The sequence below is a fragment of the Centrocercus urophasianus genome, unplaced genomic scaffold, assembly GCF_019232065.1.
Source record: "Centrocercus urophasianus isolate 14NV4802_14NV808 unplaced genomic scaffold, USGS_Curo_1.0 seq_10, whole genome shotgun sequence".
Taxonomy (NCBI): domain Eukaryota; kingdom Metazoa; phylum Chordata; class Aves; order Galliformes; family Phasianidae; genus Centrocercus; species Centrocercus urophasianus.
In genome coordinates, this window is record NW_024884142.1 from 22,433,150 (window position 1) to 22,505,238 (window position 72,089).

The 72,089-nt window shown below is 39.8% G+C and overlaps 1 protein-coding gene across 4 annotated transcripts; it reads right to left on the reverse strand.

Moving 5' to 3' along the window:
- Nucleotides 1–14,084: 14,084 nt before the first annotated feature.
- On the reverse strand, nucleotides 14,085–36,339 carry ASRGL1 (asparaginase and isoaspartyl peptidase 1). 4 transcript variants are annotated; one of them, XM_042821854.1, is made up of 7 exons: nucleotides 36,294–36,339; nucleotides 35,083–35,315; nucleotides 30,714–30,856; nucleotides 26,917–27,071; nucleotides 19,553–19,671; nucleotides 17,559–17,669; nucleotides 14,085–15,006 (listed from the first exon to the last, which is right to left on the reverse strand). In XM_042821854.1, the coding sequence occupies exons 2-7, from the start codon at nucleotides 35,267–35,269 to the stop codon at nucleotides 14,771–14,773; spliced, it is 951 nt and encodes a 316-aa protein (XP_042677788.1). In that variant the 5' UTR covers nucleotides 35,270–35,315; nucleotides 36,294–36,339; the 3' UTR covers nucleotides 14,085–14,770. The 4 variants fall into 4 exon arrangements, with proteins under 4 accessions (XP_042677788.1, XP_042677779.1, XP_042677807.1 ...); XM_042821845.1 differs by lacking the exon at nucleotides 36,294–36,339 and adding an exon at nucleotides 36,193–36,284; XM_042821873.1 differs by lacking the exon at nucleotides 36,294–36,339 and adding an exon at nucleotides 35,799–36,160.
- Between the last annotated feature and the right edge of the window lie 35,750 nt (nucleotides 36,340–72,089).

Genomic DNA, 72,089 nt, shown 5'->3' on the forward strand with positions numbered 1-72,089 from the left:
ACAGCTTGGTAAATGTATGAGGTTCTGTTACATATGTAATTTGTGCAGGGTTATATTTACTGAATGTTTTCAGTTTCACTTTATTATTGTAATATATATGAGGGAAAGCCATTATTGTCTGTGAATGAAATGCCCTCTGAGTTAGAAAAAAAAAAAAAAGTGTCTACTTTGTTATGCCATGTTTCTCACAAATGCAGTAAGTAAATGGTGTCCTTGTAGTGATTAATAGAGGAGTCATTCAGACCTTTGTGGGGGCTGGGCTGTTTTTAATTATGAAGATAATCTCCTCATCCAACCCATTGCTCAGAGACATAACAACTGTGTTTTACTCACTTTCATTGCTGTACTGAGATGAAAAACTGTTGATGTATTCTCCCCAGAGGTCATCAGAAATACAAACAATGTTCTGGACCTAATGCATACATACAGACTGGTGGATGAAGTCTGGGGTTTATTGTACTGTAAGGGAAGCTGAACAGAAGGGAAGGAGGAGATTAAACAAGACGTTTGGAAATCAGAGTAACTGACCCTACGTGGCATCTGATTTGTGGCATAGCTGTTGTGTGGGAGACTGGGAAAAAGAAAAAGCAGTCTTCTATTTTGTTTTGTTTGTTTGGTTTTGTTTTTTAAATGACGGAAATACACACTGGAATGTTAAGGGCAAAACCAGTGATATCTTATTGCCTTTTTTGATCCAAGTTCATGAAATGTGGCTCAAATCTTTTTTCAGCGAGTACTCATGACCTTAAGGTTTATTTCCATCCAAAAGCCAAGTTAAGGGTAGTGTTGGGAATGTCACTGACAGAGTCGTGTTTCCTTGTAGAAGAATACACCTTCTTCAATACTCATTCAATATTCCCAGCTTTCTACCAGCAGGGTTTCTCAAGTCTCTCTCAGGCCACAGTGTTTCCCATCCTTCCTTTGCAGGTGTGACTGCTCTTCTCTGCCTTATCTTTGGCTGTTCCTATCTCAAAACAATCCCTTTCGGTGAAAAAATATCTTGCCCAATGTTCTGCTTCTGAGCAGCATGGCTATGTAGCCTGGACTTTTGGGAGGAATTGTTACAGTGCCTTTCTTACTCCAGAGGGGAACATGTATGCTAAGAGGTACGCAGGTAAGCACTCCGCCAAGCAATACGTTTTGGCAATACAACACGATATCCTGCACAGTCCAGCTTTCAGAACAGCTCCAGTTTCTCTGTCTCCTAAGTCTATCCTGAGAGGAACTGGTGTGGGTTGGTCAAGAGTAGAGCCATAGTGAATTTGTGAAGTGAATAACACTATGATTGGGCAGTTCTGCAGTTTCATTTCTGATGGAAACAGTAATTCCAAAAAAGAGCATGCCATTCCGAACTTCATTTTCTTTTCCATGTAAGAGGTGGCTTCTCATCTTCAGGAGATGTAATGCGAATATGTATGTTTTGGGCGAGAGGGGTTACATCTTTTTCTTCCACTATTGTCTGTAGTGCTGAATGGGTTTCTTCAAAAACATCAGTTTTCACAAGTGTCCTCACTGATAAATAGGGCGGCAGCAGATGTCCAATTCTGTATTTTTGTCATGAGTTACAGTTAGGGAGCAATATACTATGTACTGTGTAGCCTTCAAAAAAGATCTGAGTAACAGGAGTGTTGTTTTGCATTTTTGTTACTGTTGCTCAAAGTAAAATTAAAATCACTTACAAAATGCTACTTAGCAATTTAATCAAAAGTGAGTTTTTAACTCCAGGTCTCAACTAAAAAAATATTTATCTTCATGTATTCACAAAGATTCAGTTTGATGCCCCATTGAAATTCCTATAATATCCCCAGTTATCTTATTCTCTCTATGTAATTATGAATAGCTTAACTCCGTACAACACTATATTAGAATTTATGCTAGCAAAAAAAAAGAGCAAGTTCTCTAACAAAATATCTAGCCATGACGTACTGACTGCGAAGGTAAATGCTTGCTACCACTGATAGGCTTAGCTGAGCACTGCAATAATCTTCTTAAGGAGCAGAACCAAACTTTTGGTCTGCTCAGAGCCACATTTACTCAACAGATCTCACATTAATGAAGTACAGAATCACAGAATATCCCAAGCTGGATTTCTCTAGTCCCAAAAGTCTGTGATCTAAATTGCAGAGGAGGACAGCTGAACAACAGACAAGGATTGAGGAAAGAACACAAGAACATTGGGAACTGTTAGGAATGCAATCAGTGGTGCCACCACCCATCAGCTGTCTAGCTGCTGATGCTTGTTTTGTCCTGTGCATGCTTCCCATTTCCTCTGTTCTGGATAATCAGAAATCTTTGCTCTGGTGAATCACAGAATCACAGATTGGCCAGGGTTGGAAGGGACCTCAAGGATCATGAATCTCCAACCCCCCTGCTATAGGCAGGGCCACCAACCTCCTCATTTAATACTAGACCAGGCTGCCCAGGGCCCCATCCAACCTGGCCTTGAACACCTCCAGGGACGGGGAATCCACAACCTCTCTGGGCAGCCTGTTCCAGCACCTCACCACTCTCTGAAAAGAATTTCCCCCTGACCAGTCTAAATCTTCCCTCCCTCAACTTAAAACCATTTCCCCTTGTCCTGCAGTTATCAACCCTTTCCAAGAGTTGATTCCCCTCCTGTTTGTAGGCTCCCTTTAGGTACTGAAAGGCTGCAATGAGGTCACCCCGCAGCCTTCTTTTCTCCAGGCTGAACAAACCCAGGTCCCTCAGCCTGTCTTCATAGGGAAGGTGCTCCAGTCCCCTGATCATCTTCATGGCTCTCCTCTGGACCCTCTCCAAACAGCTCCCTGTCTTTCTTGTACTGGGGGCTCCAGCGCTGGACACAGTACTCCAGATGGGTGCATCCAGGAATGATAATATTCTTTTTTTTCACATTTGAGGAAAGAAATTTAAGAAAATACTTGTTCTTTTTCTAAGAATAAACCTTAATAAGAATGATGCCAATAGGTTATATCAGCAATGGTATGGAGTTAAACCGTAACACTCATTATTACAGAGAAAGAAGGAAGTAAGTGGGGATATTACGGGCATCCCCATTGGGCATCAACTTGAATCTTGATGGATACATCAAGATGTTGTTCCACCATCCTTTCCTCCAAATAAACATTCAATTGTAAAATGATAATTTTCTGTTTCCCCTCCCAATTCAAATTTTACTGTTTACGTAGAGAGTAACTAGATCTTCTCAGACATCTTTTCACTCCATTTCCTTCCCCATTTTTTTCCCCAAGAAAAAAATCCAGGCTTGCAAGGCTGATGGACAGCTTTATAATAAAGACAGAGGGGGGCCATTGCAGCAACCATTCAGTGCTCAGTTTTGGTGACCTGCATACATGTTTGGTGACTTGAGTGTCTGAAAGTTGGCATGAGTTCTGTTTACTAAGACCAAGAAGAAAAAAAAAGTGTTCTGACATAGCTGGTGTGTTATGTACTAAGGGATCGCCGTCAATTCCTGAGAAATGCTGTGGTTGAAAACGTTGGGGGAAAAAAAAAGTGGGGAAAAAAAAAAAAAAAGCTTATAGTGAATTCTTAAAAGATATAGAAGCTCTGTATGTTCTGTGGTCGTGTTATAAACTCTTTGCAATCTTTTTTGGAAAGAACAAAAACCTAAGTGCACAGTGAGCAAACGCACATACAGCTCTAGGCCTGGGAGCCTCAGCGGCTCTGCTCTCTGCACAGTAAGTATTGCAGCTCTGCTTTTGTCCCAGCTTGGCAGCTCTGGAACAGGGCAAAGATTTTCCAGCAGTTGTTTTGAATTGTGTTCCGCTATTGTCTGATAGCATCGTGTGCTGAAACCTTAGCCATGAAGTCAAAGGGAAGCCAGGCATGAGGAAAGCTTTGAGTACTGAAGGCCAACAATAAGGGCAGCATGACTTTGAGTTGTTTGAAGAACGAAGGGCCTTGCTGGGCTGCTCCTATACCTGAGATTGTGGTCCTTGTGCCACTACCGGCGTTACCATGGGTTTAAAATAGCAGCAGTAGCTTGGGTGTGACTTCTTAAGTTGTCTTGCAACAGGACAGTTCAGTTACTGCCACTTGGTTTTAGTAAAGAGCAAGAGAATGTAGCACTCAAATGCAAACAATTAGATTATGACTAGAACAAATGTCTCTGAAGACATAGAAACGTTCTCCCGATACAAGATCTTCTGTATTTCAATTTAAAAGAAACTGTATTTGTAATACTAGAGAACAGTAAAAGCCTATAGCTCTTTGCACCTTTTGCCAGAAGCAAAAAAAAAGAGAGAACATGAAACACTACATCACAAGAACTGGGATTTACTCAGTTTTAGACTGCCGTAAACATGCCTAGCTTTGCTGAGTTGAGACTCAGTGTCAGGGACAGTTAGAGGCAGCAGCAAGCGGATATGCTCAGAGCGTTGCCCTTTCCCTGCTGTGCACTTCTCTCACGTGTAATTTTAGCATATGCGCTGTGCACAAGCTCTGAGGGATCAGTGCCCTCTGTATGGTGGGGAGGGGCCACTGAACATCAAGCAGCACAAACTAATAATTCTGCATTGCAATGCAGGCTGCTCAGTTCTTACTTACTTATCAAATGAGTTTCATAAAACTTCTCTAGCTGAATGTCCGGGACAAGAAAGCAAAGTAATCAGTCTGCAGCCTTTGCCTTTGCCTGAGACTGCTTTTCTCGTGGACTAAGCATCTTCTTTTTTAGCCAAAATATACTTTCAAGCTCCTTCCATGCTGTTCATTAAAACGTTCTTACAGTAAACACAGTATGAGGAGTGAACAAGAAACACCAGAATATCTTATTGCATTATTGCTTTGGTAATATTAAATCACTGAATATGTCATTTGTGTTCAGCATGTTATTTCCTGCAGCAAATTACCAGTAAAAGCTGGCATTAACATTTGTGTTACAGTTTAGCTGGTAGAACATAATTAAAGATTGTATCGTGTGATGACAAAAAAGAGTTGAATGAGAGGCCATAACTGTAACCCTCACATTTCATAATATGTGAGTGCTTGATGTCACAGTCTTCTTTCAATGTAGCTCTCATAAATAATTTTCTTCAAAAACTAGAGCAGAAAAGCCCCAAGTACTCGTGGTGATGCTTGTATGATATTGGGGCATAAGAGGTGAAGCCTTTAGGTTCCCCAGAGAAACGGCAGCCACTTGAAGCAGTGTGCTTGCTTACAGCAGCAACCGTATGTGGACCAGCACAAGACAAGCTCTGTCATGATATGGAATATTGATAAAACCAGGACACCGTGCTGTGGGTCGCAGCAGTAATGGCAGCCACACAGGGTTTAGAAAGTTTGGGTATCGCTCCAGGATCTGCTACATTATTTCACATAGTGTCTCTCCCACACATTGGTCTGCAGTGTGACCTATTTAGCCACAGCACTGCCCACCCACCCTGCCTGCTGCCCCACATCCGCCTCACTCCTTCCATTTCCTCTCTTTCTGTAAAGTTCTGTGAGATCTGCTGATGCAAGATGATATTGCAGAGGCAGGTGTTCTTCCCAGAGACTGTCTACGGGAGGGAATGAGCCAGGGACAGGAACAAATCTGCCTTATGGAGAGACCAGCACCAAGAGTGAGCGAAAACCAAAGATGCAAGATCCATATCCATACGTATACCTGCAGAACTGGTAATGAACCAGTTCTTCAGGTCTCAGTAGCAGCAATGGCAGAGGTGCTGAATGTCTGTGCGCCTTTAAGCCGTCCACAAGAGAAGATAAGCTCTATGGGCGATTGCATGCTTTCAAGTTAATCATTAGAAAGAAAAGTTCTGGTACTTTTCACTTATGTCAGCTTGCTAGGTGTGTCTGGTGGCTCTAAAGGACCCGCAAAGAGGTGAGGTTGCGTGCCTGTGCTGAGAAGAAGGCTGCAACCTGTGCTGCTCAGTGCTTATCCCAGCTCTTCCCCACATCCCATCCTCATCCCTACTTTCTAATCCTATCTCTGTGTCCCGTCCTCGTATGTGGTTGCTGGAGGAGTCCTTTTGCTGGTATTTCAGCCAGAGCAACTCTTCCAATCTAGAAAAATAAACCTGATTATCATGACTTTCGCAGTCATTTCTGGATATATTTCACAAGTGTGCTAAGCTGGATGCAGTTTAACAGCTGGGTGACTCCTGTGGCATGCTGAGCTGCTTGAGCTTGGACTCCAACCTTCTAGATGCCAGAGTTGTGTTAAAACATACTGCTCAAAAAATGAAGCCTAGGAACTTTGTAATACACAGATTTGGATGTGAACTGTATTTCTTTTTCCATCAGCTGAATAGTTTAATACCTATGTTTATTCCACAATGCTGTGAATGCGCTGAGGTGGAAGGAACTTGTGGTGACACATGCATCAGGTCATTGTGCTCCTCACTGCTTGGGACCAGCACTGGACTCCTGAGTGGATGTCACAACAGCAGGACAGCATGTTGAAAGGCAGTGCTGACAAAATGACTCTATGCTGAACAGTTTCTAGCAGCTATGGAACCTGAAATCTGTTTCATTGAATTGTTTCAGCAAGTGCTCCAATGGCTGAAATGTGTCTCTCTTAAGTGAGATTAAAAAGAACATGACAAAAGTTTGTCTAGCATGCCTCAACCCAAATTTCATATAAAGGATACAGCTTGTTATTTTTCAAAAGGCATCAAATATATTTTCTTTGTAGCTTGACTTATTATGGCCTATGGGAACAATTTTAAAACTGAAACATGTAAGAAGAAAGGGGGAAAAATAACTGGACTACACAGGAGGCGCTTGCATATCCTGAATGTGTTATCTGTCCTTTGAAAGAAGAGATCAGAAGATATTTTGACAGATTTCCCCCAAAAGGAACATACTTATAAAGAATATTTACTTAGAAAACATTTGTCATTTTTCAAAGATATTTATCGAGCTAAATGACACACAAAAAAGAAATAAAGCCTGCCTTAGCATGTCCAAAGCAAAACAGAATTGAAAGAAAGCAACACAGGGATGTCTACCCATGGAACAAATCCAGCTCAGCCACTGGCAACAAATAAAATCGGCATGGTTTGTCGTTCGGAGCCTGGGTATTGGTGCCAGGGTACAGCACGTGGCTTTGACCCACTCTCCTTATCCTTTCCCGTACAGTTTTTGGTGGAGAACTCGTGGGCAGCCCACTGCTGTCCTTCCTCTGCTGGAGAGCATTTTCCAGGCTGTTCCTAAACCTGTATTCCACCTCTTTTTTGAGACACCTCTCTCAGGTGCCTCCTTGACAGCACACTTTCAGCAGCCACAGGAGCATTGTTCAGTGTTTGTGCAGCACCTGGCACTAGGCCACATGTTCACTGTGACAGCTTGCCAAGGCAGGCCTGGCAATTCTGTGGCAACTCAGTGCAGGTAAGCGCACACTGCAGGACACAGATGCTTGGCTGGGCAGCAAGCTGTGCCTTGGTGCAGCCAGCACACAGCAGAGATGTACCAGACCCCCTAAGAGCAGACAGATTGCCTATTTTCTTTCAGACATTCAGGCTCCAAATTTGCGCTATGTCTCTGCCCCAGCTTCACAGACACCTTCAGATGAAGTCTGAGATTTCTTCTCCTGCTTAGCGGGACCAGCTCCTAACTCAGCTATCCACATTTCAATTCCTGAAAAAAATCACATCATTTGGAGTTTAAGACTAAATCCTGGAATTGAGGGGAAAAAATCCCAAACAACAAAAGCCCATCAGGTGTGGATAAAGCAAGATGGAGATCTGCAGGCTCTGGGAACTGGAGCACATCCCTCTGCTAGTTGCCAGGAGCGTGCTCTCAGCTGCTGGAGGGCTCTCTCCATTAAACTTCCCGTCAGTTCTGAAATAGCAAAGAGGATTGATACTGCGGCAGTGTGCGGGATGGGTGAGGTGAATGCCATCTCTCGTTGGTTTGCCTTCATAAATAGCCTCCCTCTCCACTTTCTTTTTACAGACTTTCAGAAGGAATACTGATTTTTACCATATATAAAGTAGGTGAACTACCTTCTGTAACTTCTGCATCCAGGGAGGTCCAGCTGTTAAAACCAACTGGTAAGAGTTTTCAGGCCATCATTTTCTCTCAATAGAAAGGACTTCAGGATTTCAGTGTCACACAGAAGTTTCAATCCACATTGGCAAGAAAATTGCTAAGCAATTTTCTATGTATTTGTTTCTATGGCCTTAGGCAATTTTTATTTCAGGAGAATCAACATCGTACACATGAGCATGCAAAACACCTGGTGGAGTTCAGCTAAAGAAAAATACAATTATACCTTAATAAAAAGGTAAGATAACTTTGCTGTTCGGCAGATCACTGGCATTGCAGGAACACTGTGGGTGCCTGGAATTCACTTCTATTGTCTCCAACATGAATTGCTTTGAAAAAGGTCACATGAGGAGGAAAGGAAGTTTTGATTTTCACATGCCTGTTATTGCTAAGGAAACCACTTCCTTGGTATTCACATATTCAGCATGTCTCCAGTTCTGGCTCTCTGACAAATGACATTGTGCTACTTCATCAAGGAACAAAGAGGGGCGGGGAATGCTGTTAAATAACTTGACCTGTTCTGAACTGGACTGCTGAACTTCAAGGACACTCCGTAAGAGCATGCCGGGGCCTCTGATAGCTGCAAATGAGATTCCTGAAGTTCAGAAACATAAAGGCTCTAGTCCACATCTAACCGTGCTCAGTTATTTCTGAGGTTTACTGGCTTGTAGCAATGGCAATGACCTTAGACTATTGCAGATGCTGAGAAACCAGTTTTCTAGCACAAAACTCTCTGAATTATTTTCTTGGCAGAATTTATTCTAGCCTTCAGACATACCTTTGCATATTTTTTTTTACATATTTAGATATCAGAATCTGATTATGAAAAGATGTTACCTGGTAATTTCATTGAAAGCAATTGTACTTGAACTGTAATCCATGGGACTCTTCCCATTTTTTTGAATTCTAAATCAAACAAGGAAACAACTGGAGAAACAAGCTACAGTTGGTGAGGATGGAGATTTTTTTTTTTTTTAAGAGGAATGAAGCAAATTTTCTTTGCTATCTGATATTTGCAGATCTCAATCTAACAAGAAAATGTATGTTAAGTAGGCTTATTTCTGCTTTACATGAAGTCTAGCATGCTTCAGGCTGTGAGTTCCACAGAAAATATGCAATAGTTACTGAGATTACTGGGAGCAAGCACAAGGCAGACACAAATCACAGGAATTAAACAGCTAAAGCCCTGCTCAATTTACTGAGAGGCTACTATGCTTCTGGTATGTCAAGATCTATTTGTCTAAGTGTTATCGGGAAAAACAACATAATGCAGTGCACTGTACCTGGGATGCAAGGCCAGGAATCAGAATTTCTGGATCTTGATAAATGTTTATAAATATCTAAAGGGAGGTGGGAGGCAAATGGATAAGGCCGGGCTTTTCTTGGTGGTATGTAGTGACTGGACAAGGAGTAATGGCATAAAACTTGAACACAGGAAATTCTGTACTAACGTGTGGAAGAACTTCTTTATGATAAGGATGATGGAGCATGAGGTTGCCCAGAGAGGTTGTGGAGTCTCCTAGTAAGGAGACATTCAAGACCCATCTGGATACCTACCTGTGCAACCTATTGCAGGGTACCTGCTTTAGCAAAGGAATTGGACTCAATGATCTCTCCAGGTCCCTTCCAACTTCTGTGATTGTCATCTCGGCCCTGCCTCAGATGTATGTGGTGGCCCTGGAGCAGCAGCCTCACTCCCTGCACACTTACCAGAGCAGCATTGTGAGTTGTCTGCTCCACTAAGGAACTGGGCAGTCAGCTCCCAGCTTCTGCATGCTCGTCTGACAATGTGAATGGCACCATAAATATTACTGTTATATGTGAGACCTCTCCACGTTCGTCCCTCAGAGAACATCACTGTGTACCTCGGATCTGAGGCAACAGACCTGTGCTCTAGCACCAGGCCTGAGACCCAGCCCCATGGGGACTGCAGATGCAGCCTGCTGGCAGCACAGGAGCTACCAGGGTGCTCACCACCATGAGGGCCTTGCTTTAATCCTTCTTCAATATGTTAAAACTAAGGTGTTTACGAAATGGACTGGCTCTCCTCTCAGAGAAAGGCTTCATTACCGTCCTGCCAGTTGCAGGGACATAGCCCACTTTCTCAAAATTTCCTGGCTTAATGCAGGAATAACAGAGAGAAGGACCTATGGCCTGTTTATTTAGAAAGAAGAATTAGATGGCTTAAAATGCTTAAACACATGCTGGAGTTAATCTCCTACTGAATTTCCTAAGATCTTCATCTCTGAACCATTATCTTACTGGGGGCTTTGCTGGGGTATACTCTTATTCCAAGGAGATCTAAGGGGTCAGCTGAGGTGAGACAGAAGAGGCAAAAACCCCCAAGTAAAGCCACAGAATAGTTTTTAGTTAGTTTGCTTGCTTTTAAACAGAACCAGTTATCTCCTGTAATACAGGAACGCCGAGAAGTTCCATGAAATAAATGAGTTCCAGGCACAGAGGACGTGAGAGTACTCATGACCCAGGAACTGCACTCTTCTGCTCAGAGGAGCAGCAGCAGCTTCTTAATTATTCCAGAAACTGCTTATGAGTAAATATTTTGAAATTGCTGAGAAAAAGCAAGTGCTAAAACCATAAGGTCTACATCTTGTGCTGCATATAGTTTTGCACTCATCACTACTTGTAGGAATTAGTCCAGCCAACATCTCTTGTGGCTCTGGCATCCCCACCATCAGCCAGCCTCACGGTTCTGTTGCAGTACCAATTGTTATTGCCGGCTGGTTGGCTGGCGACCCGAACCTATACAAGGCTTTGCAAATCATCAGAAAAATCATCAAATCCCTGCTGTGGTCCATGGGGAGCCAGGACGGAAGGAAGGGAGTGCTCCCGGCTGATGCTGGGTTGCTAAGCACAGGGGCTGCTATGCCAGGGAGGCAGGACAGGGCTGGGCCATCAGGCTGGGAGCATATGAGCCCTCAATGAGCTGCATGCTGCTGTGCATTTACATAGCTTACGTACATTTACATAGTTTACACTGGAAGAAAGCACTGGCAGGGAAGGGTCAAAAGTACAAAGCTTGAGAGCTAAAGCCTACACTGACTGCACAGTAGCTGATAATGTCCTCAGCAGAAAAGCACTTAAGAGGAGGAACTGCAAGAAAATCAGGATCGCACTGCTAAGGAGAATTTCAAAGGCCAAAAGGCAAGAATGTTAAAAATATCTCCAAATAAAACCCACGTGACCTGGTCCAGCAAAGCTCCTTTGCACAAAAGCTGCGGGGTACGGATGCACCCCCTGTGAGCAAGGAGCACAGTGGAAAAAGGAGATTCCCCTCAATCTTAGTTTATGTGTCTAAAACAAAATGAGCTTTTGCTCACCCTTATCTGCATGATCTTAGATTCCTTCATGTGACTCACTTGACACCTACTTATTTCCCAGTGCACATATTTAACAGTTTCCCTGGGCATCTTTCTCACTTGGATGGTGCCTGAAACCAGAGCTCTGTCATTCCCCAGTTACTACCCACACCACACTCTGTCCCATGTACTTCCCTCTCCTTAGAGAAGGCAGAGTACTCACAGAGATGCTGGCTGTGGCCAGGCCAGCCCATGTCTGCTTTCACTTCCTCCAGTACAGTCGCATACCTCAGTATTGGTGCTTTAATTCAGACTGATGTAACCAAGATTGAAATCTGTCCTATAGCAGATATTTCTCAAAGCTTATCAAAGAAGAACCATACCAGAAAAGAAGCAAGAAAAACAGAGAGTGCCACTAAACTTTGCTAAGATAGGTTTCAAAGTCAGTGAAAGCCACCTGAGACAGAATTAAAACATACAACAAAGTAGCACCCTGAAAAAAAACAAAAATTTCCGAGCAGCGATGTGCTACAGATCCCATAGAACATTTGTAATTACTTATAACTAGCAAAGACTAAGGAGGAAGGCCTGCACAGAACTAACAGCAGATGAGTAAAGTCAGTGCTCACTGCTGGGTTGCTTTAGCCAACACCTTCACTGTGGTATGCACACCCATCACAGCTCCCTGCTTGGGCCAGTAGCTGTATCTGCACAGCAGGAAGGAGGAAAAAGAACAACATGTGAAACTGGCTTTATGGACGATATAAAATAACAGGACACCACACTTTAATGAGATAATTAAAACTCTGTTGCTGCTTTGCTACATGCCAAGGACACTCAGTTTCTTGGCAACAGCCTCTAATTTTCCTTCTTTGATATCCAGGTCACAGCCATTTGAATTAGAGGCTCATTTCCAGCAGCAGAGCACAACAATGGCACACAGCTTTCTGTCCGAGCGGAAGCTTTACCCCAAAGTTCAGTGCCTTTCAACTACATATTGACTGTAACTGCAATTATAAAAACTGAAAGCCTTTATGATGGGGAATATCACAATATTTGCAGAGGTGAGGTGAGACTTTCATATTCAAAAACTGGATAGCCTTGTGCAGTATAAGCAACTTCTCACATCAGCAGCAGTTAAGTCTGTATTGTTCCAGCTAAAGAATGTGACTGAAAGCGTAAAGAGGAAGAGAAGGAAAACACCTGTTCCATCCCCGGCTCCCCAGTTTCTTCAGAAATTAGGTCTACCCAATCCCTAATCATTTGCTATCACCCCACCTTTTCAAGAGGAAGGGGAGTGCTGTGTGCTGGGCAGATTACATGTGGAAATCACGTACATTTCTGCTGGGCTTTGGCTGAGGCAGTCAACTGGCAGGGAAGCCCGCAGCCCTCACCAGAGCTCATGGAGCAAGCTGGATACAGCCTAGGGGTGACCAAATGTCTCCAGGCGATTCACAAGGCCTCCTCATTCCTAACTATGCCTAACAGCTGAAAGGCAAGAGGACACACCTCTTTTTGAAAAGCAGATGCTTTTTCACAAAGGAATACGGAGCATACTACCAAGGAACTGGTAAGAGAACAAATCATACAGCCCAGATGGCAGTCACAGTGCTTAATGCACTGCTGGAAGGTGCCCAGCTAGCTTGGTGATGAGTGACAGAAGAACGTATAGAGAATAATGTTCTTTGTTAAGTGCCAACTATTTATTACATTATATTCAGAGAACAGCTGAGGCAAATTAACCACAGCAACCATTTGCTGTTCTCTCAGACAGCCCTGAGATAGTATCTGTACTACTCCTGTGGCTGATGGTAGCTTCTGGGCAGATATGAGCTTGTTCAAAGCAAACCTAAAGCCAACTGCCCAGGTTAGCATACTGCCAAACCCTCATCAACAAACCACTCCACAGGTATACGAGCTTATACCTGCTCCTATGCCAACAATCACTTGGGTTTTGGTCAACTTGGAGTCTGACCAGAACAGGCCTGCATCCACTCAAGACTGCACACTAAGAACAGAGCTGGCTGCCCACCTATTGCACTAGTGAGTGAAGTGCTCATCGACCCAGCCACAGCAGGGTGACTGGGAACACATTCTTAAATATGTCTCTTAAATCGGTCTTAAATCTGATCAAAAGCAAGTATAAGACAAGATTTCTGTACTATTCATAACATCATCCATGCTAGAAACATCCAAGTTGCTTTTTTTCCACTAAAAAGTCACTATTTTCATCAAAACAATATTGTTGCAAAGAGGTATTTGGCAGAACACTGGAAGATTGTATTTTCCACCTGTTCTACATTTGATCTTGCAGTAGGGACAGGTGAGTTAAACAAAGTACAGTCCTGACCACAAAATCTGGATTGCTTTGATATTCTGGCAGTGAAGACAATACAGCTTTGCTCCAGAGAACAGCTTGGCCCTGTAGATCGGTACCTCATACATAAAAGCAGGAACAAAGTTTTACTGAGATGGCTATTCTCCTCTGACTATGAGCACATCTTAAATACTGCTGTTGTTTCAACAGTTAACAAGAGTAGCCATCTTCTACATTACCTCCTGAGGAGCAAGGTATGCAAGAAATCCATGGTTGTTTTGCACAAGCTGTCTATGCTTGAGCCATCGATGTCTACATTCACTCATATGCAACATCCAATAAAACACAGATTAAAGTAGAAGGCGAGTTACACAGTCTTGGCAATCTTACTGTTCTACATAAGCCAACTCAATAACACAGCCTACTGCAGTTAGGATACTTGTGGAAGTAGTTTTAAAATCTAATTTAAGATGTTTCTGCTATGTTTATTTGGGTTATAAGAACATTCCACTGTATGATGGCATGCAATACATACATACCTGGCCCCAAAGGAAACCCGTATCATAGCATCTGCTAAAATCCATTAAATTATAACACAGTTTAAAAAAAAAATCTAGTTAAGTCAGAAAACAGCATACAATACACCCTATTGCCCATGATGATAAATTAGTCTTAACTTTTTACTATCGTTTAATGATTTTTCACTGACAGTAAGAACTTTGCTATGGAGGTATGACTGCTCAAGATACATTGGAGAGCTATGCGATTTTCAGAATTCAGTTTTCAGATAGTAAAAATGTATCTCTTTAATCATCCGGGAAGCGGCATCTGAGAACAGGCATGACAAGGAGCTTTTCTATTCCTGAAATTTAGGCTCCCTTTAATGCAGGATTAAAGAATGCAAACACACAAACCTACGGCCCTCAAACTGTACATTCTCCTGGAAGATCTGAGTGTGCGAAGGCACCAGTAAGCACTGTACATATATCCATGATCATGATGTCCGGATTTCATTTTGGGTCAAAGCACAGCAATGTCTGTGAATCAATCAATGAAGTACAGATCTCTCGAGAAAAATTAAATCAGTTGTTACTGTCCTCCAAAAAAGAATGGAGATCTTCATTTGACCATAGTCAATGGTTCTCCAGTCTCAGAATCCCTCACTTTCAGATGCAAGTGCTTCATCAAGAGACTTTGTATGCCTCTCCCCAGTGTAAATCCCATAATGTAGTTTGTCATCCTTTACAGTAGCCCAGGACATCTGCTTGGTGGAGAACCTCGCTGCCCACTCTCCAGAACTGCTAACAACGATGACACCTCCCAAGCCCCCGACTCGAGTCTTCATGTATTCTAATGCAGTGTCAGCAGCCATCTCTGGTGACATTCCTGAAAAGAGGAACAAGATAACTTCACAAAATCTGCCTTGAGAAGAATTTTAAAGTTCTCTTCAAGATTCACATCCTCCTCTTGCTTCCACATCAGAGCCAGCCAAATCTAATTCTTCCTTCAACTAAATTGACAAAAAACTTCCAGTTCAGGAACTGAACTGCTTTATAGGAAGGCACTGGACAGTCGCAAACAGCTTCTACAGTACAGTTCTGCTGCAAAGACTGGGTTTGAGTAGCTTCAGATTATACTCAGGTTTCAGCATTTGATACAGACTAACTCATCAACTCTATGTTCAAGACACAACATTTTTTATGCCATCATTTGAGGGAAAAATGCCAATCTGCAAGCTTTCTCTCATAGGTATGCCATTAGCTACATTTATACTTTGGGAAAAGTTATTAAAACAACAAAAAATGCCAGTTGTCATCTGCGTTCAAAGTCCACGGCCGTAACAGAGCCCAAAGCATCTTATTTCACATCTCCACAATTTACTGAAAACAGATCAGCATTATCCTTCTTGAAACTTCTGAAAGTATCAAGTAAGACGAAGACAGGGACACCAGAAAGCACCAGCAAAATGACTCTATCTGTTCCTTACACTTAATTCATCATAACAGGTATATGTGAATTCTTAAGTTACTGTGCACATCATCCTCACACGCCTCTACTAGCTGCACAGTATTTCTTCATTGCAAGTCTGAACACACAGACTATCAGTAATGTTATGCAGTTCATGATGCAGAATAAAAAATGACCTTCATGTCTTCTTTGCAAATTTCAAGTTAAAACCAAACAAAACCAGCAGAATCAGAATTATTCACAGCACTGGTGACTGACAGGATAGAGCACCATTCCATGTCATTATGGGTGACACTGTGACTATTCAAGTCAGCGGCACTGACTTCAAAGGGTCAGCATTTCACTGTTTGATTTTTCATCAAGACAACAGCTGCTGCCATAAGGCAGAGATTCCAATAGTTGTTGAGACTGGCAAAGCCATTCCTTCATAAAATAGCAAACTAAAATTTCTAACACTGGCTGCAAAAGAAGGTATTTGCTGTGTAAATTACTGAATAGCAAAACAGAATTACAGAACAGCTTTATTGTTGTTTTTAAACATGAAACTTCAATAGAGCATTCAAAGACTCAAAAAGTTGTAAGAACTTGGGGGATTCTTTTCAGCATCTTCATGGAAACGTGGGGGAAAAACTAAAGGAAAGCTACTGTTGATGAGTTTACCTGGCATCTGAGTTGCATTTCTGGGCAGGATGAATGAAGGTAGAACAGGGTAAATAAGCGCAAATAAGTATTCATTTTAAGCATGCACACATGTGGACTGATTATTCTATTAGTACTTTTGTTTTAATCTGAGCCGCATTTGCCTGGTGTATCATGAGCCAGACACCTATCAGTGCAGAGGTCTTGCAGTGGAGTGAACTTACATTTAGAGAAAAAACTCGTTTGCACCCGAGCTTGAAAATCATTCACAAACTGAATGGCTAGGGACATAATATAAAGAGTATATAAAGAGGAGACCATGATGTGACAGAGCTTTGGAAAACAATCTGTAGGTTATATTTTACACTGAAACTGTAGCACGACCAAAGAGATTTGCAGAAAAGTGCACCCATTATATGCAAACAGCAAAGCAAAAAGCGTAACAAAAATATTCTCAGCTGTTATGTCTTTCTACTTACTGCTTCCCTAACAAAAAAGTAAACGGAAAGTTTTCCAACTATTTCCAGTTCATCTGATCTCAAAGTGAGCTACACTGTACAATCCCAGAGCTATGGCTAAAAATAGTATCTATACTAATGGTTCTTCAATTGCACGCAATGCAAGTATGTTGTCTGGCAATGTTTACTGGCTGTAACATAATGAAGGGTTTAAATGAGAGGCTAAATCATGAAGGTAAAGCTTCACAGGGTCATCCCACAGCCAGATGATATTACAGTCACATCAGACATACTGTGTCAGCTGTTTGCCACATACCCACCCAGTCAGTTCGGTAGATTTTCCAAAACAAAATGAAATTGTAAATCATACTCAAAATGTCTTAAAAATATTTCTGTTGCTATAATCAGAGTTGTTAAAACAAAAATCATCACAGCTTATTAGACAGGTGATTTTCTGAGCTTTCTTATTTCAGCTCTTATTCTTGTACCTCCAACTCTTTCCTATTGTTTCCTTTAAAGTGTTGTTTTTGTTTTCTATCTTTGTTCAAAAAAATTATTTTAAAACTAAATAGGCTTTATAAAAAAAAAAAACTTCAGATAGAGTACAAAATAAACAATCGTATATTTTAATATACCTTCATCAAAAAATGATTTAACATCAAGAAGCCCAAATATTTCTTTCCACTCAGAGCAATGCTAACCTTATTAACACTTCAGTACTTTGTTTTTTCTAAAGAGGTGATCAATCCACATACACCACAGTAGCAACTTTTTTGACAGCTGCTCTGAGGTGACAGTACATACGCTGCCATCTGTCATTAGGCAACATTCCCCATCCTCCCTATTTCAGCTTACAAAAAGTTTGGAAGATACCTTGCTCCATGTGATAGAGGATCAGTCGGGCTAAGACTACTTTCATAATGCTCTCTCCATGTCCTGTGGTTGAAGTGGCACCAGAACAGTTATCAGCATAACCTCCGCTTCCTTTTCAGAGAGAGAAAAAGAAAAGCAGTATTTTGGATAATACAATTTACAAGCTTTGCAATGTTTATAGTAACACACTTTTCCTAAGGGTCCAGGAGTTCTGTGCACTTCCAAGAGCAAAGTGTCAGTAAGTCGCATCTTTCACATTTCTGCCTCAAATTCAACACTGACAGACATCAGCAACAGCTAGATGAAGTCAAATGCCAATTTACAAGAACTAGAAGACCAGTGAGCTGATTGTGCCACAAAAGCCAGGAAAAGAGGGAAAAAAAAATTCCAGAATAGTGAGGGACAGTATACTGAGGATCAATACTGGATCCAACAGGATCCAGTAGAATGCAAAATGCCAGATCACACAATATTACAGAGACGGAATGACAAAAGACCTTGTGAGGACAAGATGAAGTGACCAAAATTTGTGGGGGATTTGACTGCAAGAGCAAAATCAGAGCAGAGATTTGAAAAGCCGAGCTCTGGTGAATCATCATGAAGCACCCTGAAGAATCTCTCAAGTCCTCACCACAAGCAGACTATTTCTTTTGTTTGAACTCTCACTCCTTTTTTTTTTCCCTCATCCTTGTTTGACTGGCACATTCCACACTGTTCTACACCAAGCTTTGGCTTGCTCAACACCCATATTTCTAACACATCTTCTATGAAAAACATTTCCCAATTGCAGGGAGGTGCATACCACAGAGTTACATGGATAAGCAAGGTACTTGTGTTGGGCTGGGGAGCAAAAGAGGTGCAGAAGAGCTGTGAAAGTTTCCTCCATTTCCTACTTTCCTGATCAGATTGGTCTCTTTCAACATATTATGATTTACGTGTGGAAAAATGCTGCCACAATTGACCTGTCAAATTCCCTTTCAATAATCTCATATCTTCAACAGGACAACTGTTACTTCAGTATCCAGTTCTGCAGACCTCCAGTAAGAACAGAAGTTGAAAGCAGTATACTGAATGGTGCCATTTTCACTTCTTCCCCACAAACGTTTTCCATATTATGAATGCCATGAACATGACCCACCTAAGAAAAGGGTATTTGCAGTCAGAAGGCAGCAGTAAGCAACGAAGCTGAAAATCATACTCAAACCAAGGGGTATCAGAACATCAGTAACTCAGGCTGTGCGAAAAAGTTAGTTCTGTAAAACAATCACGTGCTGCCAACAGCAGTGCTATCTGAGTTTGGAACATGCTTTACTAAAAATAATTATTTTCCAAATCCCAACTCAGTAATATAATCCTGAAGTAATCAAATGGCAAGTTTGTCCCACAAGAGAAACAAGTCTGGGGAAGGGATTTCAAGTGTCTCTTTATATTCTGATAAGAGAGATCTTAAAATATTTCCTTGATTCTACACCACATCCATTAGGCTCTGAGGCAATCTTATCTGGGCTCTCTAAGAACAGGAATTTACTCCAAGTTGCAAATCGTTTGGCAATTCTGGCTCACTGATTTGACAGTCATTACAATTACACATACATTAAGTATGAAGAAAACAGCACAGAATTGACTATGCTTTTTGCTTGGCTATGAGCATAGATGTTCATATTGATAGTTTTATTAGAATGAACGAACAGAAGACACACAGAAAAATAAATCAGCATTCAGAAAAGGACAAAAATTCAAATTCCCATTCCCACTTTCCAAACAGAAAAGTGGGATGATGATGACAGCACCGTATCTTTACTTCTAATCCCTATTTGCAAACTGAGGTTTGTATTGAGGAGCTTCAGTTTTCTTACATTTGAATGCCAGACCTTAGTTTCAGATGCATCACTTTTTCTTTCATTCCACTAATAGAAAGGAGAATGTGTGACAAACACTAAAATTTTTAATGAGATACCTCCAAAAAACAAGAGGCAAGTCCCCACAGCCCATACCTATGCATGCTGTGTCACCAACACGGCCGACCAATTTATTAGAGAGTCCTCCAGTGGATGTTGCACAAGCTACATTTCCTTCACTGTCTACAGCAACAGCACCAACTGTTCCCAGGTCTCTGCCAAGAAAAACAGTTCACAAAATTAGGTAGAATCAAAACATACCTGCCAAAGCATGCTGTATTTATCTTCTAGGTTGCTTTAAAGAAAAAATCAAAAAAGATTATTGCAAAAAAAATACTGCTCATCAGAAAGCCATTTTTATCATGCTTCTCATTACAAAAATAACCAGTAAAAAGCAATTCTCACAACTTTTGTTTTCTGTGCAATGAAATAGCTCTTAACTTTTTTTTTAAAGAGTCTGATCTCTCCCCATGACTTATTTACTATCAGCAGACCTGGAGCAGTTTTTTGGCTATGGCATGCCTAACGTTCAGCTTTCCCCTAGCGCCAACTCAAAGACACAAGAATCATCTCCCACTGTCTTAATGAGCAGTTAACTCAAATTATTTATGACAATGAACGTAAACAAGTAAATACATAAAAAGAGTGCATTGTTAGAATGCACTGAATCATTTCCTTCCTGTTCCTCCTCTTTCCTTTTCCTTACTCCCTGAAATGCTTGAATGCCAAAAAAAAAAAAAAAAAAAAAAAAGGTTATTTATGTGGCTTTCAATTAGTATTGTTCATAATGCATCACTAATACATACTTGTATCTCTGTACTTTGCAGCTAAGCAATCTTGAGGTTTAATTGCTTGGTCAGGAGAATGTTAAAACTGCAAACCATTTAAAAAATCTTCATTCACTGAAGAAAATGCACGTTTCAACTACTGCCTGATTTCTTCAGCAGCCGTATTTAATAGGCTGCTTAAAATATACATGTAAGTTCATAGTGGTAGGAAAAAAAGGCTACTCAACTTACCATAACAGTTGCTGTACTGAGAAGCAAGACAGTACTGAGAAGCAACAGTTTGAGGTCCAATCTTGGCAATTCACATAAGTACATGAAATCACATTTGGTTGGGAAAGCTATATCCAGAAAGTCTCAGTCCTTCCACAAAGGAAAATAATTCGTGCCAATCCTTCAGTGAACTGCACAACTATTTTTGGATGTTGTCTGAGCACTGGTGAGGGTCTCTACGTAACCCCCAAAATCAAAGCTAAGTTCATTTTGGTCACAACAACCCCATGCACTTCTACAGGCTTGGGGCAGACCGGCCAGAATGCTGTGCAGAGGAAAAGGATGTGAGGGTGCTGGCTGATGTACGGCTGAGCACGAGCCAGCAGTGTGCCCATGTAGCCAAGAAGGCCAATGGCATCCTTGGCCTGTATCATAAGCAGTGCAGTCAGCAGGAGCAGGGAGGTGATCGTCCCTCTGTACTCAGCTCTGGTGAGATTACAGCTTGAGAACTGTGTTCAGTTTTTGCCCTCTCACTACAAGAAAGACATCAAGGCCCTGAAGAGTGTCCAGAGAAGGGCAACAAAGCTGTGAAGAGCCTGGTGCACAAGTTTTATGGGGAGCGGCTGGGGCAGCTGGAATTGTTCAGTCTAGAGAAAGCTCGGGGCAGACCTTATAGTTCTCTACAACTACCTGACAGGAGGTTGTGGCAAGGTGGAGGTCAGCCTGTTCTCCCAGGTAACTATTGACAGGACAAGAGTAAATGGCCTCCAGTTATGCCATGTCAGGTTCAGGTCAAGTATTAGGATAAACTTTTTCTCCAAAAAGAATGGTTGGGCACTGGAACAGGCTGCCCAGGCAAGTGGTGTAGTCACTGTCCCTTGAGTTGATCAAGAAATGTGCAGATGTGGTACTTAGGAACATGGTTTAGTGGGTAATATTGGTGGCAGGCGGACTGTTAGATTAGATGATTTTAGAAGTCTTTCTCAACTTGCTATCATGATTCTATGATATCCAGTCAATTTCTCACAGAACCAACTCCCAGTTCCTTCCTGTTTATGTAAAATATCTTACTGTCAGCCCCTACACTACATTCACAGCAATTCAAAGTTGACTGATGACTCAGAGGACTTACAGACTGCTCTGACATTTATGTGGAGACGAACCTAATCTCAAACTGGTATGCTGGTGCAGATGGGCTTCCCACCCATCCATCTGTTACAAATAGTTTGCTAAAGAGAATATTAGGAGATTCAGTACTCCCTTGCTTAGACATACAGTGCCTTTCAACTAACTAAAGTTAGATCCTCCTGAGAAATTAAGAAACGCATGTTCAGATCTACATCTTCCAAGGTATGTATTTAGAATCACAGAACTGTCTGAGTTGGAATAGACTCTTAAATAGGGTTTATTTTATATATATATATATATAATAATACTCCAAGATTTTATATATATATCTTATATATATATATATATATATAAAAAAGAAAAAAAAATAATACTCCAAGTCCCCTGAAAAGAACAGGGACATGTACAGCTACATCACATTGCTCAGAACCCCATCCAGCCCAACCATGAATGTCAGGGATGGGGCATCTACCACTTCTCTAGGCAACCTGTTCCAATAAAAAATTTCCTTATATCCAATCTAATTCTCCCCACTTTTAGTTTGAAACCATTTCCCCATGTCTTATCACAACAGATTCTGCTAAAGAGCCTGTCCCCTTCTTAGCAACAGCCCCCGTTTAGATACTGAAAGGCTGCTATCAGGTCTCCTTGGAGCCTTCCCTTCTGCAGACTGAACAGCCCCAACTCTCTCAGCCTGTCCCTGTATAGGTATTCCATCCCTTGGATCAGTTCTGTGGCCCTCCTCTGGAAGTATGGCAGGAGGTCCATGTCTGTTCTGAGGAGCCCATGCCTGGATGCAGTACTCCAAGTGAGGCCTCACCAGCACAGAATAGAGGGGCAAGATCACTTCCCTCGACCTGCTGCCCATGTTTCTTCTGGTGCAGCTCGGCGTACAGCTGGCTTTCTGGGCTGCCATGAGAATACTGCAAGTACAAAGATTACACATGCAGCAGGTATCTACTTTGTACAGGAGCACCAATAAATGATAAAGTGAGCGTGCCCAAAACATATTAGCTGTTGTGGAGCAAATACAAAACTAGACTCTAATTACTGTTCTTTTAAACTTTTGAGTACTTCAGTGTCATGTTTTCTTTGTTCATCTTCAGAAGGCAGATATGCAACAACTCGTTGCATAGTCCACTGACTCAGAAACACTAACAAGGCAGACAAAACTGTCTAAGTAGAAACACTGTATTATAGTCATAGGTCTAATGTTAATGTCTGTAGGAATAACTCCACAAGTACCTGTGCTACACACTAGAGCAGGGCTGTCCAACCCTTTGGCTTGTGTAGGCTGCATTGAGCAAACAGGAATTGCCTTGGGCCACATATAAAATATACAACAAATTTAATGAATTTTAATCGCAAACCTTATTTTTTTATGGAGGTTTATTTTTTTTTTTAACATAATAAAAAAGAGCAACAAAAAACCAGTGGGATGTCTGACCTTGTTTTTGGGAAACTGATGCATCAGTCTGGTTTGATGGCAGTAGCTGCCGTTCTTTCTAGAACGGCAAATCTAGTGAATTCTAGAGCTGTTTGTCAGATCTTTGATGAAATATTACTCTTCCCATGCTCCATCCTTGGTAATAACCATTCACAAGTATTCACATCATTGTTTTTTGGCAGTATGTATAAGGCACGGCTGTGAAACAAGGGATATTTTTCTATGATAAGAGATCTTCCTGATGAATAGATGTGACCAAATTTTTCTTCGAGCTGAATGTCTGGTTACAACTCCATACAATCCATGTGAAAATTTGCAAGTAATGTATTTACTTCAACTGAAAACAGAGTTGCAAATACATTTTAAAAAATTGATTTTTTTTTGAAATCTTGAAATCTTAAAATCAAAATGGAAGGCAAAGAAAGCTGCATATCTTTCAATGTTCACAGGACTGCATATAGCTGATGTTTCAAAATGCAGGAATCAGAAATGCTAAATATTAATTTTAGTGTTCAGGTTCCAGCACAAGTTTTCCTTTCAATTCTATAAAGGACTCAATCCCACTTTGCAAATCATGAAGTCATTTTTAACATTTTACCCCAACGTAGCCACCTTCCTTCAGAAAAGTAAATGATGACCCCACGATCAGCATGCACACTTCTAAGGAACTCCTAGCATTGGTGATGATTCAATTCCTTGGACTTTAGGAAATTCACAACTTTGATGACTGTTTACATGACACTATTTTTAAAGCTTACCCACAAGCATTTTCTTGCTGCCCAACATAGTCAAATTACATCAAATCTGATTTATCAGTGGTAATGGCATCATCTCCTATAGAATTTTCTCACCCCTCTTCTTTTTCCTTTTTTAACCAATCATCATCAGGGCACCATCAGTAGCTACATCAGATACGTTGATAAAGGTTAAATAAAATCCCTTCAATGTTTTTTTCTTTTTTACTGCTTCACACAAATAAAGAGATTTAGTTGTGTCTTTCAATGGCACCAAAGAAGCCATTTTTGTCAGTGACTTTACATCAGTTATCATCACCTCTAATGAAAATGGCAAGTAGAGCCATATCTGTAGCATCAGTACTTTCACCTATTGCCAAAGTATGAAATTTGAAATTAACAGCATTACTCTCCAAATTTCTTTTTGATATACATTCCTGTTCCTTCATTTCACCTGGCTATCTAGCTCAATCACCCAAAAAAATTAACTTATTTTTTTTTTTTTTTTTTTTTTTTTAAATCAGAACATGTTATATCTGTCATGCTTTCCATTCATCACTTAAAGTCACCATCAGGAAACAGTTCTTATTTTTTTTATTATGAAATTTGCTATCTCTTAACTAGCTTTTGTAACAGAGTCCAACTGAGTTTTAACTTTTTAAAAAATATATTTTGTTGAGGTGACAGACTTTCTTCAGTTCCACTGTTTTGTCCTTATGAAGCATTCAATGCTCAGGGGGCTGGATCATCTCCCTGATGGGGACAGGCTGAAAGAGCTGGAGCTCTACAGCCTGGAGAGGAGAAGGCTTCAGGGGGATCTTATAGGGCCCTTTCAGGCACTGGAAGGCTGCTACAGGAAAGCTGGGGAGGAAAATTCTATAAGGGCATGTAGTGACAGGACGAGGGGAAATGGCCTTAAACTGGAAGAGGGCAGATTTATACTAGATAATAGGAAGAATCTTTACTATGTGGGTGGTGAGACACTGGAACAGGTTGCCCAGAGAGGCTGTGGATGCCCCCTCCCTGGAAGCATTCATTGCCAGGCTGGATGGGGCTTTGAGCAACCCAGTCTAGAGGGATGTGTCCCTGCTTATAGCAGGGTGTTCTAAGATTCCTTGGTATGCAATGAATTTGGCAGCACGTTTCTGCGTACAGTGTCTTTTCAAATTGCAGTATTTGAGAACTGAGACAATTTCCTAGCAAATCAAGCATAGTGCCATATTATATGCCAGCAGTACACAGTGCCCTCGCTGTACCCCAGGCCCAGGTCAGGCTGCAGTGTGAGCAGTGCTGGAATTCTCAGGGAATCTTCAGCAACTCTAGAAAGCATATGGTCAGAATCTCTGGTCTGAGAGACAGAAGATAAAAAAAACAAACAAACAAACACAAAAAACCTCTACATTTTATTATTAGTAGAAGGGGCACAAGATAGCTGAATGTACATGCAACAGAATCATAATTTCTGAATGTAAATGAATGCAGGCTTCTAAATAGCAAAAGAGAAAGCTCTCTCTTCGTCCAAGCTCCTTGCTTGGAAAGCTCTGAACGTCTAAGGCTTCTAAAAGAGCCAATAAACTCTGAGAACCTGACTAAAGGTTAAGTACAAGCCAACCTTCACATTCCCAGTATTAGCTGGTGTTAGGTTGCCTCCGACCAGTAGTACTTCACCTCTGCCCATTTGCTTCAGGCAAGTTTCTGCATAATCACTATAGACATAATGAGAAAAAAGAACATTCCACACACAGCACAGGAACAAACAGGTTGGCATAAAGAGACCTCTCTTCAGCTTTGTGAACTTCTGCCTATGTTAGTGGGCAGCGCTTGTCAGGAAAAGCACAGTGTGGCCAAGACAAGAAGTCTCAAACTTGTCAGAAATATACAAATCTTCAAGTATTGGGTACTCCAGAATAAGAGAAAGCTGAAATTAAAGATGCCTAACACTGTTAACTATAAGAAAAAAAAGGGGCAAAGTAATTATAAAGAATGATCAGAGACTCAGATGCCATGCTTCCAGCTCTCTTCTTCAGGAGGCCAGGGGACACTGGCAGCTACACCATTCTCAGAATTCCTGGCAATGAGCTGTAACACCACACAGCCCCTGCATACCACACAGATTAAAAAAACCTGAAACTTCCAGGGGAGACAAGATGAACGACAACGGACACCTCACTTCGTTTACAAGACTGTATTTACACTTGTATCAAGACTTTGTTTTTCCTTCCAGCAACTTAATGTAAGTAACGTATAGCTTATATACATTATGGCCTAACTTCATTGATTTTAGTTAACATGCCCACAGAAGAAGCTTCTTCCTTTTCTCTGATCTACAAATTCTTCAGCTCTGCTTCACTTAGTACTACTACTTCACACAGCAGACTAGCAGCAGTATGTAATACAGTATTTTCCTATGCAGCAACTGTTGCCATACAAATGCAAACTCAAAACAATTCAGTATTCATGCCTACCTCATGGGCATAAAAGATATTTGACACCTCATGATTTTCATTCTTTTCTCATCCACCTTGTCTTCCTCTCTGGTTTGTTATGTGAAGCCTGCTTATTTTTCAGGTGACTTTCATTTTGCTGGCGTGTAATATCATCCAACAGCATCTCTTCTCACACCCACCACTACAATGAACCTCCTGGTCATTTTCTCCTTCTATCTACAGTAACCAATAGTCACAATCAGCACTTGGCACACTTGATCAAAATATGACACAGTTTAACTACCTAGACCAGTTTAAAAACAAGTCGGATCACCTGCTTAAGACCAGCTTTATAATTTTATTTTTCACATGGACTTCGTAATTTTAAACAGTGGACTGGAGAGTTCCTAACTCACAGTTCTTCTTTGGAAAACTTACTTACTCACTTAAACTTCAGCAAATTCACTAGAAGCTGGATTTTGAGGGTGTTTTTTGCTTGTTAGTGTTTTGAGGACATATTGGGAAGATTATGGCAAACCACAGTTCACTCAGAACTGAAATATTATCAAGGCTGACAACAGGCCTTCAAGCTTTGGGATTTTTCTTCTTTTAGTTTTTTTGGGGGGGTCTTTTTGGAAGGAGAGTGGCAGGGGGTGTGTGAACTGATTGCACCAAGTAAACTACCTGAATTAAAAAAAAAAAAAAAAAAAAAGTTACAAAAACCTACTTCTGGAACTCCACAGGGTTGGAATCTGGCTCAAGGTTCTTCTTCCATCTCTCCCGAGACCTCTCAGTTATGAGTTTCTCCCCTGGAATCTCAGGAACACCCATGGCCTGAGCAAAGAGGCGGGCGCCATGGTCAGTTAGCAGCATGTGCTTTGTCTGCAGAAGACAGGCAAAAAATTACTGACACCTCCTGTTTTTCCTTATACAAACTGCTCCCTATAGTCACTATTTTTTAGAAGGATGGATGTAAAGAACATTCCAAATTTTGTTTCATTTTTAAACTTCCTGGTTTTCTGTGCCTACATCCAGAAAATTTTTAATGCAATACAGTCAAGTGGTTCTTAACAAAAGCTAAACCACTTTGCTTTTAATACTTCTTTCAACAACCTGCCATTCTCACAGACCCAGAATTTCCTATTTAGGAACTGAATATCATTCTAATAGATTTGATAAAAATTGTTTGCTCTCTTCAAACAACATTTGCATGTGCAGAATCTCTATATTTATTCCTCTATTTAGCAAAGTACTTAAACCAGATTTTAAGTCAACAACCTTGGTCAAATCCACACTTCCAAGTCTGCATGGCTTGCTTAATTCCTATTTTTTTATAAACTTACCAGTTCAGTTTGTTTCATTAATCCTTATGCTTTAGCAGGATCTCCAGCATCTAATTTGTTTTTTTTTTTTGTTTGGAACCTGTGTCCAAAATAATCCATCAACTTTTTGGATCACGGTGTTCATTGCTCAGCAGAGCCTAGGAAGGCAGGAGCAATGGCCTGACAATACAGGACTCACAGCAGAACACTGCTACCTTTAGGCAAGCTTGTACATCCATGCAGCAACATGGGGACCAGGCTAAGGTCCAAAAGCAAATTCAGGAGATGCTGCAGACAGCAGGCCTGCAGAGCCCTGCAGGGCACCCGCTGGCTCTGCTTCTCAGCCTGCAGTGAGGATTCCCAAATCTGGTATTTATTTCTGTGACACACTGCACTGACACAGTCAAAACAGTCTCAAAGCTTCAGACTTTAAGATGCTGCAGAACATCAACTTTTTCTGATTTGTAAAGCAATGATAAGCAATCATTACCACGAGGAAGCCAAAGCACTGAATAGAGTGAAGGATTTGAGCTCAAATTCTTCCCAAACCACAGATACTCAAGTCTGCTTCAGCCTGCTGTATCTCTGCACTAATCCTTCCAAATGCTTACACAAGCAGGAAGTGCCATGTCACATTAAAAACGTTCCTGACTGGCCATTCACCAGGTGGTGGCCCTAACATCAAATCTCTCTCATATTTAAGAAATTACTTCAGTTGATGACAGTACCACTCAAAAGAACAAGAGGAACAGTCACAAGGAAGTGTGCTCCACATTCCAAAGAGCGGAGAATGGCCTTAGGCAAGTGCTGTTACCTGACAATGGAAGACCCTATCTATTTGTAACAAAGCTGAAGTGTTCTCAACTTAGAAGGGAACTTCTCTGCGCAACGCTGCCCCCCCTCTGCCTCTGGAACTAAACCACCAAAGCCCATGATTCAATAATTCCAATTATGTTTATAGAAAATTCCATTCAACTTTTCTTTTGACTTTACTTTCATGAGAAGATAGCCCCCTCCATCACTTGCTTTCTTCAAGAATGCAATTCCATTGCTTTTCTAGTATTTTTTGTTTTAGAAAATAAGGTTTTATTACATAAAAAATAAAGCAATTCCTTAAAAAAATTCTTAAAGGAGCATCCCATGTGCAGACTTTGATAACATACCACCTTCAAGAGCTGCAAACAAGCAATAGATATTTGTACACAGAGGAATAAGCTCCTATATAGCTTTTTGCAGTCCTTGCTGAAAATAAAGTGTCCTAGGGAGAATTTAATATATTCTGTCCATCAAAAGAGCTCATAGAGCACTGCCAAGCAACCAAAAGAACAGATTTTCCTGTCTCATTCTCCTTCTAGTTTCACAAATGTATTTGTTAACTTTCTTAGGTGCCTCATTTTTCTGGGATACACTTAAAACAGAGTAATCCAAAAAGAAAAAAATAAAATAAATAATAGTTTTTAGAGTTCTTAATAGCAAACAACAAATGTTGGAAAATTTCTGTTTAGTTCATCTTATCAGAAGCGGAAAGAAAATCCCCAACTTTCAGTTGCTGGCCTGGAACTCAGATCAGCTCTTTATTTAAGAAGCCCAGCAGTGCAAAAAGCACAGCAGAAGTTTCCACCTTTTGCCTTGAGAAGTCTATGGGGTAGGTTAAATTTTCCTCTCGTTTCAAGAGCTGGATGAGGACGATATAAGGGAAAGTATGCACCAACAGTTTATGGGTACCAGTGAATCAGCGCTGCAACGTTCACATGACAGCCATCTCATGAAGCACAGGAGCTGAGGGGGATTACACACCCCATTAAGAAAAACAAGTCATTTCAAAGCATCATTCCACTGCTGTTCACTACAAACAGGAATAATTTTATGGGATTTTAACTGCTTTCTCAAGTATCCATTTGATTAATTTGTTAATGTACTAAGCCTTCCATCTCTAGAGACTGATGTGCTCAGTAGTACAGTAAGACACAAATTATTCTGGTACTTTCCCTTCTCCTGTACCATGAATTTGAGCAAATTGGAGCCCACTAAGAACGCGATAATGTACAAGATAAACATGCACAACAGCAGCCTAAGGAGCTACTCTGACCACCAGATGGAGCCCATATTGTTTCAGAATAGGAATAGAAACACAAAGTTACAAGCAGGTGCTGAACTCTTCCATTTGTTACTTGTTTTGGAGAACTTCGTGTTCTCCTTGGGGCAGTAATGTCTCTTAACATCATTGGGAAACAAGCATCCTAAAATCCTTAGGACCAAGGAAACACCAGACTTATCACCCAGGGATCACTGAGTTCAAAATATTTTTAATTATTTACAGTAAAATACAACAAATAAAATAGACTCCGAAAAGCACCGTGAAATAGCCTGGGTTAGCGTCCCCAAACTCCTTCCTAAGATGAACAGAAGAGTAACATTAGCTGGTTTGTATTCCAGTTTGTAATGTCTGCCAGAAAAAACAGCAGAAGCTCACCTCAAGATATATCAAGCAATTTAGGTTAACATCTATATTTGAATGTTGTCATCCACATAGAATTTATTGCAGCTGGGCAAACAGAAATACACTGCACCACAAAATGGAAGTACTTCTCATTTTGTGGTATTAGCGCCAAACCATTACACATGGCCTTATGCAGTTGAATTTCTTATGTACTACTAAATTTAGCTTCAACGTTTTTGAAGAGCTGAAGCACCACTCAATGACAAGAGACCTTACAGCACACAAGAGACAGAGGGCAGATTTTTGGTTTTGTTTTTTGTTGGAGGTGGCTGGGATGCATTTGTTTTGTTGTCCAAAAAATATTGTTGTAACTTTATCTTAAATGAGGTTTTGTCATAGAGGAGACACCATCAGTGGCTTTTAACTGTCATTATAAGAAGTGATCTACAGAAAACAGATATAACTTTTCCCCCTCAAGTTACTAAAAGACATTCTACCCCAGCCTTCCAACTACGTAACAGAACTCATTTCCTCAGAGTGCTATCTTTCAATAATAGCATTCAAAAAAACCCAAACAACCCAAAAATGTTAAAAATAAAAGTTCCTCATAGTCACAATCAGAGACTCTAAGTGCTGCCTTCTATTTCTCATTCTTTCATAGTTTAGGGGAGGATTCACAGACAACATCAACGAGGTGTTTCAACACACCAGATGAAATACTAAGGAAAAAACATTTCATATTCAAGTACAGATTCAGCATACCTTTTCCATGACAAGTCGAGCTAGTTTTATTGGGTTTGCTATACATTTAACTGCAGATACTGCTCCAGAGGCCAGATTTTTTCCATCCATGATAATTGCATCCATTTCTACTTCACCTTCTTCATTAAGAACAGAACCACAGCCTAAAGACCAAAGAACAACAACAAAAAAAATTAAATTAAAAAGAGGAGGAGTAAGGGAAGAAGAGTTAAGTCATTAAGAGCTAACCAGCAGCTGATTCAATTTATGGATCTCATCAAGCAAACTTTCTGTTTTCCAATTATATGTCTGACTTACTGGAAGGACCCACCCCCTGACTACAAACAAAACAGCAGAAACGTTGCTGAGTATAACTGCAAAATCCAACTGTAGACAGAAATCTGACAGGGTGTAATGGCTACTTAAAAAAAAAAAAAAAAAAAAGAAAAAAAAAGAAAAAAGTTTTATTTTTATTTGATGAAAAACGCACTTGAAACTCATACAGTCGTGAATTGGTCATAAGATGGTATACAGAATGCCATTTATGCAATTCCATCCAAAATTATATACCAGCTATGAAAGCTAAAATGGCAATCATAAACAAGATTCTTTATCCCTCAGATCACATCACACACACGTAAAAATATCTATTTCACTTTTACAGTTCTTCCAACTGTAGGACACCCAACAATATTGTGTAGTGTTCAGTCCCATCAAAGAAATAACGCCAAAGAGCATTCCAAGAAGCTGTCAAAATTGACACAGCACAACAGAAGTGCTCATTCACTACTGCACCAAAACCTTGAAATAACCCAGTCTTCAAATAACAGTTTATCAAATAACAGTAGATGGAGGAATTTAGAATAAAGATAGAAATGAAATGCTGGGTAGTTATTCTCTTCAGCAATCATCAACGCTGACATTAACCTAATTGAAAATTGATGATACAAGATGAGACAATGCAAATAGGTGCTGTGTTTTGTTGTTTGGTTGTTTGTTTGTTTTTTTTAAATAACGTAAGTAACTCTTCCCAGGGGAACGCTAAGTTTTTAAGTCAACATGTGTGCAAGCTAACTAGGCTGGGTAAGACTGAATTTAGAAAGAAATTTAAAAATTCATGGTAGAACTATAGAGTAGCTCAGGTAGAAATACTCAAACGTTGTACAGAACTAAAACAGGTTTTGTTGTTTGCTTTTCCTGTTAAACTGACACTAGGGCAGGTCAGAAACTACTGTTGGTAACTGCCGACATAAGGCAACTACACCTATGCACTTCTGCCCTGAATATATGTGTATAACGTTAAAACCTCACTTACAGGAGGCAACAACATTCTGTGTCTTCAGAACTCCACCTAACAGACATACCTGCCTATACTCCACCCCAAACAGTTACTTTTTGCCCCCCTCCAACCATATAAGCTATTTCTGAGCTCAGTGCCACATCATTCAGAATAGGTTATTTCTATGCCACACTGATGTGTGGAGAGCTTACACATTCCTCCTTTCAGACATCTGTGCTAAAATCATTCTTCCAGAATTTCCCTTATTTTGATGTATGAAATAGGCCCTCTTTTATTTCTTAGGTAAGCCTTGCCATGTTCTAGTTTCCTTTGTCAAGGTAGGCTCTTCTCACATACACGCTCACAAAATTCCCTCTAGAACAAGGTGTACCTTTCTCAAACAGCAGTAATCAGAAGAACGACGGCCCCCAAGGGATGCTCTACCAGCCTCCTGCATCACCTCATTAGATATCTCCTATGTCTGTTGGAGATCTCTAAAGATTTCCTAACTGTTCCTCTGCAGAAAACTGGAGGACACAACTTGATTATTAAGCTTATTCCTCTCCATATTTATTGTTACTGTTCAGCAATGTCTGTGTTTTCTAGGAAAATATTACAACAAAACAATCGTTTATTTTACAGAGATAAATACCACGAGTTTTAAAAAGCCACTCCAATCAGGGCCCTCTTCACATAGCTGTCAGCTCACTCTGAGAGCAGCTGTATCTAATGAGCACTAACACAGCTGGATGTATATATAAGTGGTTAAGGACTTAGATCAGCATAGTCAGACGTGAACAAGAGCTCAAGGCTCAAGCTCAGTTCAAGCAAATTTTGCTAAAAATTCTTAATTTCATCTACTATAAACAACAGATAAATATTGTTAGAACAAGTATAAGTAAACATCGTTAGACAAAACATTAGTTTAATATATATTTCAATAAGTATACGCTGTCAGACCATGAGAAGGTCTGCCACAAACATGTTCTGCACATTCGTGAAGAAAATGAAAAGTTACAACTTCCTAGCAGGCATTGGCTATGGTGGGGTCTAAGAGCCTGTCCTCAAATGGTGCAATCACTTTGAACGTGGAGCAGCGCATGCTCCTTTAAGTGGCTGTATGCTGAGAGGGAGGCCGCAATGCTCTCCCTGGGGAAAGACGGTAACTTTCCACTGCAGCCCAAACTTCCTTTCTGCAACTCTGGAAACAAGAAATGCGTGTAAGGCACGAGTCTGTGGAAACTTCTCCATATGAAGAGCTATGGGGATGCTCTGAGATAAGAGAAACATAGAATCATAGAATCACAAGGTTGGAAACGACCTATAAGACCATCCAGTCCAACCGTCTCCTCATCACCATTGCCACCACTAGCACTAAACCATATCACGCAGCACGTCATCCAGATGCCTCTTGAACACTGCCAGGGACGGCGACTCCACCACCTCCCTGGGCAGCCATTCCAGTGCCTGACCACTCTCTGAGAGAAGAAGTTCTTCCTTATGTCCAACCTGAACCTCCTCTGATACAAATACGTATTCTGTCCCATATCAGTTCACTTCATGTTATCCACTTCCCAAGCTCAGAATATCAGTATTAGCGATAAGATTGCAAACTAAGGGTGAAAATAGCTTGCATTAATACTGCCATTGTGATCCCACTTACCAAAACATGTGCCAAAATGACACACACTGCTGCTTATCATTTAAATAAATAAGCCTAAATAGACTGCTATAAAGCAAGCTTTCACCAGAGAATCCCATTCAATTAAAATACATTTTCCGTTTACATAATTTTGATTTACAGAACCATCAAAATTAGCATATAAGAAACCAAGAAAGTATGAAATTGTTTACATGGAATGATTAAGAGATGTAAACAATCTTTTGGCTTAAATTTACACTGAAGTTGCTTCCACATTGACATTGGACAACTACTATTGGCCTGAAAATGATGCTCCTTGAGAATTAGGATTTTTTTCCTGCAATATAGGAAGCTGATGACTTTGAAATAGCAAATGTAAGCTATTTGGTCAGAGGTTTGTTTAGAGATAGAATCCAGAATTATAGAAAGCACCAAAGGTCAAACAGTTACAGATTTACTGACCTGAGCAAAACACAGTCCTAAAGGTTGACTGATTTAGACAGCAAGTGAAGAAAAAGTTAATGAGGGAACACCAGCTTCATATTAATTATGCAACTGCCTCATGGTACACATATCTCATTTAAACCTGTAAAAAGCAGGAAATTCAATCCAAGTCCGCAATGAATCACTCAAAACTTTCATATGGAAAAAAAATCTTTCAATCATTCTCAATTGCAAGGTGAGAAAGAAAAAGTGAATCTGTGCACATTAAGCATCCACACAAGAATCAAGTATGCTATCTGAGACACTGAACTCTGACAGTCTTCTTTTCCATGTTCATTCCTGACATACCTTGCTGGAAACAGTGAAGAATTTTCACTGAAATGCGTCCAAATAGTAAACTTGAAGTTATACAAATAGGAGAAAAATATTGGATATTAACTATCATTAACATTAATTGACATTAATTGCTAGGAAATTCAGTTCTAAACCTTAAACGACTCACATCATTAGTTGTATTATTTTTATAATATTATTTAAGGCGGCACTAATTGCAAGCATTAACTAAAACATATACAATATCCCAAAATCTTCCTTTAACAAGAGGTAAAGAATTAAGGCTTAAACATTGCCACAAGCTCCGTACAAGTGACTTTTAATATGAATATTAACTGAACATGCACTCCATTAAGGAGTCCATGTCTTAAAACTAAAAACTCAGCATGGGGACAGGGAAGATTTACGTAACAGTAGGACTGGAGAACAAGAATGAATCAGTAGGTACAGAATGCTGAGAAACAACAAAGACTAACCTGACTGCCTAAGTGTGCTCAGAAGAAACAATGGTACATAACATGCTTTTTTAATTACATGAATAAACAAATAATTCATATTTTGTGACACTAATAGTTACTTCACTACAACATGCATAATTCAAGGCAAATACGAGCTGGTATTTTCACAGTAATCAGAATCAAGCACTGAACATACTTAATGATTATACAGATATTGAATTCTTTAAGAATTACCTGCATTAAAATGAGGGTCATCTTCCATTGACCGTACCGCCTCCTCAACTGCATCTAAGGCGCTGCCTCCTTGTTTCAGGACACCATAACCCTGCAGCGCTGCTCTGACGACACCAGCACGGCATCCCTCTTCTCGTTCTTTGAAGATCCGGCCAGCTCCACCGTGTACCACAATGACAGGCCTCATCCTGTCAAATTCCTCCAGCTGTGCCAACAGGTTGTTCTTAATTAGCCTGTTTTGGAAAGAACTGTGTTTAGTATTTGTTCCCTTCCAAGGGAGACAGCCCTGCAGATGAATGAGCAGATAGGCTGTTTGACTCCCATGAGTTCACCTTTCAAGAAGCCGAACACTCCCTCTAAGGAGCTCCAACAGCAAGTTCCCCCTGTGCCAGGCACTGAGGAACCTGAACAGCCTGCAGCCAGCTGACAGCAGGGCGTGGGGCGTGCTGACCTCTGCAGGGCCCGCTCAGCAGAACTGTGCCATCTCACCACAGACCCTGCCTGCCTTTGGTATTACCTTACTGGTTACGTAGAAACGAGCACTCAAGTCTCAGTCCTGCAAACTGTTAGATGAGTAACCTCACTACTTGAGTACACCCGCAGAAGCACAGATAAAGCCCAGCCCCGCGTCAGCAGCTTAACCACGCTGTGTGGATTTCAAACCTCCGACCTCTTAAAATCGTTGTACTTTGTTCAGAAAAACAAGGCATCAAAACCTGGCAGTTAACCGCCTTCACTGTTCACTGCCTCCTGTGAGCAAACCAGCACTGCCACACATCTGAGGATGAGGAGGAACCTCGTCTCCCACTGATGCCAGAGGATGAAGCCCAGTGAGGGCAGCAGGCACTGCACCAACGCTGCAGGCCCAGCCTGCACTGCCCGGGGCAGAAACGTCTCGATTTTCACCGGGCTGCCGTACGCGAGGCCGTTCTCCTGGAGGCCGCCCGAGCTTTTATTTCAACGGACAGCTGCCCTTTTCTTTCCCCCACTGTCACGTTCTCGCTGCCCTGGAAGGAGGAACCCAGCATAGCCTGTCCGCAGCGGCAGAACCGAGCCCTCAGGGTCCGCCCTCCGCGTTCCGAGTCCCTGCCGGCACTAAGCCAGCCTCACCAGCCCTACGGAGAGCGGAGCCGGACCCCGCTGCGGCCTCCCGACTCCACGGCAGCTGAGTGCGGCGCGGAACCGGACCGCACGGCCGGCGGTTCCCTCACCAGACATGGCGCCCCGGGGGATGCCCGCAGCTAAGATGGCCGCCGCCCCGCCCGGCCCTGCCTCGGAGGGGCGGCACCGCGGCCGCTCGAGGAGGGTGTGCTGACAGAGCGCGGCTGCGGTTACGCTGGGGAAACCGATGTGGTTCTGAGCTCGGTCAGCTGGCGTGCCTGCAGCCCTGTGTATTACGGATGGTAGAAATAGGCCGTCCCTGCCTCAGCCCGTGTGGCGTGCGGGCAGAAATGCCTGCCCGAAGGCAAGCGGAGGTGACAGCCCCACAAAAGCCGGGAGCGGTGCCCAGCAGCGCGGTTTCCTTCCCCGTGTGCCGCCGCTGCCGCAGTGACGGCTCCCGGCGTGGTGCCGGGGCGGCTTCGTTCGGCGATGCGGCGATAAGCGCCCTCATTTCTTCTCGATGATGTACCCTTTCCTATCAGATGTTGCACCACCTTTAATTTCCTCGTCGCTCACCACCGCTTGGTTTCCCCTAGTGTTAAACGAGAAAAATGACTCTTCCCCAAAGCCAAACCCGTCAATACAATACGTGCCGTCCGCCCTTCCTTCTGCTCTCCTTCCAGCGAGCTGGGACTTCCAGTGCTCCGACTGCGTAAATGCAGTGAGGTGTGCGGGGCATGGGCCTGGGAAGTGCATCCAGGCGTGAGGAGGTGAGGCGTCAGGTGGGGACTGGCCGAGTGACGCTGGATGGTGTGTGTCTGTGTAGATTCCAAAAGATAACAAAGGTAAGAGAGAAGTGTGCTGTTATTACTGCACTGCTGGGGGAACGCATCGTTACTTGGTGTAAGAAGAGCTACTAAACAGAAAGTCTCTGGAAAGGAAAAAAATCTTCAAAAATACAGTGAAAAAATCTAATTGAAAATAATAATTTCCAAAGTTCCTTACCTAATGGTAAAAAAAAAAAAAAAAAAAGAATTTCACAGAATTTGTGCAACCTCTCCCAGCATCCAGCCCTCTTGCTCCACTGTTTCTCTTCACTGTTCACTTCCACGTCTCTTCACTCCCTCTTTCTCCTTTTGTTGCTCCAAGCTGCAGGAGAGTGGTGAATGCAGCCTGCCTTGGACTTGTGAGCTGAGCTTAGTTGAGCTGGCAGTGCAGAATTGCAAGGACTTACGGCAACATGCAGTCAGTCCACTGAAGATTAATTTTATGTCCAGTTCTGGGCTTCCCAGTTCAAAAAAAGACAGGGATCTCCTAGGAGTCCAGCAGTGGGCCACAAAGATGATAAAGGGCCTGGAGCATCTCCCATATGAGGAAAGGCTGAGTAATGTGGGCCTGTTCAGCCTGGGGAAGAGAAGGCTGAGAGGGGTTCTGATAAATATTTATAAATATCTACAAGGAGGTAGGAGGCAAATGGATGAGGCCGGGTTCTTCTTGGTGATGTGTAGAAATAGGACAAGGAACAATGGCCTAAAACTTGAACATGGAAAGTTTCATGCAGAACTTCTTTATGGTAAGCATGTCAGAGCACAGGAACAGGTTGCCCAGAGAGGTTGTGGAGTCTCCTTCTATATTCAAGACCCATCTGGATGCCTACCTGTGACTTTCTGTAGGGTACCTGTTTTAGCAAGGGGATTGGACTTGATCTCTCGAGGTCCCTTCCAACTCCTGCAATTCTGTGATTCTGTCATCCTGGACAATGTCACTGATAGGATCAACTAAGAGGAATTTAAATTTAGGGTGTGAATTATTTGAGAGTAAATCTTTATTCACCTTGCTTCCAGTGGTAGCGTCAAAATGGGATGCTAGCTAGATGCTAACTAGATAAAATACTCGAAAATCTTTATTTCAATTGTTTGCACAGATAACTGGACATGAAATGTATATAATAACCTTAAACTGCAAAATTAATGTTGGCCTAACATTGTCATGGTTCAATAAATGTGCCACTTTGTGAGACATCAGTGTCTTCATGAGGTTTCCACTGTAAGGACTTTTTAACCACCTTCTTTACCACCCTTGTTTTTAAAACTGAGTCATAAGCAGTTTCCAAGTTAGCATTGGAACAGTGAAGGGAATACCTTTGCTGTCTGGAGAGGGCCTCCAAAATGTTATTATTATTGGGACAGCTGGTGAAATAAGGGCAATTGGTGGAGATAACATTCCTTAGGAGTCAGTGCTGCACTGCTTCCTGTGTCTCACTGGGAGACAGTGGTCTCTTAAACCTTTGTGTAGGAATGGGATGTCTAGTAGAATAATGAGAAAATCACTGTACATTGAAGAGGTGAATTGTCCAAAGTCTACGTAAACTGTTAAGTTTTAAATCATTACTGCAGAAACCTGACTGACTTCATTCTTGCTAATTTTTTAAGAGAGCTCTGCATGTTTTAATTGCCAGAGAAGCAACTTTAAAAATATACAGAATAAATGAGTTCTTTATATGTGCAGCCCTGTAGAGATAAGCGTTCCTGCTTGTATACTGAATTGAATATACTTCAAAGAGGTGGGAATGTATTACAGGGAGTGCTATAGGTGAGGAGATGCTGCAGGGCTGAAGCTATAGAGTGGATGATCGCACTGTGCATGGATGCAGTGCATGTTTATGTGACAACAGAGCTGTGTCATAGGGTCTGCCTTACAATTTCAGAGGCTGATTTCAGCTGCAATGGCGGCTTCTATTTTCCTTCCAAACCTGTACAACAAAGGACAATCCTGCCTGCCTCTAGAGAAGGAATTCCCTTGGAATGTCATTGAAAGTTGGATTTCAAAAACCAACAAAAAAATAAAACATACTGTAAAAGTAGCTCTTTTAACTTGCACACCTATTGAATCTTCTTTATTTTTAGAGTAAATGCTTATGTGGAAATTTCTCTGTTATCTACAAAGTATTTGAAAATCTTTAAAACGTTTAAAGCAGTGTTCTATATTTTAATAGAGTTCTGGGAGCATACATCATTGATCAACTCTGAAGCTGCTTGAGGAAGCATGATAAACTTGCAGAAACACAGCACTAATTCAAGAAGGCTGCAAACTAGAATCTCTACATGTAGGCAGAACTCGTGGGTATCACTGCAGCATTGGGGTGCTCAGGTGTTTTTGGAAAAATTTTCTTGTGAAGATTGCCCAGAAATAAAACTAAGCTAGAGATAGTTTTGTTTTCCTTTTCTGAAGAGATCTTTGCTCAGAATATTTTTTCCTTTCCATAATACATAAAACACTGATACAGTGAGTGCTTAGGGATGTGATCCTATCTATCTTACACTCTGTCCTCTTCTCTTGATGCTGTTTTCAATGCTTGAAGCGAGACCCAAAACTCAGATGTTCCTCATGTAGCAGATTCCCCACATAAGAAGTTACAGTATGTTACTGTGCGCAGTGTTGCTTTTTTTTGTCTGCAGCAAAAGGGTACTGACAGAGACTGAAGTGTGCAGATCTTTGAGAACACCCTTTGTTGGGATAGAGCATATGATACAATAATAGTAATGGAACATTTCTAATTTATCCTAGTTTTGAATCATACTCAGGTTGGGTTTAACTCATTTCTAAAGCTAGTATTTAAAACTGGCTGTGGCAGTTCCTATCGCTGTGCCATATATTTATCATGAAAGGAAATGTCCACGTTCAGTGCTCTGCTCTGCTGGTGGTGTGCTGTAGGTGAGTGTCTGAGCACAAGGCAATTGAATTCATAGATATCATTAAGCTGGAAATAATTAAGTTGGAAAGACCACTACAATCATCTAGTCCAACCATCAACTTATCACCTCCAGACCCCTAAACCATGTCCCTCAATGCCCCATCTTGTCTCTTCTTGAAAACCTTTAGTGATGATTCTACCACTTCCTTGTGGGCAGCCTGTTCTAATACCTCACTACCCTTTCTGAGAAGAAATTTTTCCTAATATCTAACCTGAACCTCTACTGGCTCAGCTTGAGACCATTCCCTCTTGTCCTATTGCTGTTCCCTGGGCTGACCCCCACCGCATCACAACCTCATTTCAGGGAGGGAGCAGTAATGTCTCCCCTGAGCCTTCTCCTCTGAACAATCCCAATTCCCTCAGCCACTCCCCGTAACACTTGTGCTTCAGACTCTTCACAGCTTTGTTGCCATACTCCAGACACTCGCCAGGGCTTTGATGTCTTTCTTGCAGTTTGTGGCCCAAAACTGAACACAGTACTTGAGGTGTGGTCTCATCAGACCTGAGTACAGGGGGATGATCACCTCCCTGCTCCTGCTGGCAATAGCATTTCTGATACAAGCCAGAATACCATTGGCCTTCTTGGCCATCTGGGCACACTGCTGGCTCATGGTCAGCTGGCTGTCAACTAACATGCCCAGATCATTTTTCTCCATACTGCTCTGCTCCAAGCCTGGAATGATGCATGGGGTTGTTGTGACCAGAGTAGGATTCAGCACTTGGTCTTGTTGAACCTCATACAATTGGCTTCAACCCAGAAGTCCAGCCTGTCCAGGTCCCTCTGTGGGGCTTTCCTACTCTCAGGAAGATGAACACTCCCTCTCGAATTTGTATAGTCTGCAAACTTACTGAGGGTGCACTTAATCCTCTAATCTAAATCAGTACAGATATTAAACAGGGCCAGCCCTGAAATTTCCACACAGTTTACTGACAGAGACCAAAATTAGATTTTTTTGTTCTCCTTTTCTTTCTGTTGTTATTGTGCTAAAAAAGCCCTGAAGCCATGTTACATTCTTGTCACCACACTTCTGAAGGAACGTACTTATCACCTTTGTGCTTTTGAAATCCTGCCCACAATCTTCGCAGTCTATAAATGTCGGCCTGCCCCATTCTACTGTCTTTAACTTCAAAGCAGGCAGATCAAGGTCGATTTTGTGAGATTGTTTTCCATTCTCTTACTGTTTATTCCAAGCTGTACTAAGGTAATAAAACCATTTTGATCATTCTTATTTGTCTGGTTTGCATAGAATATGTGTGTGACGTGTTGGAAAACGTATCTACATGTCTGACAGAAGCTTACAAGTCTTCCCATCAAGTGCAGGGAACTGCTGGAGCCATCGGTTCAAAGGATAGCATTCTCAGAGCTCACAAGAGTTGTCCTTGCCTTGGTTCAAGCCCATTCTCCAGCTAAAAATGCTTGAAGCTCCATGGCTGTCACAATTGCAAGCACTTAAAAATGCCATATCTGGGGGATATTTCTTACCTGCCTCTCACGTTTACTTTGCCTCTAAATTTTGATCACATTAGGAAAAGTGCAGTTCATTTTCCTCTTAATAACGTACAGTAAATGTGCTAAACTAATTAAAGATTTTAACTGTGCTAAGCTTGTATTTGAGACAAAAAAAATTTAACCTGTTAAAATAGATTAGAATACGTTTGCTTAAATATTATTTGAGGTACTGCTTCAGACTTAAGAACACTCCAGGGGTTTTCAGGGAAATTTTATAATGTACTTCAGCAGTAACTAAGGTTCAATCGTGAGTATTTTGTCATGTATGTAATCCTCTTGAGGGCGATAGAAGTTTCCACAGCACAGATTTTAGAATGAAGTCCAAAGTTTAAAGGCCTTGTCAATGTATATAAAACACCTTGGGGAAAAAGGATAGCCCGATTTTTTTGAAGTTCAAAATAATTCAGGGAGGCTTTTTCTGTCTCCAAGTTCTGGAAGAGAAAAAAATGAACAAAATGAGAAATTGAAATCTGTTGAAGGTCTTTCTTTCTCCAGTACGACTTGTCACCCAAATGTACAATTGTGTATTGACCCTAACTGCAGTGTATCACGGAATGCAAAAAATAAAAGGGCATCAGCATAGCAGTTGCAAAAACAAGTGCCCTGATACTTGAGCATTTAAATAGGAATAAAATGACAGCAAATGGGGACTTACTGTCATGGAATTAAAATAATATTTTTTTAGTAACTTAATTCTTAGTGACTTGACTTTAGTAACTAATCAGGGGAATGTCAGTTTGGGTGTTAGGAAAAGGTTCTTCAGGTACTGAAGCAGGCTGCCTAGGGCAGCAGGCACAACCCTGAGCTGCCAGAGTTCCAGGAGCGTTTAGACAGCACTCTAAGACATAGGGTTTGATTTTGGGTGATGCTGTGTGGGGTCAGGGGTTGGACTCCATGGTCCTTGTGGGTCCCTTCCAGCCTGGGCTGTACTCTGATTCAATGATAAAGGCTTAACCAAGCAACCAATTAAAGGAAAATATCCTGGGACCCCTTTATTCTATCTAAGATACTCTCTGTCAGTTTGAAATGTGAGAAAACTCTCCTGCCTATGTCTCTTTTCTAGCAATATTACAATACAGTGAACCTCCTAAGCAACTTAGTAGATGTATCTCGGCCTTAAATAAGAGGTCATCCTCACCACCTCTGTTGACCCTGTGGAGATGGTTTAATTTTGCATAAGGTAGGTAGGGAAAAATTAAACTTTAGAAGATTGCTATGCCTAAGTGCATAACAATGCAAGTATGTTTATATATAGAAGCTACTCTGCTACCAGGAGGGTTGTAATGACCTTGAATGCCCATTAGAAAGGAAAGGCATGATTATTTTGCTTAGTTCAAATGTTCTGTGTTTGTTTTTATATGTAATGAAACACAAAGATGTGTCAGCAGTAGAACCATGAAAATTTCAGTGGTAAAGATAGTTTGATATAGTAATTAGTATTACAAAATGCTTAGTAAAAGTATTTGCAAAGTGCATAAAATAAGATTCAAAAGGCATGTTTAGAAAGGTGATTCAACAGAGCTGTTCCTCAATTTACTTGCTAGTAGAACTGCAGCTTTCTCCATGTCCTTTGTTGCAAGGCAGGTTTTGAGCAAGCATCTGATTTTGTTTCTTAATAATGAGTTGCATTTCTTCCTCTTAATTTCTAATAAGTATAATTAGCACAGCATCTCTAACACTATTATAATGATTACAATTGAACCTGATAAAACTTACAAGACACCACTGTGGTTATACTTTTCAATATGGAAGATAACTGTGAGGGAAGACTCAGGAGCAAGCAGTCTTATTTTGAAAACTTGATCTTTTGGTTTTTTTTTCATCTCTGAGTCAGGACCCTGATTGTACTGAAGTAACTAAAGACATAAAGCAGTTTTCAGCGTTGTTGCATATCAATCTAAAAGCCTGATTTAAGAACAGATTTTCTAAGATGATTGGCAAATTGTTTACAGAATGAAAGAATACTGTATAAACAAGACCACAGATAGTGTGCTAACAGATCATTCTGAAGCATGAATCAATTAAGTCAGTTGTAAGGCCAGTGGCAGGGAGACCTGATCAAGTGGGGAAAAAGGAAAGATTTTAAAATGAGAATACAAAATATGAAACAGCTGATTGATATCTGCCTTGTATGTTCTGCTGGAGAATTGGTGTCAGATTGCTCAGAGATTACATTGGAAATGCAGTGTAACAAGTGATGAGATTTGTGGGATACTTAGGAGTAAGCCATGTAAGGATTCTGGAAACAAAAGGCACTTTGAAATTATTTGTGTTATGAATGAGAAACCAAGGGAATTGTTTGAAAGTGGGAAGCATTATAGTGACTTTCTTCTCCAACATGGGAAAGAAAGCCATGATGTTGTGTACAAAGCACAGCACAGGGTGCAACTATTTCATGAGAGCTTGAGAAGAATTCAAGATATGTAATCTTGGAGGTATGGACAGTTTTGTAGCATTGGTTGTGCTGATCATAGGTGGAGAATATTGTTTGCTTTGGGACTACTGGCTGTAAAACTTTCTAAAAATGCTGAAAGCAGCAGACTTCATTTGCCTTTTAGTAAGCAAAAATACAGCTTACACATGCATGCTGGACTGTTAGATGCCTGCAGAACTAGATGTCTTCCTGAAGATTTGATCATGCTGCTGCTAGCGAATTCCTAAATAAGCTCATATGAAAAAGAAATTCAGGATTAAGTATTGTTCTGAAGTTACAGAAGGAGGCAATTTGACAACTGGTGGTTAAAGGAAGATGAATGGGAGTGGATTTGCAGGGTCTTTTACGGAAGACACTGAAGCTGCTGCAGTACTCCTAACATAGGAGTAAACAGATGAAAAAAGGCCATTATGACTGTTTTAAGTAAGACAGGAATTGAGGACAGAAAAGAGAATTGCTAGGAATCAAAACGTAAGCACCGTTGTACTATTTTCAGAACTGTGACGTGTTGAGAAATAAAACAAATGAGAACAGAACCTGGCAGCAAAGCTTTTTGTGAAGTGCAAATAAAAAAAAATTATTTTATGAAACAGAAATTTTCCTTTGTTTAATAAGTCCCTATTTACTAATATTTCCTAATATAATCTCAATTTAAAATATTTAAATGATTATTAAATATAAGCAATATTAAAAGAAAATAGTAAAATAAATCACTATGTGTATCATTACATTCAGTAGCTACTTTCAGTTGGGTACGGTGGCTCAGTATGAAACAGATCTGTACTCGAGTACTCACCAAGCACCTTGAGTACTGTGTTCATTTTTGGGCCCCTCAGTACAAGAAAGACGTTGAGGCCCTGGAACATGTCCAGAGAAGGGCAGCAAAACCGGTGAGGGGTCTGGAGCACAAGTCTTATGAGGAGCGGCTGAGGGCTGTGGGATTGTATAGTCTGGAGAAGAGGAGGCTCAGGGGAGACCTCATTGCACTGTACAACCTCCTGAAGGCAGGTTGTGGTGAGGAGGGGTTTGGCCTCTTCTCCCAGCCAGCAGACAGGACCCAAGGAAATGGCCTCAAGCTGTATCAGAGGAGGTTTAGATTAGACATAAGGAAGAACTTTTTCTCTCAGAGAGTAGTCAGGCACTGGAATGGCTGCCCAGGGAGGTGGTAGAGTTGCCGTCCCTGGCAGTGTTCAAGAGGCATCTGGATGAGGAGCTACGAGATATGGATTAGTGCTTGTGGTAGCAATGGTAATGGGAGGACGGTTGGACTAGATGACCTTGCAGGTCCTTTCCAACCTTGTGATTCTATGATTCTATGATTCTCTGTTAACAGCATTCACACACTGAAGTTACACTGAGGTTTTTCTGGACTGTACAGGAAAAGGAAATTTATTTATTCATCCAAATGTTTACACATTCAGTCAACAAATTCTAGTATTAGGTTATAATGTTATCAGTAAGGAAAGGAAAATTGTAGAAAACATTGTAATAGAATCATAGAATCATACAATGGCCTGGGTTGAAAAGCACCGCAGTGATCATGTAGTTTCAACCCCCCTGCTATGTGCAGGGTCACCAACCAGCAGACCAGGCTGCCCAGAGCCACATCCAGCCTGGCCTTGAATGCCTCCAGGGATGGGGCATCCACAGCCTCTTTGGGCAGCCTGTTCCAGTGCGTCACCACCCTCTGTGTGAAAAACTGCCTCCTAATATCTAGCCTGAACCTTCCCTGTCTCAGTTTAAAACCATTCTCCCTTGTCCTATCACTATCCATCCTCGCAAACAGCTGTTCCCCTTCCTCTTTATATGCTCCCTTCAAGTGTTGGAAGGCCACAATGAGGTCTCCCTGGAGCCTTCTCTAAGCTACACAAGCCCATTTCTCTCAACCTTTCTTCATAGGGGAGGTGCTCCTGCCCTCTGGTCATCTTAGTGGTCCTCTTCTGGACTTTTTCCAAGAGCTCTGCGTCTTTCTTGTGCTGGATGCTCCAGGGTATTCTGGAGCTATTGTTTCATATTATGGTGTGGAGTTCAGTATATTGGATGGATCAGGTTTGTGGCATGGACCTACCATATCACACCAGAGAGCCTTCAGACCTTATGAACCCCCATGCTCATGGAAATTATTTTTTAAGGTACTATGAGTAAAATGCAATCTGTATTTTGTAACTTTTTATTTGAATACAAAGTTGTCTCCTGCTGTAATCAATAAGATACAAGAAATTCCAAAGCAATTGCCATCTTTGCTCCTTTTCTTCTTTTTTTCTTTCTTTTTTTCTTCCTCTTTTCCTTCCTCTTCTCCTTCCCCTCTCCCTTTCTTCCCCCTCCCCTCCTCTTTTCCTCTATCACCAGCTTGCTCCCCCCTACCCCCACCTCTCAGATTTCCCTTCTCACGAGCAACTGGCTTCATAAAGAAGTTGGCAATTCAGCATCTCAAAATGATGGAAAATTCAAGAACATGACAAAGTATCAGTCTCGACACATTTGGTTAGATAATTCTTCAGACTAATCCCTTAGGCGAACTCTTCTAAAGGTGGAATTTGAAGGAAAGGTGATTAATGTATGGACATCAGTGCCCCAAGAATTTTGTAGGCCTGTAGTTAGATTTATTATTTTTCTGCTTGCTTCATTTTGTTCCTTTTCTTCTTATGCATTTTTTAAAGAAAATATTTCAATATAAACCATTTATTCATAAGTTCCATTATTTTTTTACTATGAAAAAATAACGGTTTTCGGGATTGCAATACTGTGGATGAATTATATCTATAGCCAATAGAAATGCTTGAAAGCAGGTTGAAAGGAGGACGCTAGGCTTTCTGAAATGCTTTCGGATTGCATGTGAGATATGGGAGCATCCAACTTGCTTTAACAATGAGAACTTTTTATTCCTGTTAAAAATAGATCACAGTGCATTGACCCCAGAGGGAGAGAAAGGATGAAAAAGACGTGTGTTTCTCTCAAACTCCTGACTATATTGTTACTATCTGTGTGAAAGGATGACAAATGCGAATTGCACTGCTTCCTGTATTCTTTGAATTAGATCTTCATGTGTGCTACAGTTTTGATCTCTAAAAAAATTTTATAATTTAATTAGCAGATTTCTTTTCCCTATCCAGGCCATTTTGAAGAGGAAAGAAAGATTGAACATTTTCCACTGTGAAGATACTTCCTTCTTTTTCAGTGTCTGAATACATGTTTTGAGTGCAGCTTTTATGAACACATTATTATAAGAATTTAAAGCAAAGGGCATGGAATCAACAAGCAATATGATCCAAAGGGGATAAAGAAAAGTACTGAATTGGCTAGAAAAATACTTACTCCTCAGTCACTAATTTATAGGCTTGCCATGGGATTTGCTCAGCTGCACCTGCCTTAGCAAAGTGTTCAAGTGTAAATTAGTTGGTGCACAAGGTTGGCAGAGGGATAGGGAGCTTTTCACCTCAAGGTCACTGGTTAGAATCGGGATATGCTGTTAATGATTTAATGGTGTTGTGGTCTGATAGTTCAGAATAAATGCATCTATATTCAAAGAAATGCTCCTTTCTAATTCATGTAACTTTCACGGGAAGACTTGAGTAGCCTGCCTTAGCTGCCTAGAAGTTGGGCGCCCTGGCTAAGATAGTTGCCTAGGCTTCTTCCGTAATCCAAAGGAGAGGGGTTTTCAGAGTGATTCATAATCTTCTAAGATATGTGTCTAAAATAGATGAGATGACTCATCCTCTGGAAGTTCCTGCCACTCTGCTGACAACAGAGGGAGACCTAGATGACTAACTTATCCTACATAGCTAAATTCTTGACTGCTAAGTAATATGAGAGATTTCAGCACCTATGTCTTTTTCTGCTAATGAAAGGTGTATATAGACACGATGAAAAGGTCCATAAGACCATTTAGTGCAGTACATGCTGAAAAAGAGGCTGTTGTGTCTTTCATAAACACATTGATTTTATTTTTTGCTAAATCTACACCAAGAGGAGAAAATGTTTTCTTCTCTTAAAAAATGCCACTGGAAAGAGGTGTTATTTATGTTGTACAAAAGAATGGGGCAATTGGCACGATATTTATTTTTTATCAATTTCCATTGTTGAAATTTCTTTGTATTTACACCTGTGGAGTTAAATCCATTACATTTGATGTTTATGCACTAAAAGGTTGTTCACGTGCTGCATGGACTGCAGATCTGCAGTCAGCAGGAGTACATGGCACTATCAACTAACTTCTCTACTACTTGAGGTGCTTGGAATATTGTAGGACACTTTTTTGCAGAACTTCCAAAAATTGAATTTTGAACTCCATTGTCTTTAATGAAATACAGTGAGTTGGCCAATTTGGAAGTACTAGTGAAGTACCAGTGAATGCAGGAAGTATTCACAGCACTTGATTTTAAATACTGACGTAGGATTCCAAGTAAAGAGTCTAGACACCCTCTGTAACCAGTGAAGAGTTAGCACTTCCAGGGAACAATTCAGAGGAACCAAGATAAGCAATAATTTGGTGGTCTGGATTGCTTTCTGGGAGACTTGCACTGCTGCTTGTCTTAGATATTCTGAAATAACCTTTGAGATACTTATCCTCCCATAATTGCTATAAGAGGAAGCCTAGCCTGGTTTCTTAGGCTGGTAGAATGGGCAGTGTTAATACTACCCTTATTGTTTTCTGTCATAATTTTTAGTACAGCAATATGTTATCAACTCCAAGCAGAACATCTTTCTGAATATATTTATGAATCTCAGGCGTAGTTTGCATTGCAGGTGGTTGCTGCATGGTTCATGTTTATAGCATTCTCAGTTTTAAACATTTATCTGTTTTAACTTAATTGACTGAGCACCTCCCACATACTGAGAATAGACAGCAAAATACATTTGGTTTTCTCACAAAGTTTAAGTTCATTTTGCATGTTCCCTGACTGAATCATAAACAATCTGCATCTCCACTGTATCTACAAGGTCTTGAGTACTGACTTGCTGACTGACACAGACGCTGTTAGACTCTCCATTTCACGTTGTATTCAGAGCATTAGAAGTGTTTTGGATCAAACAGCTTTACCTAAAGCACTATACTCCTCCTGTAGCTTTGAAAGCACAATACTTCGGTTGTATATTGCTGTATTCAGATTGTACAGAGCATATAAATTCAGTTAGTTCAACTGATTTGCTGTGATTTGAAAAATGACCTACAGAGTTTTGAAGCGTATTAATATGTTAAAATGAGAGCCATGGATTTATTTTAATATTAAAGTCCAAATTTATAAATAAACTATGAAGTCCAGGATGGCTGAAGTGAATGCACAAAACAAAGACCCGCGTTGGTCAAGCTCCATTACATATGGAGAGAAAACTGCAAGATGTAGAATGTTATATTACTGTCTGAGAGAGGTGCTTCAAAAACTTCCAGGAGAAAAATTTTATGAAAAGATGGCCAACACCTTTAAGTGCTTTACACTGGGCTTTGCAGTGAGAGGATCTAGATGACAGAATTACTATAATGTGGTAACCATCCACTGCATCCACCAGAAACTAAACAACCTTGAATCTGCTGGGTATGTTCAAATTCTACTCTTTGATTATTCTTGATTTAAAGACAAAGTAAAAATGAAATTGTGAAGGACACAAGGGTGTATCCAGGGGAACAAAAACATCTCTCATGGTTGCTGGAGTTGTTTGATGAGGCTCACTTGCTAGATACCTGATAACAAGGAAGAACCAATCTGTCACTGTAAGGTTCTGTACAGAAGATTTGTCTATAACTGGGAGCATTAAACTCAGTAATGGGAATTACTTGAGCAGCTACTGAATTAATTTTCATTTTAAACATGCTATTGTTTAAAGATGACAACCGGCTGGACAGCGTGGCAGGCTTTGTACCTGAGTGCATCTGTTAAAACAGGCTGTGAGAAGTTTGCTGATTTTGAATATAAACCTGATTGTGCTGTCAGCTAGCATCTCCCTTACCTAGGGCAAAGCTTTAAATGATGCATCATGTAGTTAGGAGTTGGGTGTGGTATCCTGCAGTCATTACCTCATCCAAACTGCTGTTATTCAATCAAGTAGTTGTTTCTCCAGTGAGCGAGGATCGGGACTCATTATATCTGATCTTTTTCTGTACCGTATAAATACTGGTATTCTAGCTCAGAAGTCTTGTAGGCAAATCAAAAGGAGAGTGCTAGTTTGGAGCATTTCTGTCAGTTTGAAATCCCCAAGCTACAGCTTCGAACTCTGCAGTGAGTGCGCTGCAGTAGTGCCCAGAGAGCTGAGATAATCAACAATAGGAACCTTTTATCTCATGCCTGCAATCCATAGATAGAAAGTGAATGTATATATAAATATTTCTCTTTAATATTTCACATCATGCTTCCACTTAAGAAATTTAAAGTTCTTTCACTCAGAGTGGACTTAAGCCAAACCAAGCCACAGGATTTATCATAAATAATTCACATGAAATCCCTCTACTAAGATATCCCACAATTTCATAAAGAATGAACACATGTTCTGAGAATACATAAGGACTGCTAAAATTAGCTTGCTTTAACATGCCTGGGAACAACACATGAAGCTGCTGTTGCAGTTTTTCTGACATAGCTGATCATGTTGTTAACTGTTCACAACAATTAAATAATCTTTTTTTTTTTTTTTTCTCCTTTTTTTCTTCTAACTGCTTACAGATTAAGAGACATTTCAGAAAATTCTGAATAATGTTGACTGGTAAGGGCTGTAGAACAACCATTGCTGAAATAAACAGGATTAGTTTAGGATTACTTTCTCTACAAAGGCTCTGCAGTGCCTTACTCCTCCTTGCTTAGAAATGTCAACCCTTTCAGGTCTCCATGGTTATCTCACAGAATGAAATGTAAAAGCATTCTGCGCTGATTATATAAAGACTAGTAAAGGGTGAGTGCAAACTGAAAAACAGTGCTTGAGGACTAAACCGAGCGTTTTCAGATGGATGTGTATGCATGTGTATGGTTGGAGAGATGAACAGCACCCTCAAACTGTGAAGTACAGAATAGACATTGGTTTGGGGAAGATACAGAGGAGATCCAAGTGATTTATCAGTGAACATTTTGAACGTGTACATACTGGCTTGGTTAATGCAACAGAAAATGATAAGTAGATTAATTTTATTTGGAAACAACATTAATGCTTCAGTTTTTAAATTTAAACATCAGAAAAGCACAAAATATCTAATATTCCTACAACACCTGTACAAAAGAGATTTAAGAACATAGTTAAGAGAAAGATAGGCTTGCATAAGGATGTGCATACCATTAAAGCTGGGGAACTGTGGATTTCTGCCACGTTCTGTAAGTGTAAGATACATAAATTAGAATTGCTTAGGGATAGTGTTGCTTACATGAATCGCTTCTCTACTGATTTTCATTTACAAATAAATGAGCTTAATGTGACTATTGCTGTCTCATAGTGATTTCAAACTGCAGAAAATATCCTCTATGTGATGGCTTGCAGGTACATAATATCCATGAGCAAAGTTTGTCTGTATTGATTACAGGTGTGTTATGTTTAAAGTCCACTCAGAGATGAGAGAACTGAAATACACCCAAGAGAAGCTTAACATTGAGGTGGAGAAGTAGTCTCTAAGAAGTAGAACACACTTCAATTATGAATTCAAAGTACTACTCTATTTAGATGATATTTCTTATCTAAAATGTAGGCATGAGGAATGGATAGTTGTACTTAGGTTATGTGTGAGTCAACTGTGTTGTATTACTGTAAAGATAGTAAACATTCTGGGGTGACATGACAAATCTTCAAGTATTGAAAAGACGTGGAAATTGGAAGAGAGTAGGTTATTCTCTCAGCTAACGGGAATAGGGAATTATAAAATGGGCTTAAATCACAGGAAATTTTCATGTTGAATATTATCATCACATTATTGTTGCTAAAAAAGTTGAAAGCACTGGGACTGTGAATGCTTCACTGCTTGCCTGTGTATGAGCTGGTCAGACATCTATCCATCAGGAGCAACATAGAGATAATTGATTCTGCCTTGGGACTGGATACATCTTTCAGTTCTTACCAGCTCTGGATCCTACTACTCAGCATGATAATAAAACTTCCCAAGTTGTTTCATGCAAATATGCACAGAGATACAATTTAAAGAGTATAAAGCCTTCAGCTCTAAGCACTTCATGAGACATGCAATTTTCCTCCAACATCAAATCGACTTCTGTTTTCAGTGAATAGTCAAACTTCTAATTTAGCTTTGATTTCACATTATTATCTCAGTGTCATTTTTTCTTCATAATATCACATCTTACCCATAGATTCCTGTATCAGAATAACATCTTCACCACCTTCCTCCTCCTGAGGCTTGGTAGGTTGAGACAACACAGAAAATGAAATTGAAATTACTGTGGCCTTCAAACTCAATTCAAATCAACAATATGATGCTGCTGTTGAAATGGCAAAGCATATTAAGTGATGGATTAAATAAATGTCATACGCACTGGAACTAATTGATCTACCTTACTTGATATTGATAGGGCATGAGCTGGGCTACTGTAGAACAGCACTCTTAGAGAGAATCCGGAGGACAATAAATATGGACATCCTAGAAAATATGATCTGTAAGAGACAGTAGAATGCAGTGTGGAAATGGGAAGTGGAGATCTCTCTTGTTTGTATGTTGGACTTGCAATTCAGCAGTGTAGAGATGTAGTGTTTAGTGAGGTGTATGTCTATACATCTATATTTATAAAGAACATTCTTAAGGGAAGGGCATTAACTCTTGGAAAAGCTGTTACAAAGGCAAGAGCTATCAGGCATGAAGATAGTAGTTTGTTATCACAAATATATTCAATATGTGTTTCTATCTGAAAATAGTTCTGGAGCAATAGAAGTTCCATTATATTGTTACTTCTTTAATATTTCTGTGGGTAAATTTTAGAAATAGCATGCCCAAATATCTGTCAAGACCAAATTCCTCCTGTTTTCTATTATTTTATAGAGTTTGCTTTTGGTATTTGCAACTTTTTTTCCTGTTTTCATTCTGTCACTGTATACAGAAGATCGAAGACAAGGGAAGAGTGGCCTCCAGAAGGCAGTGCTCTTAGGTTTCATCATAGTCAGAAAACGTAGCAGAGTACCATAGAGACTGTTTTTTGGAAGAGTTTTATGGTCAGAACACAATATGTTACTATTAGGCCTGGCTGGACATGCAGTGTTTCCTTTGGTGGGGGTTTGGTGAAGGAAGGTTGCCTCTGCTACACACACAGTACAGTCTTCATAAGGCAGCTCATCCTTTGCATTCTTTCATTTATAGCCTGACAACCCTGTGATTAAACTGCAAAATGAGAATATGCATAAAATATATATTTAAAATATATATGCTCTCTACACTAGCTACTCTCTACACTAGCTCACTGGTCCAAAATACTTTTCCCAGTCCACAATTCAGATGAAAAAAAAACATAAGAGACAATTTAAAGATCTTTCTCTGTATTGTTTTATATTGCCACAGTAACCACCAGAATCTTCAGTTAGGACAGGCTGCAGTTTACTGAATAACACATGTGCACATAAATCTTAGTTTCCACCTCAAATCCTGTTTTTTCTGCGACTCCAACATGTATGTATCTGATAACACCATTTGTTAAACAAAAGACACTGGGAATTGCCTGTTTCACAACATATGCCAACATAAATACAAAGGTGTAGTAGATGTATCCAAACCAAGAAGAATAGGACTAATCTCATTTGATGGCTCACAGATTTGATGTAGTTTTCATGTAACTCACAGCACTGCCTATCTTAGTCCAGTGCTAGAGATCTTTCCAGGCTTCAGTGACTCAAGATTTTGCACAGCTATTCAGTGCAATCAAAGGACATTTGAAAGTATTGCAAGGAAGGAATTATCTCCTCAGAGAGGAACTTGAGGTAACTAGCATTACATAGTTTGCAGAGCACATTCTGAGACTTGCTTTTTGTTTGTTTTTTTCCTCATAATGAATAAACTATATTTTCTAAAGCCCACTTTTTCAAATTCTTTTTCAACAATGCATTGGCAGCCTTTAGTAATGAAGTGCTTGCAAACTGTTACAGTGGAAATGACCCCGTCTGTTTTAAGCAGTGCAGAGACTGTTCCTGTTTGCACAACAGCTGTCCAAGTAAGAAGAGGAAGTATTTGAAGTAAAGTCTGAAGTAGGAGCAGACAGTAGTGTCTGTGACACACTATTGGAAACCTGTCATTAGTGAAAGTTTTCTAAATTTGAGAAATTTAATTGGTTTTCTCAATTTCCTGTGTGACGAAAAGAAAAATCTGAGAGATTTTTCCCATTATGTGGAAGTGACAGCAGACTCATCTTTTAAAATAATTGTCAATTTCCTTATTAGAAGTTCTCACTTGGATTTTTATAGAATTCTTCTAAAATATCATTTATCTTATACTGAACACTATGTGCCTTGAAATAATTACCTTCTGCTAAAGTGTATTTGCATCTTTCTTACTTAATCTATCAAGGAACATCATTCCATTTTTCTTATTTTCAAATTTCATCTGGGTTTTAATTTCAGAATTTAAAAGTTACTCTTCTTGTTAACTGTCAGTAAGTGTTGCCTAATGTTTGAACACATCACAGTGCATCTGCAGATAAAATTGTAAATAATAGAATCACAGAATATCCCAAGCTGGAAAAGATCTATAAGCATCACTGTCCAACTCCCAGCTCCACACTCCGAGCACCACCCGAAATCAAACCCTATTTCTGAGAGTGCTGTTCAAATGCTCCATGACCTCTGGCATCTCAGGGCCATGCCCACTGCCCTGGGCAGCCTGTTCCATGCCCACCAACCTCTGGTGAAGAGCCAGGAGCTGCTGCTGCTATGAGGCCTCTCCTCAGCCTCCTCTTCTCTGAGCTGAACATACCCATGGTCTTCATCTGCTATCCGGAGTTTACTGCTTTTTATTGTATGGACTATCAATAGCTATGTTTAAATATTGCCACTAAAATATGTCAGATATCTGTTACACTCTGTTACATTGACATTAGCTAGAAATTTTGCTAAGATTGACTATTAGTGAAGGGATATCACATAAATAAACTTACTTTGTACAGAAGGCACGTTAATACTTTAAAGATCAAGTAAGGAAAGCTGTAGAGTCTAGTTATAATCTGAAATAAAGTGTAAAGAATTAGGCTTTGATTGTACATGACTTTAAAAACTTACTCAATATGCTTTCCAAAGGACAACAAGATCTGTTTTCTCTGCGTCCTTTTCTCTTTCTTTTTCTTTTCCATACCTCATGTACTTTTGAACTTTTGAATATAGTTCCCCACTTCAACCAACTCTGAGAAAGGAGATAATTCTGGGGTAACTTTTACAAATTTCCTGAAGTCAGTGTCCTGAAAGTCTCAACAAGCTGGAGAGTATTCAATGAGAGCAACAAAGTGACCCAGAAGTGGAAAAGGCTGAACTTGTTCATTTTGTCTGCATCACAGCAAAAACTCCATACAGGTGTGATAACAATCTATAAACACTTTAGTGGTATATAAAAAAAAGAAGAGCTACGTAGTTCAATAACCAGGATATGGAACTGAGAATGAAATGAAGAAAAAAAAATAATTGTTCTGGGATTCAGTTGCTTTTGGTGTTATTTGTTCTTTGCAACAGCGCTCCTTAAGTAAAGAAGAGAAAGTCTCCTTCTATGGAGAATCACCAGCAAATGGCCATGAGTGAACTGTCCTATATAAAGGCAAGGAGTAATTCAGCTAATTCCTAGTTTAACAATATGTAACCCCAAGAGAACTAATGTGACTATTGTTTGATCCACTCTGCAACAGATGGAACATTCTTGAATCAGTTCCTGATTGGATTAGGTCATACATTTAAAAGATTCCTTCTGGTTAATTACATATGGTTGTATCATGCAATTTCTTTTTTCCAGTTCTTCACCTGAAATAAACAAAGAACCATAGCTAGAAGACAGTTTGGGAGCATTGATGTGAGACCCATACTGATGAGGGAGTAGAAGGAAGGCTGATAAATGTTGATAAATGCCTAGGTTAGTAAGCTAATCTAGGTGAATTGCCCTAGTAGAATTTCCTGGAAAGTGCAATGAGCTTTCTGGCCAAGTGGTCCTAAGGTACCCAGCTAATCCTAGTGAGTGATAAGGATGGAGCACTGGGTGCTAAGTTGCTTCCTTTTAATCAATGCGTTTCTGGTACACATTTAAGGAACACAGGAATTTCAGTCTAGAAATATGAGGTGCAGCACTGTTCTATCTACACGATGGTTAAAGCATTGCTTGGCACACTGCATTGCTGCATTCACTGTCAATAGTATTTCCACTGCTGCTCTCTCCTTCTTGTTGGACCAGTCCCAGAGAGCTGACCATGGCAGCAGCTGAAGAGACACAAAAAACAGAGCAGTCCTTCTGTGATGGAGAACTCAATTTATTTATTTATTTATTTATTTATTTATTTATTTTTGTTAATTATGAACTCACAATCAAAGTATTATGGTATTTTCTCCACAAATCTGTTATCTTCATCCTAATTTCCTTTCATATCTCAATATACCTAATCTGGAACTGCATTTGCTTAGCCTTTTGTGCTCATTTCCACTGTACTGATAAGTTTTCTCAAAGTCAGTCTGCCTTTTTTCCTCCTTTAAAGAGACCTACTGACAAGAAATAATCCAATCAATAATAGCTAAGTTGTGTAACAATAGATGAACCTTATTAAAAACCTTTCAAGCTGTTTGTGAACTGTCCACTCTGCCTACATACATCTTTACACCTGTTATCTCGCCATGTCGATTTACTGATCGTACACATCTGTGGCTTTCATTTCAAAGGACACTGTGTTGTTGAGTTTTACAAACATGGAGATGCAGAGCCTTGCAGTAGTGCTTACATGTGAACTGTATTAAAACTAAGGCCTGATTGTGAGGCTCCCTGAAGTCCTGGGAGATATTTGCAAAAAAAAAAAAAAAAAAAAAAAAATCAAGGTTTTAAAATTTATTTAAAACATTTTTTGAAGCAAAATCTCCAAGTTCTATGTGTTTGAGCAGCGTCTAGCACAATATCATGTTGATTATGCCTAAAGCTCTTTTGTCCTGTTATTGTACATCACAATATTTCACAATCCCAGATTATATTGTTTATAAATGATATCATTTTTCACTTTTTCCTTTCTTGTCATGAATGTTTTTAATCTTCCTTCAATCCCTCAATGTAGCTGAAGTTTTTTTCCTGTGTTATGAATGTGTATCTTCCTGCACACAATACATAAATCTGGAAAGGAAAGATGATTTCAAAGAGTTAAATAAACAATATGCTTCTGTTTTAAACCAGTGAAGTCGTAACACTCAATATTCCACAGCTGAATCCAGCAATTTATCCTTTGTGGATACCAGAACTTATACCAGCTCCAAAATAAATGGGCACAGTCACAAATTCGGAGGCTGACTCATTATCTGTATATGTACTTCCCAGATAACAGACATTAAATAATTCACTATACAAAGTCTTATTTCAATTAAAATGTTAAAACTGATAAAGAAGTTTTCTTTACTTTTGGGAACAGATCTCTGGCTTGTAATTGCATTAATTACAAATATACACAGTTGAAAAGTTGTTCAAATGCAAATGTTCTTAATGAGAAGGAAGCAACTGGGAGTATCATTTTTGGTTGTTGCAGTTAATGGAAGTATTTGATTTTGTTTTAATTGCACTTTTAATAATATAAAGTGCTCTCACAGTGATGAGATTTCGGTAATACAGCATCGTTCCACAGCACTGCTAGGATTTCCAAAGGTTGTTGATGTTGGAAGGATCAATCAGCATCAAGCCCTAACTGAAGAAAACTGAATCTAATAGCACTTTCTCTGGGCAGAGCTGTATGCACAGGTGTGGACCTCTGGATAACAGTGGTGTGATAAAAGACAGTATGACCAAAACAGAGCACTGGTCGGAAAATATATGCATTAAAAATCACAAGGGTGAAGTAGACAAGTATGAGACTCACTCTTTTCATCACTTTGGAGAGCCGTTTTGAAAACAACTGGTCTAGTTTTTCTTTACCATTTTCAGTGCAAGAATGAAGCAAGGAAAATATTCACACTCAATCTAACATACCCAAGTGTTAACTTAAAACCAAATAAAATGAAATTTAAACTGGAAAAAAATATGTTTTCCTTGTTTGCTTTGCTTGCTTGTAATGAAACCTATTTGTACACTCAGGAATCATTTCACTGAAAATGGTGTGCTTTCTAGTCTACACATCACTTGTTGAGGAGCACTAATCTAGTCCATCCCTGTTCCCATGAGACATGTTCAGCTGTGTGCCAACTATTCTTTAGTGAAGTTTGTTCCACCTTGGGTTTAAAACCCTGCCCAGGAATGGGCTGTGGCTCAGTGCCTGCCCTGTGGGGGCTCCTTCGGGCCACATTCACTGCTGCACGGTGGGTTCCTCCATGGCTGCATGAGATCTGCTCTGTGTGGCGTCCATGGGCTGCAGAGGGACAGCCTCCTCCTCCACAGGTCTCTCCTGGGCTGCAAGAGGCTTCTGCTCCGCACATGGATCACCTCCTGCCATGACTTTGCTGGCTGCAAGACTGCTTCTCTCACGCTTCTCACCGCTCTCTCCCAGCTGCTGTTGTGCAACAGTTTTCAGTTCTGTAAATCTGCTCTCACAGAGCACACTCAGCATTGCACATGCCTCAGCTCTGGCAGCAGTGGGTCTCTTCTGGAGCAGCTGGGGCTGGCTTTGATCTCACATGGGACAGCTGCTGAGCTCTGCTCGCAGAGGGCACTTCTGAAGCCTCCTTACCCCTCCTGGCTGGGTAAGCCCAGCACATCACCTGTACCCATGAGGAGTTGTATCTAAAACCAAGTAGGTAACATTTCTTCATCTGTGAATCTGGAATACCAAACTTTCAAACTGGTTCTAAATTTAAAGAAACAGTGAAATCCTGAAAGGGTTGGTCTGTTTGCAGACGATTTATGAACACTGAGAAGGTAAAATGAATCAAATGAGTAGGAATGTTTTTATTTAACTCTAATTGTAATTAACATAGATGAAGGTGTGCTAGAAGGTTTCCATAATAAATCCCAGCTGTTTGTATCATATACAACCAAAAAAAAAAAAAAAAAAAAAAAATTTTTTTTTTTTTTTTTTTTTTTATAAATTAATAAGCATATAATTTGATATAGTGACAGAGTATTATTTTTATATTGCTTTTCAAAGAAGCAAGTATTTCAGAGGTATGTACCCGGAAAATTAATTTTTCGTAAATATTATGTGCAAATGAAATTTAGAGAAAAAAATATGCATATCTTAAATTGAATAGATTTACCACAGAACCCTGATAAGCTTTCATGTGCTGTTAATTTTCTTCTGAGATGAAAACACTACCAAGCAACAAAAACAGATATCTAAGCACATCTGAGAATGGAAAAGAGGTTTTTAATATTAGAAGTTCTCACAGATTTTGAGTCTAAGCAAAAGCGTGTAGAAACTCACAGAGATCTCTTATACAAACTGGTGAGAGTCCCATATGAAAGGAAAACAATTAAGGAGCCTAGCCCTGCTCACTCTTCTTAGGTTTGACAATTTCTAATACTTTTCTTAATGCACCAAAGAGATAGTTTGGAGTTTTATTTAAGTCTCAGAAAATCATATTTACCCCAGTAACCGAGTTTCCTTCAGTGACCATGTGAAGAGGCAACCTCAAAAAGTCTGCAGCCTTACAATATGTTTGGGTAATTTGGATGGAATGTCAACTTGCTGAGTTTTGTATAAGCTGGGATCAATGAACTGGATGGCATCTACTTCAGAACTCAAGCTAACAACCCTGGTGTTTAGAGATGAAGTATTGCTGCTATGTTGTTTTACTGAAGTTTTGAGCTTTTACTCTAAGTCCAGCACAGCTGGACATTCGGAAAGTGCTTTCTCAAAGAAGGAATGCAAACTAAGCAAGTGTGTGCTTGCCAAGGAAACAGGAAAGAGGGAAGGGTAACAGGAGTGAAGTAAAGGAAAAGAGAAGAACAGGATGGAACGGTGTCGTATTTGCAAAGGAAAGAGTATAGTGAAGTTCAAGTCAGAGAGGATTGAAAGGACTGAGAGGGAGCAGGGATAGGCATAGGAGACTGGGGGTGTGAGGTCCTCCTTCTTCCTGAGTTTTCTAGTTTCTTCTTAGAAGTGTAGAATAGAGTCATAGAATCATTACGGTTGGAAAAGACCTCTAAGATCATCTAGTCCAATTGTCCACCTATGACCAATATTGCCCACTAAACTTTGTCCCTAAGTACCTCAACTACAAGTTCACTGAACATCTCCAGGGACAATGACTCCATTGCCTTCCTGAGCAGCCTGTTCAAGTGTCCAATTGCTCTTTCAGAGAAGAAATTTTTCCTGATATCCTACCCAAATCTGTCTTGGCTCAGCTAGAGACCATTCCTTCTCATCCTATTGCTAGTTATGCAGAAGAAGCTGACCTGCACCTCACCACAACTTCTTATCAGTTAGCTGTAGAGAGCTATAAGCTCCCCTGAGTCTCTTCTCCAGACTGAATAAACCCAGTTCCCTTAGCTGCTCGTCATCAAACTTGTGCTCCAAGTCTGTGGTGAACTCCATTCACCACCACTCTCTGCTCAGCCTTTCAGACAGTTCCTTATTTAGCAAGTAGTGTACCTGTCCAGGTCATGGGCTGCCAGCTTCTCCAGGAGAGTACTGTGTCAAAGGCTTTGCTGAAGTCAAGGTAGACTACGCCAACATCTTTCCCTCATCCACAGGTGGGTCACCTGGTCTTTGAAGGAGATCACATTGGTCAAGTGAGTGAATGAAGTATTGCTGTCTGAGACAGCTCTAAGCATTTCACCTTTCTCACACAGAAGCTGTGGGAAAGAGGCTATGAATGACCTCATCCATGCATTCTGGAGCATGAGATTAGAACTCTTGTTCCAGCTTGTTTCTGCTCCAGGAGTATCCATTTGATAGTTTTTGGACAAATGACCTACAGAACCTTCTCCTTGGCAAAGCACAGCTGTTTTAAGTGCTCTAAAAGTGCGTGCTCACTCAATTCTTAGTGCATTGTAGTGATGCAGGTCCTGAGACATGCTCTTGGGAATTTTTGAGCTAGGTGCTCTTCAGACAGAGCCTTCTGGGAAAGAAATAGCAAGCTTTCTTACAACTGTCAGATTCTACGAATGTTTTTTGTTTTGTTTTGTTTTTCCTTCAGAAATACAACTGCTGAATTGAAATAATTAAAAAAAAAAAGAGAACAAGATCTGTATGGCTAGTATGAATAGGGTAACTTGGACACTGTGAAATAGTGAAGGAAATAATAAAAGAAAGAGACAACATTTTGCTTTAAATGTTTTCTATTACTGCAACTGTTATGTTGTGAAATCTCAGTGACATCCTGATGCATGTATTCAAATTTCTTTTGCATTTTCAGATGGAGTACTAGGCAGAACTATAATCTCCATCATGTTAAAAAAAGCTGGGTCTGAGGGTAAGAATTGGGCACTTCCAATGCCTCTGCAGCTGCCGGGGAGAAGAGTGACAGAAGATTCCAAAGCCCCTCACTGGTCTGGTGATTTGTGATCATGCCCTTAGAGTTGACCATTTCACTCTTTCCAGTATTGATGCTGTTGTTTCTCCACTGAGTGGAAAAACACCAGTGAAAAACATTGCCTGATTTCACATACCTGAATTAAATCACTACAGCCACATCTTAAATGAATATCTGCAATTGCTTAAAAGTTCACTAGACAATTGCAGATGCACTCACTTCAAGAAAAAAGTAATTTACTGCTAAAAAATCTGCTAAGAGAGTAGACACATCCCAGGCATATCATGTGCCCTTTCCAGAGCAGGAAAGTAAAAAAATATTAGGCTTCTAGAAAACCATGAAATGAAGAGTTATTTTAAGTTCTCAAATAGCCTTGATTATTTGAACAATGACCCAATAAACACAAAATTTCTCTCTTTGGCCTGAAAACTGTAATAAAAAAGAAGCTTATATACTCACTGTGCTCAAACCTGTCCAAAAAATTACACTCGACCTGCTAAATTTTACAGCTACCCTACCCTTCTCTTCCTACTCCTTTATCCTTATGCAGATGAGCAAAGCCTCAATATTTCTTTTATTTTTCCATTAGCCACGAAACAGATTGCATTAATTTCCAGCCTCAGCCCTGACAAGCTTAGAACAAAAAAACATGTGGTGTGAGTATGCCACCCCACTACACATGACAAGGCTCAAATGAAGTACGTTTCTCCTAGAAAGGCACTAGCATGTCTTTTTTTCTTTGATCATACTCCAGTTTTTGAGCTCCTGTTCCTCCTGTGAATAATATCCCCTGATGTCTTCTCTCAGACCCACAGCTCATGCAAGCAGAGCAGGGCACTGGGAATTTTTGCAGGCTTACAACATCCTTAGTGGTACACAGTGACAAAGTTCCAGGTCTCCTAAAGTATGAAATTCTAGCTGTAATCACTTGAAGTTAATTGCTTCAAATACTGGGCAAATATAAGACTCTGATGTATAAAGGGTAGGAGAGATGTCAAGAAATCAATGGTCCGTTTTTCCATTAAGAGGCAGGACTAAATATACACAGCCATGAAGGTCCATAGTAGCCAGCAACAAGGTTCAGTACCTCTGAGAAAACCCATCTGGCTCAGCATCTACTGATGTGACCTTGGCCCGCAAGGGTGAGCAAAGAAAACAGGCATGAAGGCCTGGAGTGTTTGGAAGGGTCCTGGTCACCTCCTGAGTCTCATCCATACACTCAGTCCAGCAAACTTCTGTCATGCTTAATGGGCAAGAGTGTTTTATTTCTGTGTGACCTGCAAAGCAATCCCAGACTAAAGCCAAAGAGATGAATAAATTGGACACACTGGCATGGCCCATAGCTAACAGGTTTATTTTTAATATGTTCTTGAATGCCAGGTATTATACCACATCCCCAGCATATCTCTTTTAAGGCTTATAATTAGAGGACAAACTGTTGATAAATCTTGATAAATGATTTTCAGTCATGCTTCCTGAAAAGTAATTGTACAGTATTTTCATCTTTTCAATAGAATGGAGTCATCTTGCCTAAGGGTAAATAGCTGAAAGCTAGTTGTCGATGTCTAGACTCATCAACCTAGATTCTCTTTATAGCCATCTGAAAGAAATAGGCACCTCCAGGGTGTGATTCATCTGTCTGTCTTAGAAGAGATGTTAAGTGGAGAAGGATTGCTTTCTCAAATCTCAGAAACGATGAGTGGTACAGGAAAATGAATTTATTTTATGGGGAAATGGATTTGAAAAATTTTGTTTTTTTCAATACTAGAATGGAGAAAAAAATTCAGAATTTCAAGAGAATGACACTAAAAATTAACTCTCATTTAGTAGAGCTCAGTTTTTTTCTGATGTTTTCTTATTTTCTATTTTATAATTCATAGTAGAAAAATTGCATTTGGAAATGAAAAGAGTCTTTAATAAAAAACAAAATATGATGAGCTCAAACAAAATTTGATTCATAAGAAAGTTTCAATTGATTGGTTTTGTTTTATAAAAGGTAAGCAAAATTGACTTATTTCTTCAGAACATTTTTATTTCAGTGAAATGGCATTTGTATAGAAAAAGTGACCACTGAACTGTCTCAACTAGCTACAAAAGTTATGTATGAGTGGACAAGCCTGTGTAAAATGAACTTTTTTAAAACTGAAGATATTCTCTCTAAAACAAATAAATGCTTTCACTTAACAAAGGTATCATAACTTCCTTTAGGCTAAAAAGTAGCTGTTACTTAAATGCCTAACTGTGGCATAACTTTAAGGTGTATCTTATAAAGGCAGCTTTCTGATAAAAGTAAAATAATCAGGTAAATAAGCTTTTTTTTTCTCCCCTATTTTTTGTAACAATTTTGTTGAAAGACATGACCAATAGGCATAAGTACATGGGCACTTTCTTTCACATGATCAAGTGCCAACAATAAAAAAAAATAGTGCTGTGAAAAGGAGAATTTGTTCTGATCTCCCCATTAAACCAGGGCTTTGGATTTTATAATGGATATAAAGCTATCTGAAACTGTGAAGCTAATACATAGAGCTACAGTATGACAATAATGAACTCTGACAGTCTAACTGAATAAGGGGAAGTTTCACAGAACTGGGTGTCTAGAAGGAAAACATCAAAGCTAACAAATGTCTTCTAGCTAACTTGCTTCCTTCTCCAAGGCATGTTCTAGGGATGCTGAGGGACAGATGTTAAATGGAACTGGACAGAGTTGAATATACTTCAGTAAATGTCTTTCTGATAGAATGATTTACTTAGTAGGCAGACAGAACAATAATTTTTAAACTTTGTTCAGACATACAATGTAGGATGTATCTTGCCTAACAATGAACTGTCTGCTCCATAGTATTTGCACTAAAGAGTAGATTCTTAATGGTCAACAAAGAGAAGTAAATATTTTTAAGGTACATTCTAAATGCATTTTTTTAGGAAATTTTTAAAGAAACTTTTAAGCATCTCCTCAGATCAGAAGGAAAGTCTAGGCTAACTAGCTTTGAAGCAAATGCTTAAAATGTACCTGTTATAAATCTTAAATGCAGTCTCAGGGTTTGGTTGACTAAACCACTGTCTACAGAATATTGTATAATTCCATTTTTGCTATATTTTTTTCATCAGCCACTTGGATTTAATTCAGTGTCAGATATTTTCAATGGACTAATTGGCTATCTGTTTGAAGGAGGAATTAAAGTTGAAACACACACATGATATTCTATTTAGGAAGAATCTGTCTGCAACACATCTGGACAAACCAGAAGGAAAAAAAAACATTACCTGCTTGTAAGCCCTATTAGCCTTTTGTCAAAATAAAGCCAGATTGAGTTAACAAGAACATAATAACTAAAAAAAAACCCAGCAACGAAGTTTCTATCGTAGTGCGGTATTATTCTTCCCCTCTGGCATCTACATTTCATTTTCATAATACTGCAATATTTATTGGACACTGTGTGTAGCAGAAAGGTACATAGGTACGTGTGGGCTGTCTTTTCACACAAGAGCTGATATTCTTTTTTGGATCAAGTACACTTAATTTTTTTTTTTTCCTCACCTGAAATTCCCAGCCTATGGGAAGATGGGTTTTCAACTCCCTTGAGTATTCAAAATAACTCTTCACTGAAGTCTTCACAAACAAATTAAATGAGCGCTTAATACTCATACACATATTAGTTTTGAAATTAGTATATTCAAATACAGAAGCTAAACTGTGGCCTCCATTGCACCCTTATGGCTTCCAGAAAAGAACAGAGCTCCAGGCATGCTGCAAAGCTCTCTGGGTGTGTAAATTGGTAACAAAGTATGACAGATTTGGGGGAGATGTGACTTCCTGAAGATGAAGATTGCTCAGGGAAACAATAAAAACTTTGTTGTCTGTTGAGAATACCAGGCAAAGGACAAGGGTTTTGGAAAATAATACAAAGGTAGATAGGGAATGTCATGTCAGAAACCAACGTGGCACAACTACATTCTAAACAGCAATGTGAATGAATCAGCATCTCAAATAGAAGCTAATGGATCAAAACCAAAAATACTGAATAAAGAACTAGGTGGGATAAGAAATGATTTTGCTTCAGTTAGCAAAACTTGTATCAGAAAGAGCTATCCTACAAACTCAATTATTTTTCTCAAGATGTGTGACTGGAAGATTTAAATAATGAGGAAATATGGGTAGCACAGCAATGAGAAGAAAGTTTCTCAACCAGGCAGGAAGTGCTGAGACTAAAGGAGCAGAAAATGGGCATAGGAGAACAGACCAAAGCTCCTTCAGCCACATTTTGAGAATTCCTCTTCCATGAATTTATGTAGTGTTCCTTTGAGTTCCTGGAAACACTCAGCTCCCTTTGGCAAAGTGTTCCCTGCAGATTATGGGATTTCTTGCACTGAAAAACAGCTTTTGTTTTGAAACTTACTCTTAATGTCTTCTTTGAAAGTCCTGTTTTATTATTTTGCAGTGAACAGACTGTCAGTGGTAAAATATCTGTAGCTGTTAAATTAGGTAAGGTTGATACTTCTTTCTGAATGGTACACAACTCTGAGAGCTTGTTGTTACTCAGGATATCAGGAGAGGGACACAGCTTTCACATTATCACCACACCTAGAGAAATCCTAAGTGCTAATTTGTGATAAAAATGACCCCTCCTCACATAACGGTGTTATTAAGCACAACGTTATTAAGCAATACTACTTCAGTTTCACATAATGTGTTAATTAGTTCACATTTCAGAATGTCTGAAAACCTTAGATATCATTCTCAGCATTTTCCATCAGTGAATGGGACAATGCCAAGGTGAAACACCTTCCTCTTTCTATGTGCTTTATTTAAAAGCCAACATAGTCGTTTTTGAACCACAGTACAAGAACATACAAATTGGGGGTTGATGATCTCTGGAGGTCCCTTCCAACCCCTACAATTCTGTGATTCTGTGAAATTCTTCTTTTCATGTAAGATGATCAGATACGGGTAAGAATCCAGAAAGTAAACTTTAATATGTCCAACAGGAAAATAAGATTAAAATAATGGAAAATTATTAAATTATATTGTTTCTTTACATTACATAGTGTTTTAATGTTTATCCTTTTTTAACTATGTATTTAATGATCAATTTAAACCACTGGGTAAAGCCTGCTCTTTATAATGAGGTCCATGACAACAGATGTTCCCTGTTTAGCATAACTGAAAGAAGCAAATACACTTCTTTGCTTTACTAGTCCTGAAATACCCTTCTGCAGAGCAATGCTTTCAGTTTTGTTTCCATGACAATACCTGTGTCTTCTATGAAAAGCTGTGGATTTTTTTGTTGAAGACGTGAAGATAAAACAGCATTTCATTTGCCTGTCGGTCTTTATCCCCCTGGTCATGATAAGACTTTATTTGAGGCTTGTTTGCTTACAAGAAGTTCTGCACAACATTTAACTCCAGAAACTACAAATTTCTCATTTACTTGATGATAATTAACCAGCGCCCTCTTCGTAACAACGTCCACTTCACTAATTTCATCTCACCTATCTTTTTAATCATAACATGGTACACTTTTCTTGACTTTAGCCAAAATAACTTTCTTCAGCTTCATCTCTTTCAGTGCTTCATAGTGCAAGTTCAACCTACTCTGAAGATTCTCCTCTCTTCTCCTATGAGTTATGTACACACAATAGAAGTATTAAAACAGTCTGGCCACTTGTCTTTGCTCTCTGTATTATTTTCTAATTAACCTGTGCTTGACCAAGGAAGAAATTTCTTCCTTACTGGTACATCTTCTTCAAGATTTTCTTCCCCTTAAAGAGTTACTACTTACATCTGTTTATATAGAAATATGTTTGATCACAAAGACTAAAGCCACCAAAATAATCAAAATATTTGTTCACAAATAATTTTAAGGTAACTTATTTTTCTTTTTAATTCTGATCTCCCTCCTTGACCCATACTTGTTTCTTTATTCTGTATCAGTAAAACATTCTAAATGCTTCAGCAAAATACCTTTCCAAAGCCTGGGAAATCCTAACTTTTGTATTTGTTAGGGATGATTTGAATGGAACTTAGTAAGGTGTTTTCACATGTGCATGATTAGCACTCAGAAGTTACTGCTTCAAGATCTCATCAGAACCCTAAAAATCTTGATTACTGACTAGAAATAATTACAGTCAGAAGTCTTTACATTCCAGGGTAAAAACCAGCTGACTGCTGTTAAGAGGAAATTCCAAGGGGAGTGGATGTTTTTTATTTGGCATTCTTAGGAACTTTTTCATAATTCTTTGAAGCTTTGGCTACTGCTGGTGACTTTGCAAGGCAGTGCTCTGACCCAACAATGTGATTTATTCTTTGCGTTTTCTTTGCAATGGAATCTCTCCAAAACCAAGAGAGAAATATTTTATTGCAGCTTTTTAAAATCCAAGGCTAGCAAGCATTTTAAATACAAGATTTAGAACAGTCTAAATTTAATGTTACTTGTATAATATTATTCCTACTTACTGAATTTATCTCTGCCTTTTTGAAAAATTAAATCAAACCCATTTTGCACAGCTTACATGAGGTACGTATACTTAGGCAGTTCTGTATTATTTATGCATTGATTTTTATTTGTTTATTTTTGTATTGCTGTCTACTCCATCTCAGAAGGCTGACTTCTTACTGAGACATGTACTGGAAAGAATGGACTTAGCATAAAATGGATTGGATGTAGTTCAGGTAGAAATGTCAGCTGTGGTATAAATGGTGTGTCATGAATTAGCAGCAAACAACTGAAGCTTCTGTGTTGATAACAGAGAAGACAAACAACTGGACCCTTACCTTTTTAAGCAATTGACAGATGTGAAAGTATTTCATATAACTACATGCCCCACTACTCTTTCCCACACCTGAACTCCACAGATCTCCTCCTGCAGATCTGTGGATTTGTAGGAACATGCCATACCATTAAGATCCTTAGAACCTTCCTCTCTAGCAGCCTTTGCCATCTTCAGCAAAAATATCACCAATGTTTAAGAACAAGCACATTGATGCCAGAGGATTTCTATATGAGCAATTTCAGTAAAACAAGGGAAATTTCATTTCCTTTCTGTGCCCTTTTCTGCTCGTGAATGCTGATAATTTTATTTTATTTTATGTTATTTTTAAGAGTCTTCTGACACATCTCATGGTCCTGGAGCTGAATTGCTTTACTCAGCATTTCCTCTTGTCAAAAGTATTCAAGCATTTGGTCACCTCAGCACTATGAATGGGTGCTTTTTTCCTCGTGGCTAATCCAAACTCTATTCCTTACACAAGGAAGTAAGTTTTATCCAGTTCCAACTATTTCCTTTTGCACTTAGTACCCAGTGCAATATCAGAAGCCCCTCAGGAGGGCACCAGCAGCAATCACTTGGGATGCCAGACCTGTGCAACTGGATGCATTTCTTATTCCTCAGCCCAGTGTTTACTGGATGCCTTCTGTGACAGCCTCATTTGGTTTTGACAGCAGGTGTAGCTTTATTGTAGATGTCCTAGATAAAAGTGTATCCTTCTTGCCTATCTCACTGGAAAAAAAAAGAAATTCCACCAAACCAGCTTTCACAAACTTGCAAGTATAAATGCAAGTTCAGAATAGTTTGAGTCCTCCTGCCAGATGCTTTATGCAGTACTGTTTGGTGAAGATGATCTCAAGTGGGAGTGTATTTTTGAAATGGTTAGCAAGACAGTTAGGGAAATAGGAAGCCTATGGGAGATTGGCTCTTTGTACACTAAATCAGGAGTTGAAAGGAGATGTGATCACTACTATAAATGTAAAGATCAGTGTAGGAAGAGAGCTCTTTAAACTAAGGGGAGGTAGTGCAGCATAAATGAAGTGAATTTTGTATAAATTAATTCTAGGCCTGAAATTCAGAGAATAATTTTGGTACTCAAACATTCAGGTTCTCAACAGTTTTCCAGCAGTAAGTAAGTGAAAAGACAATTCTTCAACAGGAATCTTGCTCTCAGGGAGCGTGATCCAGCCTATGGCTTGTTGGACTAAGTTAGACCTATTGCAAATGAATCTGTAAGTTAACCAGTCAAGGAGGAGAATGAAGGCTTCCGAAGACTGAATCCATGTTGAGAAATGGATTAAGTCTCACTTCTCTGAATTTGCTGCTTTGCTGCAGGCATTGACTGTCCTTTGAAGACCTAGGATCCAGGCAATTTTATGGGCAGTGAATCTAAATTGGACCTTCAAAAAGAGACCCAGAAAGTATACGAGATTTCAAGGAGAACAGTTGAAGTACACTGCTGTCAGTAAAGGTTGGATTAATCCCATTTAATTTTAAATGTCTATGATACAGACATTCACTCTTGAATTAATCACTCTGCGCTCTGTCTTGTGACAAAAAGGAAATATTTGTAAGGAAAAACAGTTTAAAAAAAAAATGAATCAAAGCACAACACTCTCAAATTCTATGGCATTTATTTTCAAGTGGTGTTTTTTGCCAGGCATCAGAAGGTAGAAAGCACCTTAATCGAGCGGTTTGGAATTCATTTCTAGTTAGGTAATTTTTCAGCCTGCTTGCAACAGCAGACTAGACAGTAAGAGATAAAGGAGCTCGTGATGCTATTGCCACTAAGAAACAAATAAGGCAATTAAGAAACATACCCAGGCAGAGTTGCAGTGCTTTATGTGGGCAACTCTGGAAAACTTAGTTTCTACAATTGTATTTAGCTGGGAATTTCCTTGTCACACCCCAATAATTTAGAGCTGGAGCTGGTGGCTGCAAAGTTATCAAGAATGACTTCAATCTGGAAACAAAATCAAGAAGTTTTGAAAATAACTACCACTAGGAGCCAAATAAAGCTTTTATTTTATTCTCAGGTCTGAGCCTTTCTTAGGCGTGCAGAGCTAAAACTACCCATGCTATTTTTTTCCATCATGGGGTGGCAGTTCAGTGAAGTATTGTTTTAAAGTCAGTTAAGGTAAAAATACAGGATGAGACCTTGTCCCTTTTTTTCCTAGAGGTCAAAGAAGATCCTGTTTCATGTGAATACATCTGCAGAGCTTGTTATTGTAGCAATTCTTATCTGTTTTTTGGACATTTCTGGTAGATGCAAGTTTCTCTAATAGAAGAGAGAAGGACCAGAGCAAAGACATGGATTTTGAACAGGGGGAGAAGGAAAAAAGAGGAGATTGTGATGATAGTATTGTTGAACAAAGAAAATTTTAGGTCTTATGTGACCACTGGGAATTGCCTTTGGAGCTCTTCAAAGCAAAAGACAGTGATTGTTAATGAACTGAGGAACCCAGGAAAACTTTCTTCTGATTTTCTATGTTATTTTATTACAAAACAAAAATTGAACAACCATCAGTTTTCAACATTAGAGGAACATGCTGACAAAATACATCCCCCAGACCAGCAGAAGAGTAATGACAACGGTGATGCCATTACTGTCCACTGTTGTTTTTTGGGGTTATCATGGAGAGAGAACTTGATCTGTGAGCAAAAATAGCAGCTTCAGAAAGCTCCACGGTGAATGAGACTGAACTCAAATACAGAGGATAGAAGCTAATTCTATCATTCAATTGCTTTGAATATAGGTCGAGTAGTCTTATTGCTTATTCATTAGGTTTTGTGTTTTTAAGTATATGTTAGTCAGCTATGTAATTGTTTAAATCAGGAAATGAGGCTGAACTGACACTTGTTTGATTTGAGATGCTGCTCACCACACCTCTCTGTCTACTATCTTTGTAATTTAGACTGAGCTAGACAATGCTGTATACAAACACAGCCACTGCAGCCTGACTTACTCATACACTGCCAACTCAAGTTTTTACACTAATGAGCACATCAAATGTACTACCTCTCTAGATAAGCTTGTCACTTTATTTAAAAGCTGCATGATATCTAACATTAATTTTCATCGTCAAGGGATAAACATTGCCAAGCCCCTACTAACTAGCTAAAAAGTTCCTTAACATTCAAATGTTTGAAAAGTATTTTGTTGAGACTATGCAAAATGTATTTCAAAGGCAAACTGAACAGAGACGCTTTCTTTTTGGATGAGCTTTATTGCTGATTACAAATAGAATAATTCTTATCATAACCTTTGAACGTAGCCAGTGCTACAGGGATCAGTAAAAACAAAGGTATTCAGATGTGAAATTCGTTACAACTTTTCCTTCTCTCCTTCATGTCTTTTTCCTCCTTGCCATCACCTTGAAACAATAGGTGCATCAGCTGTAGAGTGATTTTGAGCAGAATCGCAAGAAGGCTGATACAAAATGCAATCAGAATGGAATTTAATGAAGATGTTTAATTAACGTCAATTGTATGGGAACTATTGAGTCACAGCCTGAACAGCTGATTGAGCACCTGAGGAAAGGACTTGGTCAGTCCTGGGAGCACAAGTGAAGGCAATTCAGCTGTGTGACCAGAAGGGGTTGAGCCTGGCTGCACCTCTCTTAGACCCCATTTAAGGGCTGACTGGTAGTGGGGAAGGATCTCTGGTTGGAGATTCCTCCCTCGTGGAGTTTTTGCCTGTGAGCCTAGGTCTTCAGAGACAGGTGAGCATTCTTTTCTTGTTTGTCCCTTTTGCCATTCCACTCCTGTATTGCCTTTCCTCTGCGTTAATCTTTCTGACTGTAATAGCAATCAATGTAGCTTTGTTGATAGCCTTAGCAAAAAAAATCTGGTATTTTTTTGTATTTGGATTAGAAGTAAAGTTAGTAAAACTAAAGAATATAATTCAGATT

Excerpts from the sequence above, each read along its gene's own strand:
- ASRGL1 (XM_042821854.1), bottom strand. The coding sequence starts at position 35,269 with ATGAGGCCTGTCATTGTGGTACACGGTGGAGCTGGCCGGATCTTCAAA. Across the intron at positions 30,857-35,082 it reads TGACCCTCATTTTAATGCAG|GCTGTGGTTCTGTTCTTAAT; the intron begins GTAATTCTTAAA and ends TTTGGTCTTTAG. Across the intron at positions 27,072-30,713 it reads CTCGACTTGTCATGGAAAAG|ACAAAGCACATGCTGCTAAC; the intron begins GTATGCTGAATC and ends TGTCTTCTGCAG.